The sequence below is a fragment of the Callospermophilus lateralis genome, chromosome 8, assembly GCF_048772815.1.
Source record: "Callospermophilus lateralis isolate mCalLat2 chromosome 8, mCalLat2.hap1, whole genome shotgun sequence".
In the NCBI taxonomy this organism is placed as follows: Eukaryota; Metazoa; Chordata; class Mammalia; order Rodentia; family Sciuridae; genus Callospermophilus; species Callospermophilus lateralis.
Window position 1 is genome coordinate 131,927,938 of NC_135312.1, and position 72,089 is coordinate 132,000,026.

The window sequence follows — 72,089 nt, forward strand, 5'->3', positions numbered from 1 at the left end:
TCTCGTGTCATACTTGTTGTGACTTCTGTTGCCCAGTCTTCCTACCTCCCTCCCATAATTTCTTTCTACATCCCAGTCTATACACAGTGCAGCACCAGATTCTATGAGCTTCAATAGCCTTGAAATAAACTTAGTTTCAGTTTTAAGTTAATATTGCCAGAGTTAGTTCTAATTGCTTGCAACTACGATGCATGCTTGTTCTGTGCATTGGAAATGTCTGTATCTACAGTGGAGATCCAGATGCCTTCAAGTCAGAACTTCTGGAATAGTTAAGTTGAGCTCGGGGCTCAGTACTGGACCTAGATAATGATGGCAAGGCATGCATCTGGGCATAATGTGGACACCTCCCTTCTTTCTAAGGATTAACTTGGTTATGGATGTTAGAAAGCATTTTTACTATAGATACTGCTTCTATTGGAAAGTAGCTGTTCCTAGCAGAATCATTAAAAATTTATTCTGTAAATATTTATTAAGCTTCTATATGACTCAGTTATCATGTTCAGAACTGAGAACAGAGTGATCAACTCCAGTGTCATGATCACAAGGCTCTTGAAAGCTTTCTTAGTTTCTGGCTATGTTGCAAGGGGAACTTATTGAATACGAGCTAGTCCTCAGGGATTGGATATACACCGTAAATAAACACATGGTCACTGTCCTTGTTAGGGAGTTTCAAATATATAGTGGAAGAGACGTGAAGTTAATAATTGATTACAAGATAATATCACGAATATTCTGGTTGCCATAGAAACAAATAGTTATGGTAGCAGAAGGGAATCAAAAATCAAAGCATCGGAGAAGGTACAAAAGAGGGGCTGCTAATTAAAAGGAATTGTGAAGCTGGACAGGGCAAGAATGTGAGAGGCCAAAGCGAATGTGAGAGGCATAGAGATGTCAGAGGACCTCACGAACAGAAGAAAGTCTACCTTCTAAGGCCAGAGTCCGTGGGGGTGGTAGCAATGGTGACAAGACCCAAGAGGTCTTCTACCTTGTGTTTTTTTTTTTCCTTTAAACCGACAGGCTGTCGCACTACTGAGGTCAATCTCTATCCATAGACTCTACAAAACCTTATAGGATTTCTTTACATACTTAAAGCTTCATGCATATAAGGATTATTCCCATGTCTTTAAAAATTTGCCACCAACAGCATCTAAAAGGTCTATAATATTTGAGAATTCCAACAGCAAAATATGGAAATTCTCTTTACCCCACACTCTTATTAGCAATAAGTGAACTACCCGTATTCTTGAGTTTTTCACAGTCTGATAGAATACTTATGACATCTTACTGGTGTTTTTATATTATCCTAATACTATTGAATTTGAGCATCCTTTAATAAGTTTTCTTACCATTTGTGAATTTTCTAATTATATCCTTTGCTATTTTTTCCCTTTTTGAGAAGAAAACCTTAATTGTACTTTTATATCAAATTATATGAGCTCTCTCAGCTTTTCACAAAACATTAACCCTTTGTCATCATGTGCAAATATTTTCTCACATCTATAATTTTAATGTTTTATCTTTTGAAGTCCAAAGTAATCTTTAAATGGTGTGCAGTTTTAGTATGATTTCTTTCCCTTGTAGTTTCTATGTTTTAGTCTTGGTTCAAGTGTTCTTTTTCTCAACCCAATGTGACTAAGAAGTTTCCATTTTAATTTCCTTTTTGATGATCAGTTGCATCAACACCATTCATTTAGCTAGTTAACTGTTTTCACTCGAAATTAAACTCTCTTTTTAAAATTTTATGCTTCATAATATAAATCTGGTTCTGAAACCATTACTTTGTTACACTGATCATACAAAATTGCTAGGATGAATTCAATAAAATGGTCTTAGAGTCTATTCCAGGATCTGGTGGGGCAAACTCTCCTACTCAGTTCTCCTTTGTCATAATTTCTATTTCAGGTTATTTATTTATCCATATCACTGCAAGAAATGACTACTTAATTCCAGAAGGAAAATTTATGATTGTAAGTGGATTTGATGCTGCAAACATTAAATGATATTTTTTACTCTTTTGGATTCTAAGTAAATTTTGTTTAATACTCCCACTATGATTATAAATTTGTCTATTTTTCATTAGTACAGTCACATTTCTTTATCCCTTTGTAGGTGACATACAGGTGCACTTGTGTGCTGAAGTGCTGTATCTTTCCAGTAAACAGAACCTTCCATCCTTACATTGGCTTATCTTTTATCTGTGGCACTACCTTTGCCTTACAGTTCATTTTGTTCTCTATTCATATAACTATCAGCTTTTTAAAATTTTTATTCACTTATTTATTGTATTAGGGTTCTCTAGAGGAACAGAATCAACAAGAAGCATATTTTGTAAAAAGGGGATTTATTAGGTCAGCTTATGTGACCAGAAGCTGGATAGTCCACAATGGCTGTCTGCAGGCTGGGGAGCTGGGGGAACCAGTAACTGCGCAGGCCAAGAGGCTGAAGCCCCAGTACAAGAGGGATCAAAGGTGCTACCCTAGTTCAAGACCAAAGGCTTCTGGGGAATCACTGGCAGAGTCTGCTTTGGAAGAGTGAAGAAGCATGAGTCTGATATCCTCAGATGATCGCAGCCGTAATCAAGAAACCATTCAAGAAGAATCCATCTTGCATCTGCTGCTGCTTCCTTGTTCTTCCAACTTTTATTCCATCTGGGCCATCATCCCATTGGACAGTGCTGCCAATGTTTAGGGAGGGTTTCCATTTCAGTTGGCTATCCCACATGCCAATCATTCCTAGACACACTCTCTTAGGGCCTCACTAAGTTGCTGAGACTGTCTTTGAACTTCAGATCCCCCTGTCTCCGCCTCTCAAGCTGCAGGGATTACAGGTTTGTACCACTGTACCCAGCCACATAGTCTGTGTTAACAAATGCAATTTATGGTTGTGTTTTTCTCTGGGAGGCTGCAATGTGAGTAGATGAGATCACTCCCATAGGCAAGCAGCGATCCCCGGAGATAACCCTGGCCAGCAACCTTCAACAGGTTTTCCCATGTGGGTATAACTATGTCTGAAGTACATACTTTCTCCCGCATACATGGTTTGTGAAAGAAATAAATATGTCCACACCATTTCACTGGGAAAAAGCACTTCAGATCTTGTTCATTGTATTTCCTGGGATTTTTTCTCATGTTCCTTTTCTTCTGTACTAATTTTAATCTTTATCTTCTCACAGTAATGAACTATAACCATGCACAATAGCTTCAGAAAGTGTTGTTGAGTCCTTATAAGGAACTATCAAAACTGAGGGTGGGGGTCTGCAACACTGGTATGAACTCCAGTGGGCAATGTGGATTGAGGCCATTAATCTGTAAGGCTACCTCAGAGAGTGAAAAAGATCTAGACCTCAAAGAAAGGAATCCCACTTTCTAGTAGATCCCAGACCTGGTAGAACAGTTAAGTCATTCTGAACAGATTATTTTCACCTTGGAAATCAGACTTATCTCGATTATTTTTCAAAGCAAGTTTCTGAGGAAAAAAAGTTAAGTTCACAAACAGTCTAGGAAACATTATATAACATAAGCTCCTTTTGGAGATCCTACTAGTAAATGTTCTGAAAAATCAAACAATAAAGAAACTTGGTGAATTTTATTTAGGCTTATGTTTCCAGTCTTATAGACACATGGATGTGCTTTTTCATGGAGATATTTTTCAAAATATTTGTTACTATCTTCTGTAACACATTTTAGAAAAGTTTGGTCTACAACCATGTTAATATATTTATTTGATTTTCTTTTCAAAACAGTCTTTATTTGGGGTCTGAATGTACTTAACAGATATACTAGCGTATTAGGATTCAAATCTCTTTGGCAATTTAGATATACCTCTATAAATCTGGCAAAATGACATTATTTGTTTAAGTCTCTGTTTTCTCATCTGTGAAATGGAACTTGATAGTAGTGCCCAACTCACTGGATTGTTATAAGGAAAACAATGAATGAACACATATACAGTAGGCAGCCCTACACCGAAGGTAATTCTCTCAGCAGCATAGCCATCTTCATGGGAGTGATTGGCCTTTCATGCTCTCTTTGTTCATTTACGTTCTTCTTCCACCAGTGCCAATGCTAGTTTAATAAAAGAGAAGTAACAGAAAGATTCCCAAAGTGAAAGCTAAATTCAAGGCCCCCATGTGTTCAGGGAAAGAAAAAAAAAAAAACAGATATTCTCTTTTATGGCCAATTTGCAGAGTTAGGTGATATGTTTAAGAAGAAAAATAGGATTAGTTCCTCATATTTTAGAATTTTATTCTAATTTTTATAGAAAACTGCACATACAAGAAAAGAATTACGGAATATAAGAACTACCTACGTTCCTGAAGCAAACTTTATGTCATATCTCATATTATATTTACTTACTCTAGATTATGTGCCCCCTAAGGCTGAGAACTCTGTGCAACTCAAAAACTTTGTGTTTATTCAACACCATTTCAGTTACTCTCTCAATATGTCAGTGTTTGAATTCTGAAAATAACAGATCTTTGAGATGCATGTTCAATTTTGGAGGAATCTTGGGCAACTTTCAGGGGAAAAAAAAAAAAAAAGCTGCTGTGAATTAAATGGTACCTTGAAGGGCTGCCTAAGGAGTCCTCAGCTGAAGTGTCTGCTGCAGCACACTCCAGCCAGTGAGGCCATTCCAATGCATGTCTGACCGTAAGCTTAAATTGGAAGATATGCCACTGTCAAACCATAGGAAAAACAATTGACAAATTTATTGGTAGTTCTCATTCAGTATAATAATGCAATGGCATGTCAGAAATTATTTCTCCCTGAAAATACCAAGAGTGCCAAAATCCATGCAGTGATTTGCTATGAAACATTGATTTAGCATGGTTCAAGGTGATTCTTAAACCCTCCCTTGGTTGGGTTCCATTTGCTTTCTTTAGTGGGTAAACAGGGGCTGACCACACAGGTACTGCCCTTGTGAAGGGCCCTCAACCCAGTTGACAGTTTCACCAGTCAGATGTATTCTGTCATGTTGGAGAGCAGGTAAAAACCCTCAGGTATGTAGAATGATTCGTGCAAACTATGATGCTCTCAGATTCCAATGCAGACAATCATTAACAGAGGTAACCAGAATATTGAAAAACTCAAAATCTATTTCTATTAATCTTCTTTCTTCTACTTTATAGTTTATAAAATAATTATATCCTGACACAGTTTCTCTATAGTAGTGTAAATAAACTGGGTAATGGGAAAAATAGTTCTAGGTATGATCCATTCAAGGTAAGGAAGAGTGAACTCCACTTTAAAGTCAGGTGCACAAATCTAGCTGTTGGGTGCATCATGATCAAAGCTTTGGCAAGTCAGATATGAACTGTGGGTGGCAATTGAATACCAGGGCAGAGTTTTAATTCAATTTTCTAATTTCTTTCAGTATGTCAGTTATAAAAGCAGAGTTAAAGCCAATAAAACTGTATATAATATTCGGATCATGCTTTAAGAGAAAAGAACTGGACAACATTTCCTGGTGTCTATGAGAATACTTATTAAATGGTCATGTAAATTCTAGACAAAATCTTGGGTCTCCAATATATTGAGTAATTTAAAAAGTAGAGCAGATACAATAGGGGTTGGGTTCCCTAATGGAAAATATTCTTTCTGATATTTTGTTAAGCTAGATTTTGCATTTTTGAAAGGGATGGATATTTTCTAAGAACTTTGATGTATTCGAAAAACTCAAGTACTACCCGGGCCTAATTTCCACCATCCTCCATGGGCCCAATATCACACAACTGAACTTAAGAACCCTCTGCTCCTTCCTTGTCTCCTCCTCACTGAGAGTTATTTGTCCTAGATGAAGACAACTTTCTGCTCAGAGCATCTACCAATTAAAAAATATTAATTTATGTAATGCTACAGTTTATTTGATAGTTACTAATAATATATTTCAAAATTGCAATCAATAGAAGTAACCTAAATGTCATATCATTTGTAGCTTTTTTTATTACTATTATCTGAAACTGTGAATATCTCATTGAAAAAAACAGTATGAAGCTATCCATTCTGTGCAAACATGTCTCCTTCATAGCACCTGACCTGATCTACACCTCCTTTTACTATTTCATGTTGCTGCTCCTGTCTCTGACCAGGGCAGCATGAAATATAAATCACCACTTCAATGTCCCAGCTACTCTTTTGTGTCTTGACAGTTCCAATCATTCTCAAGAAGAATGCCTGATAGCCTTGGAAAACTTAGCGACGCATTGCCACATCCCTGACTTTCCCCTTATAATATTATCGTATCCTATGGCATAACAGATGCTTCATTTGATTGATTAAATCAAAGAACAAGCTTTTCAGTCCTGCAAATTTTTCTTGCTTCAGTTGATTCTCCAACATCTTTCTAAAGTTTATAATTTTATTATTCTCCTGAGTACATGCATATATATACATTTATCTATAAGCTATTAGATAAAAGAATTTTTAGACATAAAAGCTATTGTAGTGTAGGGCTGAAAGATGGGACTGGCAATTGGACATAATACCCAAAGCCACTGTTTCAGGTTCATGGTTAATGAAAGCTTCTATTTAAAAAAAAATATTTTGAGGAATTGTCTTATTCTGTGTTCAGATATATTTGCTTTTTTTTCTTTTTATTTTATTTTTTTCTTTTTTTGGACATATTCTGAAAGTAGCATGTGAATGATGTAGAATACTCAGATTCTGGTGGATCATCTACATGTCATGCTCTATAGCCTGGGGCGGTACTATTTCATCTTGTTCTTTCAGCAGCCAACAGTGTTAGTGCCTGCAATACACAGAGACTTGCAATATGAACAATATTTTTCATCAGAAAAACAAATTAACAGGTGTATCTTATGCAGTAATTTAGACTGATTTGTACCACTATCTAAAACTATGAGTTAACTTACCATTAAAAATAATATTCTTCATATTAAAGTGATTTTTAAATTCTTGATGTGTCCTGCTTTGTCTATTCTAGTGTCTTTATTGCACTAAGAAAGAAAGTTACAGCCCATAGTTCCATGACTTACTGTACTCCAGGGTCTAAATTGAGAGCTAGAAAGGGCTCTCCAATGTAGCAAAGGATGTCATAGCAGATATTCATATTATTAGAGAATGGAGTAACATTTCTTGTGTTCCATGAAGCCTAAACTCTGGGAATGTGTGAGAAGGTGCAGACAGTACTGGATTACCCCTCAAACACCAATGCTCTTTCTTCTCTGTTCCTTTATGCACTCCCCAGAGCATCCCCATTTACATCATCTTACCTTGTAACTACATCCGTCACAGCAGCACAGCTCAGTAGGTTACACACACACAACAATGACCTTTCCAAAGAACATTTGAATTGACATAAAAATGTGGCGCAGCCTAATTGCCACACACATTCTATTCTTAGTAAAATATCAATGCTCAGCAAACCTTTACATTGAAAAGAACAGATTTGTGATGCTCAGAACAACAGATGTTAGTTTGCTATTACATTAAAAACGGAACATAAAAGAGAAAGATATCCGCTTGTATCATATGCTGGGAGTTGATCATCCGCATCTGCTTGGCATGTTTGGGTCTAAATGAAGCGAGTTGAGTTTCCAAAGGGAATATCCATTTACTGCAGCATAGTCAAAGCAATTACATTTCTGTTCTGTGGCACTCATCAATCAAAGAACAAGTCAAATATTCACATCACAGCTTCCGAGAAGACCAAAAGGAACCAGGTATCACATGCAGGTACTGAGTGTGCGTGAGATGCTGAAGAGGAGTGATGGAGCAATGCTGGCCTCGAAGGTCACGGGAAGACTTGGGAGCACAGGATTGCACTCTCATCTTGTCGCTTTCCACAGTTAATTTAATTAGCCTCTCCCAGCACTGGTATGGCTCGTCACCTTGGGTAGTCACTGATGGGCAGCCCCTTTCATGGACGCCCCTGCTAGTTGAGCTCTTGTCTGCTGTGGAATGGAGATTTGCCTCAAGCAAAAACAGGATCACACTCTCCTTACTGATTTCAGAAAAAAAGAATACATGTTGTCCAATCAGTTCTGCATTATTATGTTGGTATCACTTTTCATGGATCTATACTTTCTACACACACACACACACACACACACACACACCAAAAAAAAAAAAATACCAACCCTTGCCCATGCACAGAGGTAGAAACTAAAATTCAATTATCTGACTGATAGAAACACTTACATCTTTAAAAGAAAGAGTTTATTATTTTAAAAATAGAATGTCACTGCCATTATTTAGTATGCAATTTAAGCTTTACAAAAAAGTGCACCATTGCTGACCTATGAAATGTAGCAAAGTGTGATGCTGATATCTAGCTTAAATTTTGATTGCTAAAATGTATTTTTAAACTTTCTCCTTCATAAATTAACAGAGGGAATTTTTATTGATGAACCTCATAAAGGAATATTTAATTACACTAATCCAACTCCTGGAATCTAGATTGTTCTTCCTTTATTTCTGAAACAAAAGTTTAATCTATTCACAAGAGCTAAAAAAAAAAATTCAGAAATTTAGGTTAGAAGAACCATTAAAGGGTTATTTGTCTTCGACTATAATGTTCACCTAACAATAAATTACAGAGCTAACAAAATAATAAATTACAAAGTAAAATTCATGTTCAATTCCATTAAATCCTCTTCTGAGAAATATAGCTTCATAAATATTAAATGGATTTTGTGGGGGGGGGAAGCTGTATTAAGACAAATGAAGTTGGAATTTGAATTCAAGATGAACAACTAGTAATTATGATTACCTCTTTCCTTCTCAGACTATATTGAAGTGATTGAAAGTAATTAAAATAAGACAATTTCCAGAAAACGATTAAAAACAAACAGGGGAGGCCATGATCCAAGAAAAACCTAGGCCAATGTATGGAAGATGAGCAAGATCAATTGTAGAACTCAGAGAAGAGTGAAGAGAAGGCAGAACCCATTCCACTGTTGGCAGAATGAGGAAGGAGGGGGTACATGAGGGGTAAGAAACTAAGGTCAATCGTAATTTACTGGTGGAGAATGGAATTCTGAGGACTTCAACAGCAAATATCAGGAAGTGTTCAGCTACAAATAGAAATTAATTTATTGACCAGGAAGGCTATATAATACTGAGTAAGTGTCTGTAAGAACTTGACAAAACTTGGGGAGCAGCGTCTGATCCCAGGGACTTTCCGCTCAGTCTGTCTCCCCTGCTTACAGCCCCACCTTCAGGTGCCAGAGTGGCCTTTATGCCCAGGCTGAACTGAAGACTTTTTCCTGAAATAAATTTGTCAATCTGCCAGGAATAGACATGCTCCGCTCTGGTCGGTCTCATGCCTAAGTCTTTAATTTCACAGTTTAATTCTATGAATAAGTTTATTTTCAAATTGGAGTACACTACTCTCATTGTCTACCCTTATCTATAAGAACTATGCTTTTTATCCAGCTCGCTATGATAAACTATCACTTCCTTCATTGCCTTGGGGCAATAGGTAAAAAGCAGAGAGCACTATCCTCGGAATCTTTATTTTGAGACCATGAGAATTCTTGTGAATGACCATGCTAGAACATTTTGTTTTCCATCAACCCCCTTAAAGAGAATAGTTATTAAATCCACAGAAAGTGTTTTCTTTCAATTTTTGTAAAGATATTAAGAAATTATTATGTCAATAAAGATTTTCAGGGCTGAGACTAAGGGAGAAATAATAAATTTAGAATTTGATACTGCTGCTTGCCTCAAGGCTTCCAGCCCCTCCTCACCCCCCAAAAAAATGTGTACAAAGGACTGGGATGTAGCTTGGTGGTGGAGCACTTGCCTAGAGTGCATGGAACGCAGGGTTCAATCCCCTTTACTGCAAATTTAAAAAAAAAAAAATACATAGGTAGAGCTGAACAAACTTTCAAGAGACTTATAGAACTGGGGAAGAATTTAGAGTTCAGAAATTAAGATAGGACCTGAAAAAAAGAAAAAAAAAAAAAAGAGCACTTAGTCTTGACTCAAAACGGTCATTCCCAAAGAATAAGAGTAAATTTGAAATGGATCAACCCTTGTGAGACCCGGACACCAAATTCAAGTCTTTTGAATTCATGATTGCATTAAGTTATTGGGAATAGCTAATATCCTAGCCTACCTGTCTAAGACTAAGCCAGGTCCCTTAGGAGAGGGATAACATCATCCAAAGCATCAACTCACCTTTTCAATTTCAATATTGCATATCTGATGTTTAATAAAAATAACCCAAATAAGAATGAAACACTTAACTATAAACCAAGAATACAAATTATGATAGAAACAGACCCATGACAAACCCAGAAAATGGACTTATTAGATGAGATCTTTTAAATAAAATAAGAGCAATTAAAATATTCAAAGAATTAAAAGACAAAATAAAGAATGTGGACAAGAATCAATAACTCAAAAAATTAACTAAATAAAAATTTTAGGACTAAAATTTTAATAGCTGAAATTATAGTGCAAAGAATGGGTTAAATTTGATTTAAAAAAAAGAAGAGCCAATATTAAATTAAAAATCAAAACAAAATATCCAGATTAAGGCCAATAAAGGTAATTAAAAAAAAAAAAAACCTTCAAAACATTTGGGACACTCTGAAAACATTTAACGTTTTATAATTGTAGTTCCACAAAGAAACTATAAGGATTAAAAAGGACAGTAAAGCTACATATTGAAGTATGTTATGAATCTGAAGCCCAGGGGTTATGAACTGGGAAATCACACCTAATAAAATCTTCACAAAGCTGTTGAAAACTGAGAACAAGCAGGAGAAATGGAGAAAAAAAAAATAGTCACAGAAAAAAATGGGCACATTATCTACAAGGGAGCAGTCATAAGAGTGACAGCTAACTAAAGAGAAAAAAAAAGAGAAAATAGACTCTGTAAGAAAGGGACTTGATGATAAGGAATGATATCGTCAAAGTACTGAAAGAAAATAGCAGAAAATTTTCCAAGAATTTGTCACCTCAAATCCATACTTAGAAAATACTAAAGAGTGCTTTATTGATGGGTGGGAAAATGATCCCACTGGGAATTCAAAAATGCAGGATTGGAGGCAGAGTAACAGAAAAGATCATGACATGGAAAATCAAAATAAATATTGATTGAACACCACCAACAGCAATGTCCTGAGAGGGTTAAATTATCTACAGAGTGATAATATTTGTTGGCACCGCTGGAAGAGCCCAGGTCAGAAGGTGCATAACTATATGCTTAAAAGTACTAATATACTAGATTTAATAAAGTGAAGGGTTATGAGATTTACTATCTAGGACATACTAAACATATAAAATAAGTAAATTATGAAGCTATTAGAAACAATGAATTAATAATAAAAATGATAATTTTACGTATACTCAATCCCCCTCCAAAAGAAAAGAAACAAAAAAAAAAATTGAAGGAAGAATGGACAGGTTTAAATACTTGAATTAAAGGACAAAAAATGCCAAACTATATTTGAAATTTCTAACTATATGTTGCTTACAAAATAAAAAAACCCTCACATATAAGTTTTACAGAGAGGTTGAGCATAGGAATATAAAATATAAATGATAATTCTAAACTTACATATGCAAGATTACACTGGGCCAAATACTACAATAGAATCGAAATGAAAATAGCAGGAGGCTGAATATATCACTTTGATTTTAACAATCGATGTCCACTGAAGGAAGAAAATAACTTATTTTAGCAGACATAGTTCATTATAAATACCTGTATGCACACTTGCTGTGGACTAAAAGGGAAAAGGAAACACTAGGTAAGAGCTGGGTAATGTGTGTAGGAAGCCCAGCCCTGCTTAGGGCTAACGGCAGAAGGGAGAAGCTGGGTCATCAGAACTGAGAAGCTTGGCGAAGAGTATCAGAGGGGCCTGGTGGAGCTAGCCTCCGTGGGGAGAGGCTCTTGCAAGTGTCTGCAGGTCCTGGGGAAGTTTGGGAGATGGACCCACAGAACTGGGACTTAGAGCCCTGAGGAAAGAGTGCTGTCCAGTGAAGTCGTTATTTAGGAAGCCTGGAGAAAAGACTGAGGAAGTAGGGACCCGGACTTCTGAGAAGGGTCTGACTGTGGCAGGGTCCTCTGAGAAGGAGGGATGTGAAAGCTCTGGGAGTCGACCAGTCACTCCTGGAATCAGTCTCTGCAGTCCCGCATGAAAACTGCCTGATGGAGTAACTGACGGGAAATAGGAAATAGGAAAGACTGTCTTGGTTCATTCTGTGCTACTATAACAGAATACCTGAGCCTGGGTCACCTATAACTAATGGAAATTCCTTTCTCACATTTCCAGAAATTGAAGTAGAGTACCACCATTTGGCTAAGGACTTCTTTCTATGTCATTCCTACTGCATACAAGAAACCTAAGGGGACCACTTGAGAGAGAATGAGCTTACAAGAGGGGGCTGAACCCCCCCCCCCTTTATAACACTCCCACTCGTGTGGGAACTAAGCCACTCTCACAAGAAAGGCATTAATAGAGACCTAAATAGAGTGCTCAAGACCTAAAAGTCTCACGTAAGGCCCCACCACGCAGCACTGTTTTATGGAGATCAAGTGTCCAACACGTGAACCTTGGGGAACGTTTTAAATTATAGTAAGGAGTGATATCTTCCTCCCTCTTCCTACTTTCTAACCTTCCTTTATTAAATCCTAGTAGAAGATTCTACTAATAAATAGCTGACAGAGATCAAATGTAACTTGCAGATTCTCAGACCAGCATCCTACAGCTCACTTTCAGAAGAAAAGAGTTAAATCTGAGAAAAATACTCGGTAACTGAATCAATTACTTTAGATCCTCAGCATCCATAAACATTCTGCCTAGTGGATCTGACTTCATTACAACCTTGGTGAAGAAGCCCTTTCGCTCTACAATGTGAGACCACCCCATGACTCATAGTGGGGTAGGGAGGGGGAACATGGGAGGATTAGATGAATTCCAGGTAGGGAAGAGGGGTGGGAGGGGAAGGAAGGGGGCAGGGGATTAGCAAGGGAGTGGAATGTGATGGATATCATTATCCAAGGTACATATATGAAGAATCGAATTGAGTGTCAACATACTTTATATATAAACATAGATATGAAAAATTGTGGTATATTTGTGTAATAAGAATTGTAATGCAAAAAACAAAGTACATGTATAAAGGCGTGAATTGGTGTGAACATACTCTATATACAAAGATATGAAAAATTGTACTCTATATGTATAATAAGAATTGTAATGTATTCCGCTGTCATGTATTTGAAAAAATAAAATCAATAGAACTAAAAAAAAAATGTGAGACTCTCTTTCATACCATCAAGGTCAATCATCTCAAAAAAAAAAAAATGGGGGACAATACTCCCGAACAATCTTTGTACGCTTTTCTGGGTGAGAGCCACCATTCTCATCTTTTTCTAATGTTAATTGCTCCTTGAATTAAGACACATGCACATCTAAGTATTCTGCAAACTGTATGCTATGCTGAAGATAATAATGAACAATATCCTTGAATAAACTTAAATGGAAAGGAAGAAATAGGCTAAAAAGAAGCACACATACCTTGAAGTGGAATAGGCTAAACTGCCTCAGGTAACAACTCAGGAATGAATCATATTGGTGACATTTATAATTTTTCTTTTCCTGCACATTTTATGTTCCCTTGGCCTTGAACCAACTCCTTGACTTATTCAGACTCTTTTTTTTTTAACTTGGATTTTAAAATTTTTTATTTTACTTTTTTCTCCACATTTTTATTGGTGCACCATCGATATGCATAATGGTGAGATTTGTTGACACATGAACATGATATAATAATATAATTGGGCCAACATCCCTCTGGGCACCCCTCCCCACCCCAAGTCACACTCCCTGGTCCCTTTCCTTTATTCTACTGATTTCCCTTCACTTTTTATAAAATTGCCTCCACCTTTCCTCTCCTTTGTCCTTTCTAGTTCTTATTGGGATTCTTGACCTTATAAGGAGAACAAAAACCTGTATTTAGGAAGGATGTGAATCTTCAAGGTTTGATTACTTTGGGGGCAGGGTAATTCCCTTTCTCACATGGGACATAAAACTACCAAAAGATAGTCCAGAGAATCACCTGCATTCCAGGGCATCTTTCCTGATCAGTATTTGCAAAATATCCAACATTCCTTTGATATGTAGAATGAATCATCCAAACCAGAACAGTAACCCTGTTCTGTTTCTTTGTGGCTTTATTTATGGTCTATTTGTTCAAGGCACAAGAATATTTCATTCTGGATCCAGTGTACAGTGATAATGTAATAAGCCAGAGAAAAAGCATCTGTATCTACAAATAACATTTCAAGTACATTCCTAAAATTAAAGCCCACTAAGGCATTTAAGACCATCCCAAAGAAATATGTGTGTGAGTCATGTACATTAGAAGGAAGATTTGATGTAGATGAAGTAGATCACTTATAGTGCATAATAATTTATGTTGAATAGTACATGCTTATTTCTACTTACTGATTTGAGATCAGTGTATGGAAGGAACAAGAGTAGCATAGTTCAACATACTTGTTAGGTTGATTCACAACACACATGCTCTAGTGCTGATCTAGACTGATTCCTCTCTAGCAGGAAAGTAAGAATTTCTAATTATTTGATCTCAAAGGATTTTAGAGGATTTGAAGTCATGGGGAGTTCAATCAATTTAAAAATCAAAAAATGATGCTTATTCTTCATTGAGAATCAAGACTCAGACAATGGATTTTATAAAAGCTATGATTGCTACCTCTTATTGCTTCTGAAAACACACTTCACTGAGAAACACACAAAAACAAAACCTTCTTGAAAAATGAACAACAGACATGCAGAAGACACTTACACCTATTATGTGCTCAGCAGGTCAACTTTCCTAGCTCAGTCTTTTTTGTTTCTGTTTGTTTGTTTGTTTGTTTTTGGAGATAACTTGTATGCATTTAATAACACTTAATGGTTTGTACTTAACACAATAAATCTTTGTCCATAAAAAACTTCTTCACTAATTTTACTTTTTCCTGAGTTAAGCTACTTCCATTGTGTGATCCATTAATCTACTGAAACAGCAAATATAAAATAGAACATTTATCATAAATAAAATCAAAATTTTTAAGCAAAGATGCAAAATTTTCAACTTCCATCTTTGCTTCTGCTAGTGCTTTCCTGGGGCACCCCACTTCTCATTAGGGTGACCCATCCTTTACTTCCCCTGCTCTGCCTCACCAGGACATTAAGACAAAACAACTTGATGTGACAAGAGCAAATCACAGATTTATTTTTTACAATTTAAGGAATATTGAAATAACTAATATGTTACTAATGATTTTGAGTCTTCAAAAATATTTTTATGTGCCAAAGTAATTTTGTTTTGCAATAAACTATTTAAAAATCTAATAAAATATAGTTAGCCAATAAATACATAAAGAGAGTTAGAAATATAAAGAAAGAGGGGTACTTTATTGTTTAAACATGAGGTAGACATTCTGAAGTCCAAAAGGAGAGAGTTTAAACATCTGCATAAATGAAGACAATTATTGTGTTTGGATCCATGATTTAGTCCACAATAATTTTATAAAAATAGTGTGTTTTCATTTTTTAAAAAAATAACATTAAGCACAATGAAACAAAAAGAAACTGGCAAGGAACAATGTTTGACAAATTGACAATAAGAGGAAATTTATTACACAAAAATCTAATGATGGGATATAACATCATCAAGTTAATGGAATGGGAAGCCCCCACGCTCATTCCCCATGGAGACAACTAAAAGACGAATATGTGGACTAATTCCCTTTGTGAGAAATCCAGAAACCAATTAAAGAGCTCCTGTGCCCCCAGGCAAATGTGAAACTAGTCTCATTGAAGTAGGTAGGAAAATTCATGACACTTACTCATCATTTCCCTTCCTTACTGCTCAGCTGTTCTTGCCTTATCCCTGGGGAGGAAAATAAAAGGAGTGAAATATATATGCAATATTCAGAATTTAGGTGGACTCCCTGAAGTAGTGGTTTCTGTCTTGCTAAATCTAAGCACTGACCGGAGGGGTACCAGGTGACAGCTTGACATAGTACTGACTTTCCACAGCCTTTCCCACCAGCTAATCAGGGACTGAGTGGAGGAAAGCCCTCTCAGCCCCTCCCAGAGCAGAAGAACTGGAGTAGGCATCCAACATTCCAGGCTTACAGAGGCTGTCCAAGAAACTACTTTCCATCTCATCTGTCTCAGATCATGAATGGAGAACCCAACCTACTGCAGAATCCTAGAGGCTGGTGACAATAAAAGTTGAGTGACTAGTTGCGACTCCTGAGGTTCCACAGTATGGAAGAGAGAATCCGTTTCACCTTCTGAAGGATCTCTTCCCTTAAGGGGAAAGAAGAATCCACCATGCATCCAGCGTTTCAGCTTTTGGAGATGTTGCTCCAATAACCAATTTCTCTAATGCAGCTTAAAGTACTGCCAGGATTTAACAAAAACTATACGGTTACTGAGAATAAAAATTGAACGTGGTGGCTTCTGGCAACTCTGAAGAAGATATAGCACTACAGGTAGACATGAAGGAAAGCAAGGGATTAGGAACAATTATGAAAGGACATTAGCATAGCTCTCTATGTGCACATACAAACCCCGAGAAGACACAACAACACAGCAGATTTAGGAGGACCCTGGGATCTTTAGCCGGATTGATTAGCAGAGGTCTTTCCATTTGTAGACCTAGTCATCAAATACCAGAAGAACAGTTTGCTATTTTCAAAAGTGTGGATCCCAAAGCAAATTTATAAAGCACACAAAATTACAAGGTAACTTGAACTAATCAAAAGAAAGAAAAGGAAAATAAGACTCAATCAAAGAAACAAAATAAATCTCTAGAAACTGATCCAAAAGAAGAAACAGAGGTATTTGAACTATCTGACAAACAATTTAAAGCAATCATCATAAGTATGTTCAATAAGATTGGAAAATGATGAATGAAGTAAAAATATCAGCAAAGAAATAAAAATTGAAAGGCAGTAATTTGAGTTGAAAAACACAAATGAATTGAAAATTTCACTACACAGTTTCAACAGCTAACTTGAACAAGTAAGAAAAAAGCTCAATGACCCGAAATCAAGTCATTTGAAATCATCAAATCAGAGAAGGAAGAAAAATGAGGGAAAAGAGTAAAAAATCCCAAAGTACTTACAGGGCACTATCAAATGGATCAATATATGCATTATATGAATCATAAGAGAAAAACAAGAAAGAGTAAGAAAATAGAATTCAAGATACAATGGCAGAAAATTCCCCAAATCTGAGGGAGGAAATGACCATCAAGATTCAAGAAAACCACCAGAACCCAATAGAATGAACTGCAAATTGTCTGTGCCAAGATACTTTATAATCACGTAAATAGTTCAAGATTTTTTTTAAGTGTGCAAACAAAAGCAACTCATTATGTACAAGGGAAGTCTCTTAAGAATACTTCTCAGAAGAAATGCTGCAGACAGAATGGAGTGATAAACTCAAAGTGCTCTGTTAAAAAAAAAAAAAAACAAGAATAATATATCAAACAGAATTGTCCTTCAAAAATGAGGGGAAATACCTTACCAAAGAGAGTCATAGGGCATCATATAATGGTGAAAGGATCAATTCACCAGGAAGATGTAATACTTATTAACACAAATAAACGAAATATCAGAGCATCAAAATACATGAAGTACCTCTTGACAGACTCACAAGAGACACAGACAGCAAAGAAATAATAAGATTAGATTTCTGAAGGATATGAAAAATAGCATCTCCCAAGACAGCCCTAGGGAGAAAGAAGGGCAGTGGGGCCCAGGAGGAGGGAGGGGGTGAGAGGCGAATATTCATCCCTTCCCAGTGACCATGGTCCTGAAGGGAGGAGGCGCACACTGAACACTGAGCCCTGAACTTTCACCATTTCCCATTGCCAAGGAGTCCTGGAGGGAGAAAAGCAAATAGTGAACCTTTGGGTAACAATGGGGCCTGGAGGAAGAAGATAAGCAGTGAGCGCCAAGCTCTGGGCTTTTACCCTTTCCCAGTAACACTGAGTCCTGAAGGGAAGGGCAAACAAATGAACTCTGGACTCTAAATTTTCATCCCAGTAACAATAAATCTCAAGTTTTTATGACTGTTTCCCTGAATTAGAATGAATTCAAGATTTTATAGCTGTTTTCCTGAGTTAGATTTTAACCTGCACAACTAGTTTCCTGACTGCCCAAGTCTCTAATGATTAAGTCACACTGAAATTTCTGCTATGATTAACTCTCAGACCTATAAAAACCCAGACCCCTCCTGTAACCAATGGCCATTTTCTACCCAGAAAATGAGCCCCTCAGATGCTTGACTCTGCTGCTGAATTAAAGGGATTGCAGATCCATGAAGTCTGCCCCCATCTTGGTTATTCATGCTTTCATTATGGTGCTGAAATTGTTTTGGATATTTATGATATTTATACAATTTCAATACCCCATATTGCATAATAGATAGAATATCCAGAGGGAAGATTAATAAGGAAAGAGAGAACTTGAAAAATACTATAGACCAAATGGACTATATAATAAGCATATACAAAACTCTAGCAGTAAGCACCAGCAGAATCCACATTATTTCAGGTACATACAGGTTATTATTATCCAAGATAAGTCACATGTTAGGTCACAAAAGGAGCTTAAGAAATGTAGGAAGATTGGAAACTACCAGTATGTACTTTGACCACAATGGAATGAAATAAGAAGTCACTAGAAGAAAGAAGACTCAGAAATATGTTCAAATGAATTCTTGAACAACTAAACAGTCAAAAAGAAATCAAAAAGGAAATTTAAAACTATCTTCTTATAAAAAAAAACACAACATGATAAAATATATGGGATGCAATGAAAGCTGAAGCAAGATAGAAGTTTATAGTGAAACATGCCGACATTAAAAAAGAAGTATCATTTTACATAAGCAACACAACTTTAAGCCTCAAAGAGACAGAAAAAGAACAACAAGCTAAGTCCAAAAGTTTTCAGAAAGAAGGAAATGGTAACAACTAGAACAGAGATAAATGAAATATGGAGCAGATAAATGATAACAAAGATCATAAAACCAAGAGTTCATTTTTAAAGCTATCAATGAAGCTGATGAACCTTTGGCTAAAACTAAAAATAGAGAAAGAAAAAATCAGAAATTAAAGAGGAAACATCATAAGTGATTTTATAATGTATTTTTAAAAGCTTATAAGAGACCACTATGAATATTAGGTAAACAGTATAAAGGTACTTCAAAAATTTGAAAGAAAAAAATTAGATTAAAGATAGAACTACCATCTAACCAGTCATCCAACTTCTGGATATTTATCTAAAAGAACTGAAAGCAGGATCTCAAAGACACTCCCAAGTCCACTGCAGTGCTGTCCACTAGTGGCCACACAAGCACCACGTCCATTAATGGAAGTATGGATACAGAGAATGTAGCATTACATTCAGCAGAATATTATCCATGCTGTCAAAGGAAGGCTGTTAGGAAAGAAGAATGTGGTCCTGCTCTCTGATGTGAATGGCCTTGAGGACACGTGCTAAAGCCACCAGTCACAGAAGGCCAAGTACCACCGGATTCTAGTTATATAAGTTATCTAAAAGTACGCAAACTCACAGAAGCAGAAAGGAGAACAGTAGTGGCCCAGGACCACTGGGAAAGGGAGAAATGAGTTTCTTCTAATGGGCATAGAGTTTGGTCAAGCAAGATGAGAAAGTTCTAGAGATCGGCTGTACAACAACATGCATGTTGTCATTAATATTGCTCTGCACAATGAAAATCTTATTTAAAATGTAGTTTTCATGACCTGTTCTTTTTACCAAGTAAAAAAAAAATTAGCTGAGCATGGAAGACATTACATTAAGTACAATATCAGGCACAGAAAGAGAAATCTTCCATGTTCTCCTCTCTATAAAGAAGCTGAAACAGTTGGTCGAATAGAAGAAGAGAATAGAAAAGTGATTACAGAGGTTGCAAAGGATAGAGGCAGGGGGAGACTGAGAGGGGACTGCGGACTGATAAAAGGGTGCAACAATTCCCAGAGTAACTCTGTGTCCTGCTGTATAGTAGGATAACCTTGGGTTGACAACCATTAATGCCTATTTCCAAAGAACTCATGGAGCACATTTTGAATGTTACCAACACAAAGAAATGATAAATGATTGAGGTGATGGCTCTGCCAATGATCTGATCTGATCTTGGCATATTGTGTACACACAGTATATGTCACACTGTATGACATAAATAAGTACAGTTTCTATGCATCAATTGAAAATATCCTAAAATTGAATGACTCACAGAATATTTAAATCACAGCTACCTAATTGCTTTTCCATCCTGAAAAAGACTGTATAATTATTTAGTGGAACTTCATGGCTTATTTGGAGGAAAATGCAGTTACAATGTGACACTCTAGTCCATGTTAGTTGTTTGGCTTCCTTGCCCCAGCTAAGAGGAAGGTTATCTTTCTATGGATATTCTAGCACATCTGCAATGGGTTTTCTGTGTATTCTTTGAGACTGTAAGTGATCCATATTATTAAATGAAAAAAAATCTGCCAAAATGTAAGTAAGAGTAATTAATAAAACCCAAAGATTAACTTCACCCTTGGCACTAAAGTAGTTTTATACTATGTATGTACACTTTTATCCAGATTTTTAAATTTATATGGTTTAAAATTCAAGAAAAGTAACTATTTCACAGATTGTACATATAAAGTTCCAAATTTTGTATTTCTTGTCTAGCCTATATCTAAATTTTCACTTACAAATCTTCAGCCAATTCTCCACATAAACGTAATTTTGAACCACAAATCAGATGGGGGGATGTTAATCACTGAGTTCTTAATTAATATTTAATTATCAATTTTAAAAACTGAGAGTAATGCACTGACTTCCCAATTTAAAGAAGAATTAGTTTGGCACTTTCTCTTGTTCTTTTAGCAATCTTCTTAAACCTGCAAGAAGAATTAAAAATCAGAAATATTCACTTAACTTTAGTGAAACAAGGAGCAATAAAAAATTTCCAACAAGAAAATGGAAGAAAAATCTCCCAAAAGTGTGAACTTCGCCAGGCACAGTGGTGAGCACCTGTAATCCCAGAGCTCCGGAGGCTGAAGCAGTAGGATCACGAGTTCCAAGCCAGCCTCCATCAAAAGCCAGGTGCGAAGCAACTCAGTCTCTAAATAAAATACAAAATAGGGCTGGGGTTGTGGCTCAGGGGCTGAGTGCACCCAAGTTCAATCCCCAGTACAAAACAAATAAGAGTGAATTTCAAACAAAATAATGCCTCTTTGGTTCCCATTTAAATTTCCTTGATTATTGCATACATTTTACTTAATTTCATATATTGTCCTTTGTGATTATTGCTGTAGTTTTATTTTTGTCCAGTTTTATTTGGTTGTTTATAATCTCCTTACTGATAATTTCCTACATAAATATTTCATACTATTTATAAACCAAATTTGTCATTTTTATTCTTCATATAATTGAAAGTCTTTCTTCCATGTGGTCAGTTTCCATATATTTGGTGGATTATTTCCAGACATCTATTTGTATATTGCTGCATCAACAACAGTACTTTATGCAATATTATGGAATATTTGGATTTAACAGGGAACACTTAAGAACCACCTTTTTCTTTTAGTTACTTTTGGTTACTTTGAACTTTAGAATCAGTTTTCAAGTCCCATGAGGAATCCAGTTCTGACTTATATTAGAATTGAATTGACCTTTCAGATAACGTGAGGACTATATAAAATAGTGAGTCTTACTAAATTGTCACTCCATTTGTTTAGGATGTTTTATAGCTATTAGTAAAGATTTGCAGCTTTTATCATAATAGTCCTATGTACTTCCTGTTAGGTTTACTCCGAGGTACTTTAGAATATTTGTTGCTCTTGAGAATATAATGCTTTCCATTACATTTCCTAATTTATTATTGTTATACAGGAAAAAATTTAGTTGTGTGTGTGTGTGTGTGTGTGTGCATTTTATGATTTTCTATGTTGATGAATTCTCTTATTGTGCTACACAGCTGTGAATTAATTCTGTTTTTTTCTAGATGGCAATAACAACATATGCAATTAATGGTTTTTTTGGTCACTTATTTCCTAGTATTTACATCCATTGTCGCTGTTTCTTGTGCTATTGCATTGGCTAGAATCCCTACTATAATGTTGAATTGTGGTAATTTTGCCAAAGACCCTTAACTTCATTTCTTATTTATAGAAATTCATTCAATAAATAACTATTTATTAGATGCTCATAATGTGCCAGAATGGAATCTAAGGACGAAGGATGAAGATTCTACTGAAAAGTGGTTAAAAAAAAAAAAAAAAAAGGCTGATAGAGTCTTTGCTCTTTGGGCGCTATTAGTTGTAGAAAAGAGTCATAAAATTTTTGTATGTTATTTATGTTTTGCTAAACTCCAAGAAGTCATGACTGCTACAGGAAATGCTTAGTTCTGTGTCTTAGCACATATAAATTAATAACCCAAATTAACATGTTACTTAAAAACCCAAATACTGTAAGAACTCAGAGGAAGTTCCTTCTGGCAGAGTCAGAGGACACTTTCTCATTTTAGTTGGTCTTTGAAGAATGAGTTAATCTTAAGCAGGAAGACAAAGAGCAAGCACACCAGCCAACAGGAACAGTACAAATGAAAGCTTGGAGGTCCATGGGTCTAGGAGGGTTGCTCAGCAGTGAAGGGCTGGCCTAGAATGTGAGAATCCCTGGGTTCAACCCCCAGATTCTCCCTCCAACAAAGCATGGAGGTCTAATTGAGAATTTGACCTTGGAGAATTGGACGTTGGGAGATGGGGCTAATAAGGTAAATTGAATTTGTGCCATTGAGGTTCATGGGTATCATGCTCTAAAGGTTAAATATTTTACTCGGTGTAAAAGACCACTTCTAGATATAGAAGCTACTCTTTATTTATAGCTAGTTTCAAGTACCTAAATTAACCTACTTGACTTCAGGGCATTCCAGAAATAAGAGAGTATATCCAACCAAACATGAAGAGACTACCACTGAATAGATGAAGACTAAAATTGAAAATATTAACATTCGCCCTTTGAAATCACCAACTAAGAAAAATGTGAAGACAAAAGACAAAGCCTTAAGTATGTAAATTTCTAATGATTCTCGTAAAATAAAAAGAATGTTGAGTATGTGTAGGACTGATTCTTCCACATGGATTAAGGACTGGTTTCAGACAGGCTGCATTAAATTTACCTGGAAGAATTTTAACATCCAGATTCTGAGGTTCAATTCTGAGTTGCTACCACCAAGGAATCTGAATTTATTTTGTCTTCTAACATTTTTTGTTTGTTTGTTTGTTTATCGATACCAGGGATTGAACTCGGGCACTTGACCACTGAGCCATATTACCAGCCCCATTTTGTATTTTATTTAGAGACAGGGTCTTACTGAGTTGCTTAGCTCCTTGCTCTTGCTGAGGCTGGCTTTGCACTCGTGATGTTCCTGTCTCAGCCTCCTGAGCTTCTGGGATTACAAGCATGCACCATCACGCCTGGCCAGTTTTGTTTATTTTTTAATACCAAATTTATATTTCAACAAAGATAATTCAAATATTCAATTCATAATTGCCCACCCTTCAATCTAAGCACACAGGATCAAGAGGGTGCATCTTTGCCAATCACTTTTGAGAGACACCAACCTTAGATGCAAGACTTTTAAAGAAAAGACTGGAAGTAAATATAAAATCTAGTAAATCACCTTCTATTGAACTGTTTCTTCCAAAAGAGTGTTTGACCCCATTTTTAAAGATTTTTCCAAGAGAAGGATATGTTACGGAATAAATTAGAATCTATTTCACTACTTAAGAACCATAAAAGGAGGTACCGTTTTAAGAGATCAAGTTTCACAGAGTCATATATACAATAATGATATTTATTTAGTAAGAGATAGGATATTAATGACAGTGTATGACCCTCACCGGGACATCGATCTTAGATGTCTGAAGAGCTCAAAAGTTTTTAAAAGCTTTTTCTTTTTCCTGTTTGATGACCCCTCAACAGATATTATGAGGCCATACAATTCACTTATTTTCTCTGTATTTCAGTCTCTGGTTCTATACCACAAAACTGCTTATCCAAATTTAGACAAATGTTCAATTTTTGCTTAACCTATGAAATTTGGATTATGATAATTTAAAGAATTAATCCAAACAATCTAATTTTTGTTTTAAAGAATGTTTATATATATGAATGTGTGTGTGGATAAATCTGTGCTACATATATTTTCATGAGTTTACATGCTAAATAAAATCTATGTACTTATTTTCTCAATTATATATATTTTAAAGTAATTTCAGGTTTCTTAGAAACCCTTTAAATAGAAGTGACAGTGTTGAGCAATGTATTGTGGTCAGAATTTAGCTGTTCAAAATAGCAACTGAAAAGAAGAAAGAGCTGTCTCAATCATCTGTTTTATTCTTTCGAAGAATCTTCCATTACAATATAAATTCCTTCAGGCCAAAAAAAAAAAAAAAAAAAAGAAAGCAAGAAAGAAAAGAGCAACAAAAATGGACCTTCATGCTTCCAGTGGGAAATCTAACGAAAATTCTAAAATATTATGGCTTTCCACTAGTGTCAAATAGATTGCATATGCTAGATCAATAATAAGAAAATGTCAAAATTTTACATTTTGAATATGGAATGTCACCTTTCTGTTCCATTTTTAGCTTCTCATTTATTACTGCTACTTATTTCTTTTTTATTATTTCATGGTTACGCATCCTTCTCAGAAACCCTGGTGTATTTTTTTTCTAAGAACCACAGTTTTAACACTCATCTTTTACCACTTTCTCTGCATATATCACAAGGGCTTTAAGTATGATAATGTAAAACTGTGATCATGATGGTATTGAAACAAAAATGGGTCTGATGAGGAATCCAAGTGCAATCAGAATACCAATTACAGCCCCCTCGCATATAGACTCAATTAGATGGGGAAGGAGAGTATTTTTAGACATTTCTTTCACCAAGAAGATGTGACATCCAGGCAGAAGGAAAGGACAACTTCATCTTAAGGATGTGTTTAAATATTTCATAATGACTATCATGAGGGAATAGAGGTTACCTTGATAGACTTGCTGCTGCTGTGGCAATTCTGCATGACTTTCTAAAGAGATAAATTCACTATAATTATATAGTTAATGATTATTGATGTTTACAAATTTTTAGAATGTTATTCAACTTTCAAAAATGTGAATTCTGTTTAGTATCATAACCTATCACCCCATTGACACGCATACATTTTAACCATGTTTCCCAGTGCAATAAGTAAAGTTTGACTAGAAATCAAACTTAATTGCAGGATAGGATGTATTTTGAGATTAGTTTAGAGAAATAATTGCAATAGGTTGATAATACTAATAATCACGATGAGAAACAACTCATACCATTACAATAAACTTTACCACAAAACTTTCTAATACTGTTTTGATTTCTAGCATTAACATTGGCTGACTTCAATTAAAGTATATATTTTTATATCCATTTTAATTTTTATTAGGATTGCAAATTCAAAAACATCTCCTTAACCTTCAGCGAGACAAAGATTCTCCTAAGAACACGACATTAATTTGGGAACAGCAGAGAACTTCAATGGGGCAGACACGTCATAGAAAACTGTGAGTGTATTTGAGGAGGTTGAGGCAAGATGAGATATTCAGGGGCAAAAGGAGGTGTTTTGAAGCAATGATCCTTGGCTATAAGGATTTTAAAAAGAATTTTAACAGAGGCAATTGTTGGGGAGATATCCTTGCAGAAGTACTTTGGGGTGTCAGACTGCAAAGACTTTGTGCAAGGTTGTGGTTCTGGTAGTGTCTTTATGGAGGCTTCTTCCTATCACATATACCCACATGAGATCCCCTCCTCTATGACCTCCCAGCTGTATTTATTCGTTGGCTTGGTCAGTGGTCAAGACTTGACAAGAATGACTCCATTTTGATTCTCAGAGTTTTCATGCAGCTTATACTATAAACTTAGGTAGTATGACAAGAGCAGCTCAATTCCTGACCCATGCTTGCAGACCAAAGAGTATAACTGAAAGGAAATGTTTCAATAAGATCTTTATGTTACTGTTCATGATCTCTGATTTGTTACTGAAGTCCAAAATCTGAAAACAAAAGATACCAAGTTCCCATGTTTTAAGTTATCAGAACTCATTGGACAAAAATGATTAGAATTAAATTAGCTCCCTATCTAATTTAATTGACATTTCCTCCTTTGTAAATCATCCAGTAAGAATATAATGCAAGTTTAGGAGAGGAAAATATCTTTTCCACTAGACATGCTGTCTATAGCTGAGGCTCCTACAACAAAAGAAAGATTATCAAGAGAAACACATACAAATTCACAGTAATAATTGTACTTGACATGGGAGCCTTCATCAGAAAATAAAGACACAAAGAAATGGTTAAAGTTGAATATTTCTACTCTAGGTTTGATGAAATGCAGACAGACATGGGAAAATAAAAGCTTCTGGATGAAGACTGCAATCTCGTGGTGACAAATGAGGGGACATTTAGCAGATCTGTTCTATGACTGTTCATCTTCAGAGCTGAACATGTTACTTTGCTCTGGGCACAGGGAGGGCACCTCTCCCATGAGGATCTTAAGATTCTCTTCAGGAAAAGGTAGAAAATTCTTCCTGTGCTTTTATAACCCACTTCCCAGGAAAAGATGAGAGCAGTTTCCTGCCTCTGCTATTTTCTCAAATGCCAAGACACCATATTTGGGAGTAGCACCTACTGAACCCCAGCATAAGCCATAAATATAATTTAAAATTTACTTACAGCCACATGGATAAAAAGAAATAAAAGTAGAATTAATTTCGATGACATAGTATTTAAACTACATATTCTAAATATTTTTAACATCTATTAAATATAAGATAGTAATTTAAATCCTCTTTTTATCCTAAGCTGTGCACACTGCATGTGTGTTACATGAACCATGAATGTCAATTATGAACAGCTCTCAGGTACTCAGTACTCACATATGGTCAACAGATACCAGAATGGACAGTGCAGGATTGGGGAAGAAGAAGCCCCACTAAAGGGGTGGCATCCCCAGAAGGCCATCAGAAGGCTATGGAGAGCAGCTAACTCTTGTGGTCTTGTCAGGTAGGGGCGCGATACCCTTGCCAATCTTCCCCTGGCCATACAAAAAAAGGGATATAGGCATTCTGTTTCCTAAATGACCATCTGGGGTATACATGCCATTTCATAGGAAGGACTGAATAGAGGGATGTACATCAGGGAAGACTTCCGGGCAGTGAAGGGGCCTGACCACTCTCATTGAAAGCCTTGTCCCCACAGGTACCAGCAAGACTGAGAATTGGCCCTTAAGGTCAGGTTGTATGTGGTCTCTAGACTGGTGGAAGAGAGAGGCTCACGTGTCAAAAGAATGTGTTGTGGTTATTCCAGCTGCAGGGGGTGGGGGAGCTAGGAAGTTTGGCCAGCCATCCGGAGGAAATGCACAGACAGACGAGCTCTTCTGCAGACACTCCACCTGCCCCCAGGAAGCCCAGAGACAGAGCCATACAAGGAGAAACCAAAAACTTCCCCCAAGTATGTAAAAAAATATCTTTCTTTTCCCTCTTGCTCTTCCATCCCACATTGGAGTAGCCAGAAATGGGGGCCACAGAGTGGGGAGACAGGGTGTTTGTGAAAAGCAGACCCCAAAACCAACCCTCATCCCCGCTTCAAGTCAGCAGAGCTGAGGCTCAGTCCCATGCTGGAAGTTATGAAAGAACTTGAATCAGGATTGAATCTTAAAGTGAAATTGGACTTTTAAAACACTGAAATTATCTCCCCATTCAGAAATTGCCCCATGTCATTAAAAGAGGTGAGACCCCTAAAACAAGGATGGTCTAGTAGAGAAAAATTGAGAGCAGGACTAAGGGGAAAATAAAGCCATTCTATATACATATCCCAATGGTTTGTGATTCTCAATCAACTAGTCAAATATTTTATCCATAAAATATTATGAATAAAATGTGTAAAATATAACATGTGCATAAAAATTGGAGATAAAAATTGGGGTCCAGAAAATGGATTAGAAGAAAGTCCTAACCAGACATGTGAAGATTCCAAGTATCAACTCGGCTATCAGAAAGAAGGAGGAACTTTTACCCAATAAGAGGGCCACAGTTTTGATCAAAAAGGTGACAGGATTGGTTCCTTTAGGAAGACTGAAATTTTGGAGTTACTATACAGTTTAAATGGAGGCAGAAGAAATATTGGAGGTAGAAAGATCGATTATCTAGTAGTTATAACAAGCAAGAGGGGATGGGTGATTGCCAAAATGAATGGCAAGGAGAAGGCAGATTGGAGAAACATTTGTGACAGGGAATTTCCAAGACACGATGACTGTGAGTTGTACTCTCTTGGGAGACAGAGGACATAAAAAGAGCTTCCCAACATCAGGTTAAATGGGGCTGGACAGGCTGATAGTGCATAAAGCAAAAGGGAAAACAGTGTGGCCTGGCCGCAGGACAGCAGCTGAGTCTGAGAGGCCTAAAGGACTCCAAGGAGCCCATGTGCAGGACTGAGCACTGGAACCAAAGACCTGGACCACGAGAAGGTGCGCACAGAGACTAAAGCTCTCAGCCAGCCACACATGGGGAGGGCCACAGGATGCAATGAATGAGGCCTGGCTAGGGGAGACTGAAGAAGAGCAGACCTCCAGGGAAAGCCAGTGACCTTGAGGCCCAAGGAGGGGAGAACAGGAGGAAGAGGGCAGTCCAGAGTCTCAAAGGGCAGAGACAAAGGAGGGTAAAAGTCAGGAATAAGCCATTGGTCTGGGCAAATGGGAAGGGATTTGTGGCATAAAGAAACAGTTTCAAAAATAATGGAAGAGATTAGGGTGTGAATGGGATAAGAAGGGAAGGTATTGGTGACATAGCAGTTCAGGCAGCTGTAACTGTCCCAAGCAGGTATCAGGGGCCACTCCTGAAGCTCCCCGGGGGATGGATCAGGGCCCTAGCAGAAGCTGTGGGCTCTAGAGTAAAGACCATCTGCAATCCAGGCTAGCTAAATATATACACACCTTGAACTAGCTTTTACTCCTCTTCCAAAAGTAGAGGTGATTCCGTTTCATAGTCAGGCAAACTTTGTTACTACAGAAGCTGCCTTAAAAAAGAAGGAGAATATCAGATTGTATCAAGATCTGCAAATATTGAAATCGTGAGAACAATTTAAATGTCTTTCAGAATCACTAAACAGAGGAGGAAAGTGTTTTATTCTAAGTATATTTCAAACATTAAAACTTCCCTTTTGTTCTGCTCACATATTTTCTAGATACTTGGTGCATATCAGGCTCTATAACCAAAGTTTAAAAATATGATGCTGGAAATTTAAAGAAATCAAAACAGCTTTCTCTTGGGTTAGAACAATGTGAGAGAAAGATATTGGGCTTGGTATCTTTTCATCACTGTGACCAATAAACATGACAAGAAAAAAACAGAGAGCAAAAATTTGTTTGGGCTCGTGGTTTCAGGGGTCTCAATACATGGTGGGCTGATGGCATTGCTCTGGACTCAAGGTAAGGAAGCAAATCATGGCAGAAGGTATCAACTCCTGGCAGCCAGGGAGAAACAGACAGAAGGGGAGTGGGCATGCCCCAAGTGACCTACCTCCTCCAGCAATGTCACCTGCCTGCAGTTACCACTCAGTCAGTTCATACAATGCACTGATTAGGTTGCAGCTCACTTCTGAATATTTCTGCATTAACAATAGCTCTGGGGGACAGGTAATATCCAAATTGTAACATAGGTGTGTCATGGATTATTTTATCCTTCACATCTTGATAGATATTAAAATATGCCAATTTTAATATTTACTTCAAAGGATCATAGATTTTAAATTTCATTTTTAGAAAGAAGTGTTGGGACCAAAATTTAAGGACTTAAATATTAGAAATTATAGTAGGTTTATATTCTTTATAATTTCTGTATGAGAGTTTACTTTTCAGAAGAAGAATGTGACTGCAAATTAAAGCCTAAGTAATATTTTTAATGTATTTTTGCCTTCTAAAAGTTGAAAGAATAACAGATGGTTTCCTCTTGTTAGGAGATACCTGCATGTGTATAAACTACGGTCAGCCTTCTAAAACAATCCCACAGCAAAAGAGAATCAGTTCAAAGAAAGAAACTCCATCATACATGCAAACCCATTTTTAAAATCTCTTGCTTCTTATAACATTTAATGCTATTATTTCACCAGAATTCATCTTAATATTCTTTGCAAAGAGATTTTATAAGGTGGAACTGCTCAAATTAGAAAAAAAAAATAGAGCAAAGTCCAGTTCATCAGTAAATGTGATACTTGCAGCTAAAAGATAACAGTGCACAAAAATGGGTAATTGCCATCTGTCTCATAAAAACACAGAAGCCTACGCAATGCCAACCAATATGTTCTGTCAAAGAAGTGACTTAAAATATGTTCTGCTAACACTAAAATGGCAATAAGCAATTTGAAGGGAAACTTACACTTGACCAAATTGTCCCTTATAGCCCATAAACACCTCCATTTGTGCCCTTGGAGTTTATCAGGGCTGTGGTAGACATTTATTGACTTTTACTTGATCTCCTATTGCCAAAACACACCAAGGTTAACACGGTTACTCAACACCTTTGATGCAGCCAGGAAAATGCTTGACTGAAAAATGTGTGCAATTTAACAAAGCAAGCAGCAACTGCCTACAGGAACTTCCACAACCACATCATTTCAAAATGTCACCGTTGGCCTGGTGCAGTGACAGCTTGCCCTGTGAGCACACCTTGAGATGTCTGTTAAAGGAGAGTCAGGTCAGCTTTTAAGCAGAAGTTTATTTTTACTCTCAGTTATCCCCAGAATTGGGATCAAATATTTTGTCCAGAGAGTCCTGGAATTAAAAGTTTTGGAAAGATAACACATGCATCTAATTCTTTCTGTTAGATACCTAAATAATTTGGTAAGTTTTCAAGTGCTGTAGAATAATTCATATAGCACTTTCCTTCTGACCTAAAAGGAATATACATTAACCCAACTCAAAGCGTGAGTCAGATACACAACAGAAGTCTGCTAAAATAGAACGTTCACTTAGCATGTTCGGTGTCTGCCAATCTTCAGCAAGTGACTTGCAATCATAACAAACACACTGCCACCTTTTCATTGATAATTAAGAAATCACAAAATTATTGTTGTAAATTAATAACTTGAGAGAAAGCAGAGTTCAGGGGCAGAAGAAACAACAACAAAAATCTCAGAAGCTAAGAATTTGAAACCTTTGTTGCATTAATTCAATAAATTCTCTTGGGTAAATCAACCTAAATTCTACTTCCAGGCAATACCCATTACTCAAGATGATGTTGTGGTATAATATTTTCACGCTGTTAAATGTGCTATTTTGTTGCTCAGCAAACCATTAGTGAACACTTCAGCTTGCCAATAATTATGGTTGGTTTAAATATTAAATGATGCTATGCCAGTCAACAAGAGATAGTTTTCTTCTATCTGTGGTCATTTATTGCTATATCGCATTATAAACAGTTATTCCAATCACTGTCATTTGGTTGGATGCATTTGAAGAAATTTCAGTCTTTTTTTTAAGTTATAGATTATTTGAGGTTATGCAAGATAACTGTAAAAAATTGATATGCATACTAATGATTCTTCCTTCCTCCCTCACTCCCCATTAAAGCTTGACTTTGCAAAGAAGACCAATTTCTAAAGTAAATATTATCTTTGTATAATGAATAACCTAATCCACTGCACACTAATTCCAACAAATATTGATAAAAATCCCTTTACCATTTTCAGATGAAAGATGCTTCTACTAAGCCATTTCCTCTATTTGCTGATGCACTAGAAGTAAAAACACTTAAGTTCATTCCAAATGGGGTGTCTGAAAACTCCGAGGTCAGGCAGCACTAACATACCTCTTGAACATGTTGGGTTAGGTTGAAGTCAGGAAAAAATAATATATTCTGTTATAATATCAAAAGGTAACTGGCATAAGGGAGGTATTCATTAGTCATCTCACGTATAATACACTGATGACAAATGTTAAAGGTATCATTTTATCTGATTTTTCTCTTAATTCCTATGAATTAACCATATAGTATGAGATTAAAAAAAAACAAATAAACAGAAAACTAAAACCATGGGGTTTTTTTGTGTCTTCTTTGTCCAAGTGCTATTCTTTGATCCTGTTATATTAATATAGAGCTGTAATTTCTGTTGTGGTTCTAAACAGAGTATTAGAGAAATAAAATATAAAAGGAGGATGGTTTCAAAGTCAACTGAAATACATTGATATATGATGTTGTTCAATTTATTTTTATTTAAAAAGTGCGTTCTCAGCTAGATCTTTGTCTAAAATGGCAATATATGCCCTACACAAAAATACCCATCCTGAACCCACCCTCAGGAACTGTGTAACCTCCACAAATGCACTTCTACCTAAAACTTGCAGAGCTAGGACTCGAGAATCAAGTAGGATTGATGAGGACGTTCCCATTGCCTAATACGAATATAACACATCAGATAAACAAATGAATATTTTTAAAAAGTTGACAAAAATCTTCTGTAGCAAGTCAAGGAGCTCATCTCACAAGTAGGAAGAAAATGAAGCTGAACAGGCATGTGTGACTTGATGCAGGTCACACAGGATGGCTTTAATTCCTTCCCTGGAGTCCATGGCTAGGAGAGAAGTGTGTCCCAGAAATGACCTAAGAATTTGTATTGATATCTTCCAATTTGACAATAAGCAGATTAATCAATGGTCAAGCACCCCTGGGAAAGGAGAGGAAAATTCTCAAAAGTAAAAGCCCCTAAATGCCAAGGCAAGACCCCTTCATGAACACAGGCCACGATGGGGGCCACCAAGAACGGCCGTCACCCAGGGCACTGTGCTACAAAGGGAAGGCTGTCAAGGCTGGAGGAATGAAGTGTTTTCCTGGTCTAGTGGGATCTCAGAGTCTAGTGGGATCTCAGAGCAGAGTATGTCTTCCATGGAGATCCGTCCCTGGGAAGATCTGTCCCTCTGTTCTCTTCCCCACTTTTACAGTCAGAGGCCTCATAAGAGAACACTGAAAGCATGCAGTTGAAGAACAAAAACACACTGGTTCTAAATAAATTAGAAAGATGACTTAGCTTTTGCAATGGTAATGCTAAATAATCGTGGGTGATTGCAAACGACCTTTATCTTTGCCACTCATGGGTCAATAAAATGGCTGTGACTCCCCTGGGGCCGGCCAGGAGTCTCAGGTTGGTTCAAGGATGAGGACTGAGGTTGGCTCTGCTCCATAGATACCCCATTCTGGGACCATTTGCTACTCAGAGCACATCCCTGTTATGGTAGGAAGGTGAAGTCCAACTACATGTTCCAATGGCCATTGAATGTGAAATCCAAAATCAGAGTCACAACATGAATCTCAAAATCACTTAAGGTGGGAAATTGGACTCTTCTTGTGGCGCTGGGAAGAAAGGGAACATTTGATAAAATGTCAGAAGGACATCAGGTATCAAAGGGTTGGCTCACACTGCCTTACAACAGAATCTGAATGCAGCTACTTAAATTCATCATGAGCCAGATGAAAAGATGAGGCATAAAAATACACAAGTACACAAGAGAAAAAAAAATTTCAATAAAACACATAATCCAACACTGACTGAATTTATGCCAACGTTTTGCTCTGTTAAAATTCTCAATAAAGAAATTCAATTAAGTTTCCAAAGAAGAAGGAGAATGTGAGAGCTCAAATTTGAGATGATAGAAAAACAAAATAAAAAGACAGGGGTTATGAACTAAGAAAATAAATTGGGAACCAAACACAATTTATGATACAATAGGCAAACTAAATAAATAGCAGAATCAGGACAGACATGGCTAAAATGAAATAAAATTAATATTGTATTAAAAAAAAAAACTCAAGGCAATCAACATGATCACAGAGAGAGAGACAAAGACAGAGAGAGAGAGCAGGGAGAGAACAAGATCAAAACAACTGAGCTAGGACCATGGATATGAAGGATAACTAAGGAATAAACAGCATAAAGGTAATTGGTGTTCATTAAGCAAAGACTCCAGAAAGACAGACAAACAAAAAGAATAGGAAAGCACCCATACGTATAACAGGGAAATGACACTGATGTGCCAACTGGAAGATGTGTATCCGGGAAATCTGATGTACAGTGACTGAGATGAAAACAAATCACATCCAATATTCAAGAATAAAGAAAGAAATCTTCCACCATTCAACTAAAAACAGAAGTCCTCTATAAGAGGGGGAAATTAAATCAGCCTCAAACCTCCTTAATGGTATTCAATGCAGGTAAAAGTTAAAGCACTGTTTATGGAGTTTCAAGAAAAAGAGGCGTGGGAAGGGAGTGGGAATAGGAATGGGAAAGGCAGTGGAAGGAATCTGACATAACTTCCCTATGCACACATATGAATACCCCACAGTGAATCTCAACATCGTGTACAGGACTGGGATCCTAATTAGAATAAGAGATAGTCCATGCTGTATAAATACATCAAAATAGATTAACTCTTATGTATAACTAAAAAGAACAATTTTAAAAAGTAGTGAAAAAATGTCCAAATCAAAGTATTTTGTTAAATAAAATTTACAAGAGGTCATCATTTCAAACTAAGTTTCTACTCTAGGCCCCATAGGCCAGACCAGACCATATTGGAATAACTCATGCGATGTGACCAAACCGAACAGGTCAGTTTTCCAACACCAGAAAATTGACAGCAATCAATCCAAAAGGCCTGGTCAGCCTGGACCAGCAAGATATGGAAGCCTCTGTTTTGACCTTATAGAAAAGTAACCTCAAGTAACTGGATGCTAAGCAATTGCTTTTGCACTTTGCTGATCCTTGGTCCTGCTTATGCTTTTTAACAAAGACTGACAGTCCTGTCCCTCCTCGGAGAGTGGCTTTTGATGTCATAGAAGGGATGTTGCCTGATTTATGAGTCACTAAGAAAAATCAGCTAGATCTCATGCTCAATTTGTTGAAAATTTGTTCTTTGATAATATCTGGTTGTCATTTAATTATACAACTGGGGACATATAATCCCTACAATGACTCACATAAGAGTATAACACCATACGCCCACTTGGATAGAAATAGTACTCAACAAGGACATGCAGCTGATCAAAAAATGTACTAGATAAATAAGTCAGAACTAGGGGAGCCATGGGAAGGAGAAGGTGGTGAGCAATGAGACATCCACATGTAGAACCAAGACCAAAACCACGGGCCTGTGGTGTACAAAAGAATAGAAATAGTGTGGAACTTTTCAAAATAAGAAAATATATGGAGACAAGAAGAAAGTGAACAATGCTAATTGGCTCCAAGTTATGGCATTAATCTCTAAAATTGGAACATTAATTAGAAGAAAACACATGACTCTAAACTCTTAACTGTTTTTCATGATTTTTCCAGATTAAAGATATGATTTAATAACTAATAGTTTTTAGTGGCGAATGTTTTACAGAAGTTTAGATCCCTTTTATGTTTTCTAATTTTTCAGGGACAAATTCAAAAGAACATAAAGTTTACTATATTATCTTTAATAGCATAAATATACTAATCCCACTATTTAAAAAGTAATTGTTTGCAGGTACAACTCCCTTGTTTTAGAATTACCTGAGCTGCATTCTGATATAATTTTCCTGAGATTGGCAGCCTCACAGTCACAAGATGGCAGCTGGCAGCAACTTTGCTATCATCTGGATTACTGGGTGTGAGCAGGCTCACTGTATACTTCAAAATTGGTGGGTTGTCACCATTCATGATGTAGCTAATCTGTGACGGTTACATGACACTGGAGCTATGCATTCCTTCATTTACATCCAAAGATGGAGAAATTATATTTGCCTTCCATACCTAAAGAACACAAGTGCATGTTAAGGGGTCCGTCCTTGGGTAGAGCGTTTAGCCAGGAGATCACCTAGCATTCTTTGGCTTAGTACCGGGCATACCCATGATTGAACTAACTGCTAGGCCCACCCACAGTGTGGGATTATCAATCAGGACTGAGTTAATTTTGCTCAAATTGTTTATCAGTTACACACTGGCGTAGAAGTAACAATTTTCTTTGCCATAACTTAAAAGTGGAAAGGGGATAAAACAGATGTTTAGAAGCTAATCAGTTTTCCACTATAGAGAAATGTCTAGGCAGGTTTACCATCCAGCAAACATCCAGTTATCTGTTTCTTTTCTATATTGAACTTATACTTTGTGACAAAAATACCTTTAAATCAAATTACTAAATATTTGTAATACACACTTTCTGAGATTTTTCAGTGCCTATTAAGATGCATAAATGTTTATAAATAATCTAAGAATTAACCAATACAATAATTTATCACCCAAGACATTGTGAATGTAGTTCTAAAAGTATTGGCCCGTTGTAAATAATGTTCTTAAGAGGGCTGATGTTTTCAAAGCTGAGTTTGAAAGCATAGTTCAAAGTTTCAGTCCCCCCTCAATGCAGCTGCTTTCATAAATAGGAGATATTTTTCCAACACAAATGTAGGAAGGTCAACCCCACGAATAAAGAAAGTCCCGCTGAAAAACAACAGCCGGTCTACAGCCAGCTCGGCTGAGAAGCAAACAGAAACAAACACACTTTTGATCTAAAATAAGAGACATTTTCAAGAACTGACGCACATGCCCCGGCAGGGATAGAAGGCGAGCTTCTAAATGACAGTGATAAATGCTGGAAATGTGGTGGACCAAGTGGCCATATACCACATCCCCTTTGGGAAGATGAAGTTTTCAGAAGTAGAAAAAAGACTTATTAGACGGCTCTGCTGTTCTTCCACAGAAACCAAGTAATTCAAACTTCATCATCTGTCTTCCGAGGCCTTTGAAGAGGAAAATAGACTGGGTACAAAGAAAACCTTGAATTACCCCAGGAGCTACAACTCCTTGTTTAAAATAAGATAATAGAGATGAAAGGAAAAAAAAAAAAAACAATTTTAAAGAACTAAATAAAAATCCATTGCTGTATATTAAGAATGACATTCAAGATTTTTTGCCAAAAGTTGTATTAGGAGTTGATAAATGACTCATTTTGCAGGAACAGAGAATCTCTACTTAGCTAAAGTTAACAAGGGACACTGCCCCCAAACTAGGGAGCCTGGAAGGAGTTTTGTATTAGGAGGGACCTGTCGACATATTTCAAGACAGACGGTCAGCTCTTCTGAGAACTTTCGCTCTCCTCCTATGGAACAGTGAGTGGCATCACCAAGGACAGTAGAGCTGCCGTCGGACTCCTCAGCTCCCAAGGAGGAAAGTTCCAGAAGCATCCATCGGCAAGGCAGATTTCACCTTCTTACTCCGTAGACACCAAGTTTCTTTCTGATTTGAAATTTAGGAAAATGATGAAGACTTGTTTGGTGTGAGAGTCTATAGTTAATTTTAATTTCTGGGCCTCCATTTGTTTTTCCTTTATCATTTGAAAGGAAAGAGAAATGTCAAAAGTGATTTAAAGCAAGGATTAAATTACCTTTTTTAAATAGTTCTGATTGTTAACCTTGATTTATAAGCTTTCAGAGCATCTTCTTCTAGATGTTAAAAGGGGTCATAGAGAAACAGTTTTCAATTTAAACAGATTGAAAGCCAAGCATACACTTGGAATTTGGTTAATTCTTGGAGTGCATTTTCCCATAGAAACAGCATCGTGAGAATATGTTTTGATATGCACTAAAATGACAAGGTATGGAGACTCTTCCCTCAGGCGTTTGATCTTTCAATTTTGGTTTTTGCCAATGAAAGCTCAGTGGCTTCACCATGCAGTGAAAACTACATTGACCATGAATTTTTTGCTACATGAAAACCTTGTACCTAAAACAATGTCCTGTGTGGGACAGATACTCAGAACTTATTTCTGAATAGAGGTGCACTACCAAAAGGAAGACCAGGTCACAGCTTCAATGACATCAGTTTGCCTTTTATTCAGATTGTCAAACAGAGTGTCCGCTGAACATAGGCAGAGGACAGAAAGCTACCACAGCATCCCCGGGAGGAAATGACATGACTGTCTATCGAGGGAAGACACAAAAGCAGTGTGGCCCACCACTCTGTAGGAAATACAATGATTAAAAAGAAATGGAATGAAAACACGATGCCGAACAGAGGGAGCATGATCTTTAAGAGTATTCAGAGTTCAAAATTAATACTATTTTGAAGTATAAGTAATTAGTTTTAATGTCCATTTTACCAGTATTAATATATATTCTAAAATACCATTTCCTCTTTCACCAAAAGCTAAAGAAAGATCAAGTGCCCAGTATTCATGAAACTGTAGTGATTAGACAAGATTGATTTTATGACCTGCATTGAATTATTTAGTCATCGCCTATAGTTTAGCAGGCAGAGATCTTAAACTTCAAAGTCAAGGGTTGGGGCTTCTGCTCCCTTTGTTGCCATACCTCAGATTACTTGTGCAGGAGCCTGACCCACTGCCCTAATACCCTGCAATCAGTGCTGGCAGGACACCGGACACACACATACACACACAGACACACACAGACACACACACACACACACACACACACACACACACACACGGCCAAAGAGACTTTAGTGAGTGATCAACCAACAAAGCTTAGGAAAAACTCACAGGGATGTAGAATCCCTGTTCAGGAAACAGCTATTTTCTCTGAGCTTGAAGAAATAAAGGGCAGGGGCAGTTCCCAGGAACCGGGGAAACTTACAGCTCCAGGAGAGACCTTGTAGAAAAGCTTTTGCTCTGTGGGGAGAGACAAGCAGAGGAATAAATACCTTGCACTTTCAGACCATCCCAATAAGAAGGAAGTCCATAAAATTCAGCCTCCCAAGACACAAAGCAAGATGGAAATGGATAAAGGCAAAACTGGGGGGCAAATGAAAAGGGTCCAGGACTTGGCTGGTGGAGAAGAAAAAGAAGCTGGGATCACACCAAAACGGGGCCAAAGGAGCCACCTGGGCTGTGGGTTTGGCAGCCACTGCTGCAGCCAGGCCATGGGCATGATGTGCTGCACCTCAACCTCAGCAGACCTGACTTTCCTCTGGGGTGGCTCAGAGGTAATGGGCAAGTGTAGCAAGACAGAGGACATCCAGCTGCATCCAAGGCTGGCAGTTTAACTTAGTCACGGGATGAGTGCAACTGGGGTGAAGCCAGTGATCCCTGCTCCTTGCCTGGGTGCACAGGTAAGATGCCCCGGCACACTGGACTCCGGGGTAGAGGTCTAGGCTGATAGGGCCCTGGCCTGCTAAAGGAAGTTCATCAAAGTAAGATCCTATGAAAAAGCATTTCCCCGAAGGTAGAAAATCAATAAGCACATGGACTCGGGGGGTGGCTCAGTGCGTTCAGGATGTACTGTTGGTGAAAGGAAATGCCTAAACACGACCTGCCTTAACCAAGATGGTTCAGATCCTATTCCAAATGCAAGCTGCAGCGGGAAGACCTCAGCATCTTAGCAAGAATGAGAGGCTGGCAGCAAAGCAATCCAGACAGCAATGATTTTATAACATGGGATTTAGTTTTTTAATTAATAAAGTAATACATGGAGTACTTCTTACAAAAAATATATATGTGTAGAACTATGTAGAGTAAAAAATAAAATTCTCCTTCATCACCACATCCAGTAGAAATGTGAATGTATAAGCTTAATGTTTTTATTTATGAAATATTTAACATCTATGCAATTGACACTGTCACAACTTGTTCTTTTCACTTACCAAACAATATGTCAGAGAACTTTTTACCAAAATATAAAAGTAAAAAAAAAAAGAAAATCAAAACCCAAAACAACAGCAAACAGAAACCTTTGCCTGGAATATATTTAGCAAATGGTAATTCTTCCAGAAACACTCATCTTTTATATTTTATGTCATTTTTTATTTAAAGCAATTCTAAACTTTTATGTAGACAGCTATATTAGTAATTTCCTTGATAGTTTAATTAGGAAATACTTCCTCTCCACTACCCAAGTTTATAAAAAATATTATCCTTTATTCTTTTAAATTTTTTGCACACATAAACATGCAGTCTGTGTCGAATTCTTTACATATGGTGTGAAGTTGGGGATACAGCTTTAAACAGATGTATTTCACAGCACTGTTCCTCTAGCTTAAATCACCACAATGATGGACAAAGTTTCCACATATGCATGGATCTGCTTCTCAACTCAATTCTGCTTCATTAACCAATGTGCCTCCTTTAGTGTCAGTATTTCTATCATTTAGTTATACCTTTCCCCCAATCCACTATGTGTGTCAGAGTTATATAACTGCTCGAAGTGAGCTGCTTATGATTTCCATATATCTCTGTGTACTGAAGCAGTTGTCAAAACATAGAAATTATCCCCTCTTGATATAATGTATAGGACAATATTGACAAAATATGAAAAATCTGTAGGGCAACTTTTCCTGTAATGTTCTTTTTCAAATCTCTCTGGCTAAATTTTTTCTTCCAAATGAATTTTAAGATCAGGTCGCCGAAGAGCGAGCATTGGGATTTTCAACAGAACATCCACTGAATACATAGCCTGATTTTTGGAAACTTTGATCTTCCTATTCAATAACTTAGTGTTCTTGCCATCAATTTAGTTCCATTCTACCCAAGAACACAGAATGCATTTTCATTAACATGTGTCCTTTTTAATTCTTCAACAAACTTGATTCTTCCAGGTTTATACATGTTTCTCTTACCTTCTACCCAGTGGTAGGCAACAACTGGTTTACACTGGCTAGTGGAAACTACTTGTTAAATTTTCAGAAACTTTGCAAACTAATCATTAAACACAAGCACGAATAGAAATTACATAAAATTATAATTGAATAAAGTGCATTGATAATGAAAGTTAGGGGAAAAATACTCAGGACTCATTACTTCCCAGTAATTTCACCTCTTTGCCATTATCTACATATTGGAGATTACTTGCATCTACGGTCTTGGTTAACTGGAAATTAACAATGGTGCTCCACAGCACATCTCATCCCAATTCTGCATCCAAAAGTAACATCAATGTGGCAGCCCAGCATCAACAAGGAAGTCAACAGACACCACAAAGGAGGACTTGGCTTATTGTCTGTTAATTAGCTATATTTAAATAGTGAAAGAGAAAATATTAATAATCAAATTAAATTTAAGTATTCATTACATAGTGCATCGTACAAAAAAAAAAAAAAAGGAAATATTCCTCCAGGATTTGAAAACTGTATTCTGTTTCAGCAAAGAAATCACTCATATCATTGACAAAAGAGTCATTTTCGACATATGTCTTTGTTGTTTCACATTCATCTTTCTTGTTACTGTAAACAAATTATCCATCAACATGCATGTCAGAACTATACTCATTCATCAGTTGCCACCGAGGACTGGCCATGGATGCAAGAGTTTGGCAAAAATCAACAAAAACATCCTATGAGAATCGATTCCCTCTGTGAAAAGTTATAATAAAGAGTATTACATGTTTTATTATTTGCAAATTTGACACCATGTATCCTTTGTATCAGCTATTTTATTTTATTTTTAAATGTTGTGCTACGTATCCTTTATATCAGTAAATTTTATAATGAACTTATGTAAGTATATACACACATACGTTCATCAGACAGCCAATTAAACATTTACCATCACACCACTGACCAATCCACCCTTCCCGTCTTTCACTTTACATTTGTTTTAAAATGCTTTGCTCAAGTCTGTCTCTTGATATAGAAAAAAAGAATGAATGAAAGAAACAAAGAAAGAAAGAGAGAGAGAAAGAAAGGAAGAAAGAAAGAAAGAAAATGGAAGTATCAGTATCAATCTTTAAGTTTTTTAATGAAGACACCTGTGTGAGTCAACTTTGTGGGGCTGTAACCAAAATACCTGACAAGGACAACTTGGAGGAGGAAATGTCTACTTTGGCTCCTGGGTTCAGAGGTTCAGCCCTTCATTGCTTTGGGACTAAGGTGAGGCACGCATCATGGTGAAAGGGTTTGGCAGAGGAGCACTGCTCCATTTATGGCAGCCAGGAAGCAGGAGAGAAGGAGAGGGTCACAGGGAAGAGGAACCCTCCCCGAACATGTCCCCAGTGAGCCACCTCCACCAGCCTTGCCTCACCAGCCTACCGTCACCACGTCACCATTCATACTAGGATGGGCTGACTGGGTGACAGCTCTCACAGTCTAGTCCTCTCACCTCTGAATAGTCTTGCATTAATGGAGCTGTGGGGGACACCTCATATCCAAACCATAACACCAAAACCTCCTGGGGGCCTTTATCTTTAGAAAAGCATGGTTATTCTCTTTGTAGCCGAGCTGCATAGGAGTAGAATTAATTAAATATTTTCATTTACTGCTTCACCTCTCCTTCCTCTTTACTGTTGTCAAAAATGCAATCTTCTTGATGCCCAGCTTTGTGCCAGCAAATAAATTATTATCGGTAACAAATATTGAAGGTGACATGCCTTATTTCACTTAGCAACCAAACTCTTCAAGGATCCATTCTGTAACTGTCTTTAAATTCCGAAGTGAGATGGTTGTCACAGTGAAATATATTAACACATTCACTGAATTGAAAAATAAAACCAAAATTTTTCTGACAGGGACTAAGTCTGATTTGGCTGACTGGCCAAATCAAAAGGAACTGGTTTTGCCACATAAGTTTCTTGACAGACACTTTCTAAAATTGAATGAGTTAAATCTGAAATCCCAAGGTTTTTCCAAAGGTATATTTAATGTGTTTGCTAATATAAGACCAGTTTATCCAAAATAGTATATTGGTAAGCTACAGTTAAATGAAGAATATTTCTGTTTTCTGACTATATCGGATTGAAAATTAACTTTAAGTATAAAATGCATAATTAAAGAATTATGTGTATCTCATGATGTAACTCTAATAATTGTAACAAATTCTTCTGCAAATCCAATTCTTTTCTGTTAACAACGAAGTAAAAGAAGGAGGCAAGAGGAGAAACACATCACTCAGCTGTTTTGCTAACTGACCATGAAACATTTTTGATGATGGGTCCTGGCGATTTTGATATGAGAAAGGGTTCACAGAGTTAAGTGAGACTCTTCCTGAAAATCTCTCTCCATTCCCCTTTATTTATAGGTCACCAAGATTTCTCAGTGCTCACATGTAAAAATGGGTAAACACATAGGAATGGATTCTAAAAGGCAGAGCCAAGAGAGGATTACAATCTAATGAATAATAAAACTAATGTGTGGGTGTGTTTCAAGACAACATCTGAGTAGCTGAGGTTCTCTGCTAATTTAACAGTGCAATTCTGAGAAACTAAGTGAGAGAAAAACCTGGTAATTGAGTTGCCACCAGAGAAGTTCCCTAAAATATGTTCAAGAAAATTTAAATATTCACAAATATTACTAATATGTTTCAATATTGGAGAAAAGTATCTTTCTGATACAATTAGGCTGTTTCACTTCATTAAATCGTGAACATTGTGAGAGGTCTGCACTTCAGCTGAGTGTCGGGGACTGGGCAGCAGGAATAGCAGTTGAGAGAGTCAGTTGGGTAAGTGGAAGGTCTGGTTCCAACTGGAAGGAGATTCCCTTTGAAAATATGCAGCAACCCGTGCTCTGACTTAAATGGTTTCTTACAAATGTTAGAATTCTTTGTAAAAAGCATTTTTCTTTTGGCTCAGTACAGTCAATATACTCTGTGTAATTCTTCTACTTTAAATATTTTTTTCCTTCCTTTCTAGGGATCATTCTGGAATATAAAAACTAGGTTGAATTTAAATGCAATTTCATGCCCTTGGGAAATTTTGTACTTGAACAAGAGAGCCAGGACATGTTATTTAACCAAAAAAAAAAAAAAAAAGAAAAAAAAAGAAAAAGAAAAACCTGAAGAATGAAAAAAGAAGAATCATTGTAACATTAGAGTCCATGCTTGAATAAGAGCATAACAAAAATAATACTTAATCAAAGACTTTCTTAAACATTTCTCACCCTCGCCAATCAACATTTATTGATTCTTAAGGATCTGAAACTATGTATTGTAAAATGGAAATCCAAGCATGCTTTTGGTAATCATTGCTATTAGACATCTCAAAGACCACTCAATTCTCCTTAGGGAAACTTTGAATCTGGGCATACTAGGTTTTCAGACGCTTTTGTTTTAAATCTTGAAGAAATTTACCGATTATCAGTTCCAAGATTCCATTTTCCCACAGATTCATTCATTCATTCCCCAGAATGTCTTTTGAGTCCTTCTCTGTGTTCAGTGTAGAGCTCTAATTTTTTAAGAATAGGAATAAACATGTTCCTGCCCTCAAGAAAATCACCAAGAGAAAATGTCAGGGGTCGAGGGGTTTCCACCTCAACCAACCTAAGAGGATTTTTGACAAAGACAGGGTGACCCGTCGTCACCTGGGAGATGGTGAAGGAGGAAGAAGTGGGTCAGAGGTCAAGGGTGACTAGATCAGGCTGATCAGATGTCAGGGGTGGGAGGTTCTTGCTCAACTGTCTTAGCAGAGTTCTCTTTCCTAAACCTGGAGTTTACAAGCAAATGCACAATGAGGCCAAGGAGAAATTTCAGGAGCTTGACTAAAACTTGGTCAAGCAAAGACTTTGTTGGAGAAAGACCACTGAAGTCAAAGTAGTTCCCAGCCAAGATGCTCTTGAGTCTGTAATGTGTAGTTAGAGAGTTAATGGAATTCCACAGTCACAAAATGAAATAAAAGCCAATCCTGAAGTCTTCAGACGATTATCCGAGCCAGGATATTATACTCTGATCTTAGGTTTAATATTGCCAAAAAAAAAAAAAAAGATCAGAAACTCACTGTTATAGGGGCAGGAAACAGAGAGAGTGGGCTCAGAAACAAAAGAAAAAAAAGAATATCTTGGTTTCCACCTCACCAGGACACTATGGTTCAAAATCCATGACCCGGAAAAATCACCACAAAAGACTAATTTGGGCACCATGTCTCTACCAAATTTTGGAGACAAATATCTGTTCAAACTCCCTCCTCCAAAACAAGTGTGTTATGGCAGGGAGTAGGGAAGTTAGATTAAGCAATAATTTCTGCATTCCTTTGAGGCTTGGAAATTTGCAGTGACAGCCCCAGGACTCACACTTCTTACCTGACCGCCCTTCTTCCACATCTAAGATGTGCCTGAGGTGCATCTTGGGCACCTTGGTTTTAGGACTTTTTATAGTTCCTTCTGACCTGACTAGAGTTCCATCTTGTGACATAAGCTGCAATTCCCCAGGATCAAGCATCCTTGGTCCAAGGCCTTGGGGCAGTTCCAACTGCCATTCACAGTGGAATTGCTTAGACCTGTGGAATCCGGCACCTATAAGAGGTTTCTCTTTCAATATATCTGTCAATTCTAGTGTTCACATGGGAATGCATATCTCTTGAAATTTGGAAAAAACAAATTTCAAAGTCTGGCTCTTCACAGTCTGTCCTCATCCTGAAAACAGATCAGACACAAAGAAACACAAAATTTGAAGCAACTGGTTTACAGCTTCTACCTAGACAGAAACTAACAGTTTAAATGCAGAGCCTCACACCCAGTAGGATTTAGCTGCCTGAAAGTTCTCCACTACAGACCTAATCAAGAAACACAGTAAGTGTGGCAAATATTGTTCAGGATCCTCATGTCATAGAAGCTGTCCTGGATTGAATCTGTGCCTCAAAGGTGCTATTTACCATGGCCTCCCCTACCCCTCTGAGGTCCAGGTGCAACACAAGTGTTCATGTAGGTGAGACTGCAGCAGGTGACCCTGCCTTAGCCCTGTTTTGATAAGGGCAGGCCCCTTTGCTGAGATTATTGTGTACTCTAGGAGTTGCACAGCCAGGGTGCGCCACACCTCATGTTACCCCTGCCTGTGGCCCACACTTTCCCTGGATGCACATCTTGCTAGACTTATGCTGTGTGTGCCGTGTAGACTTTTACACCCACCGTTGTGTTTGAGCCCCGCTCCTTTGCTGAGAACCAAGCATGCTGCTGACCTCCAGACCTTGGAAGAGGACCAGGTCTCTCCCTCTATTTAAACAACCAGTGACCAGTAAAAACAGAAAATAATCTACTGTAAAGTATTGTGACCTTTAAGACATACCGAATTTCATATGATCTAAGGTTCACTGAAACTCCCTTCAGGAGTCAAAAGCTAACTGCATATTTATAAAAATCGGCCACATTAGCAGATAATGTTTCTAAAAACTGCAAAGTCAAAAATGACCAAGGTCTATATTCCATAAACACCAGCAATATTCAAAATTTCCACCTTGGTTGGCCAGAAGCCAAATTTATACATATGTATTTTATTCTTCTAAAATTTTATTACCAGTTTATTTTTCAAGATTCCTGGCTCCATTTTTAGAGTCAAAAAACATTTGGGGTGGGGGGTGGGGGCGGTTAAAGGTCCAGGCAGTAAATATTTTAGGCTTTGCAAGGCATGTGGAATCTCAGTGTCATATTCATCTGTTTTTTATGCAACCTTTCAAATACAAAACAGGCCATAGACCAAATTTAAACTATGAGCTGTTTTTGCCAATTTCTGCTCTAGATGTTGAAGTCTTTGAGATCACAGCCACAAATCTGAAAGCTTTTCCAAACTCACCAGGAGCAGCTGTTATCTAGGGAAAGCAGGAGGGTTGCCATTAAAATGGGAGGTAGTGAGCTGTGGAGAGCCCCGCTCCCTACAGACAGGAGATATCTCAAGGCAGGAGGAGGGGAAGGGGTTAAGCAGAAGCAAGTTTTCCCCAGGACAAAAACCTGCTTCCAAACTTGCACATCATGAGGTTTCCTTCAGTACAGTCAAGTGTGCTTCCCAGAGGAAGGCCCGAGAGAGGCAAATGGCCATGCATTGGGCTAAACTCAACAACAGCTCCTAAGACAGAACCAGGGAAGGTGGAAAGAGGCCAGAGGCTGAAAAAAATTTTTTAAAAGAAAGAAAGAAATTAGGAGTAAAGAAAACTTTTCTATTTTTAAATAATATTCAATGTCAGCTCTTACCTCCATTTCCCAATTCTTCATGAAATAATTGTGAACTATAATAACTATTTTATTTGCCTCTGTTTTGTTTCGTTTGTCTCTCCTTTAAAATATGAATAGCTTGAGAGCTAGAATCATCTCCATCTCATTTACTATTATTTCCTAAGACTTTGATGAGGCTCTGAGTACTTTGTCTGGCACGTAGTAACTAACCCTCAAGATACGGAGCAGCGGAGGTGGGGTAGGGGAGATAGGTGCTAGGATGGAGGTGTGGGGAAGAAAAGTTATGAATATTGCCTTACTACTTTTGTAAGGAGACAGATAGATGAAGATGATGGGAACATGAGGTTAAGAGAATAATTCTATAAAGTAAGCCCACCATGCTGACTCTCCAAAAAAGCAATCTGCTTACAGCCCTTCCCTGGCTAGGATACTCACATTCCTTGGCAAACTGAGGCAGGGGATGAAAGTGAGGCAGTGAGTGTCTAATGAATGATGGGGGTTAGGAGGATGAGGGCTGGTTAACAAAGGAAAGACAATGGGTTGCTAACAGTTAACCTCCAGGATCACACTTCCCAGATCCATGGGTTGCTAACAGTTACCCCCAGGCTCCTGTTCCTTCCTGCCCTTAGGTGCTTACATGGAGAAGAAAGAGAAGGCAGGAGTTCTGGGGTCTATTAAAGAGCAACCCACTCCCATGGACTCCCACCTCTGGAGCCCCTTCTCTTCAGAGAAGTCTGTCTCTATCACTTTCTTAAGTGAAACTTGCTTTCTCCGCTTGCCTAGGCATTTCTTCAACACCAGGAAACAAGGACCCACTCCTGATCTCCAAGCCTGGTATCACTTTCAGTCTGCTATAAAAAAAATGCCTTAGACTGGTTATAGAAAACAGACTCGTATTGTGAATAGCTGCTAGAAGTATGAGATCCAAGTCCCAGTGAGTTCAGCATATGGTAAGGTTTTGTTTTTATCAAATATGGCACCTCTGGCTGTGTCCTCACATGGTGGAAGATACACATTTCCTAAGGACTCTTACAAAGGCACTAACCCCATCTCTGAGGGCTCCATCCTCATGACATAATCATCTCCATAGGATCCACCTGGAGATACCAACATGTTGGGGATTAGGTTTGCACAAGTGGATTCTGGAGGGACATGAATGTGAAGAAGTCAAATAGACACACAGACTCCCTTTGGGAACCAATAAAAGATAGGAAAGGAGTTATCAATTCAAGAGTTATCTACACAGAGATGGGATTTTTACTGAACAATATCCATGGGCGTGGTAATGCCCCGAAGAACTGAACAACTCTGAAGTTAGATGCAGGATGTGCAGAGGAATGAGTGATAAAAATGTGGTAGCAAAATCAGGATGGTGCCTTGCAGAGGAAACCAGAGGAGGATGGGATCCAGCCTGCGTGGCGATGTGCTGAGCTCCGCTGCTGGCTCAGGTAGGCTGCAAAGGCAGCAGAAAGGGTGTGATTCAGCTTAGTGAAGTGGGGAGCACCCATATGTGGATGTAGTTTGATAATTTTGAAATATGAAAGTTGGGTAGACCAGCTTTTGTGAGTAGGTGGTAAGTAGGCAAGATCAAAGAGAAACAAATCTATTAAATTGGGCAAAAATATCTTTTCCTGTGCCATAGACTGAATGTGTCGTCTCCAGATTCATATCTCGAAACCTGGTCCTGAATGTGATGTATTTGGAGGTGGGGCTCTGACAGGTGGTTAAGCCATGAGGGAAAACCCTTATGAACAGGATCAGTGCATTTATAAAAGGGGCCCCAGAGGGATGTGTTGCCCTTTCTGCTATGTGAGGACACAGTGAAATGACAAACATCCATAAACCAGGAAATGGGTTCTTTCCAAACAGCAAATCTGCTAGCACCTGGAGCTTGGATATTCTGCCTTTCAAACCCGAGAAAAACAAATGTTTATTCTAAGTCATCCATTTATGACATTTTGTTAGGGCAGCCCCAGTTGACTAAGACACCTGGCATTAAGTTTGAGAGATGTGTGGAAATGTCAGCTGTAATTGTATCTAGAGATTATTTTATTATTGTTCTGTGCTTAATTTTTTAAAAATTTTTATTGTTGGTTGTTCAAAACATTACATAGTTCTTGACATATCATATTTCACACTTTGATTCAAGTGGGTTATGAACTTCCATTTTTACCCCGTATACAGATTGCAGAATCACATCGGTTACACATCCACTGATTTACATATTGCCATACTAGTGTCTGTTGTATTCTGCTGCCTTTCCTATCCTCTACTATCCCCGCTCCCCTCCCCTCCCCTCCCATCTTCTCTCTCTACCCCATCTACTGTAATTCATTTCTCCCCCCTTGTTTTTTTTCCCTTTCCCCTCACTTCCTCTTGTATGTAATTTTGTATAACCATGAGGGTCTTCTTCCATTTCCATGCAATTTCCCTTCTCTCTCCCTTTCCCTCCCACCTCTCGTCCCTGTTTTAATGTTAATCTTCTTCTCATGCTCTTCCTCCCTACTCTGTTCTTAGTTACTCTCCTTATATCAAAGAGGACATTTGGCATTTGTTTTTTAGGGATTGGCTAGCTTCACTTAGCATAATCTGCTCTAATGCCATCCATTTCCCTGCAAATTCTATGACTTTGTCATTTTTTTAATGCAGAGTAATACTCCATTGTGTATAAATGCCACATTTTTTTTTATCCATTCGTCTATTGAAGGGCATCTAGGTTGGTTCCACAGTCTAGCTATTGTGAATTGTGCTGCTATGAACATCAATGTAGCAGTGTCCCTGTAGCATGCACTTTTTAGGTCTTTAGGGAATAGACCAAGAAGGGGAATAGCTGGGTCAAATGGTGGCTCCATTCCCAGCTTTCCAAGAAATCTCCATACTGCTTTCCAAATTAGCCGCAACAATTTGCAGTCCCACCAGCAATGTACAAGTTTACCCTTTTCCCCACATCCTCACCAGCACTTGTTGTTGTTTGACTTCATAATGGCTGCCAATCTTACTGGAATGAGATGGTATCTTAAGGTGGTTTTGATTTGCATTTCTCTGACTGCTAGAGATGGTGAGCATTTTTTCATGTACTTATTGATTGATTGTATGTCCTCCTCTGAGAAGTGTCTGTTCAGGTCCTTGGCCCATTTGTTGATTGGGTTATTTGTTTTCTTATTGTTTAATTTTTTGAGTTCTTTGTATACTCTGGATATTGGGGCTCTATCTGAAGTGTGAGGAGTAAAGATTTGTTCCCAGGATGTAGGCTCCCTATTTACCTCTCTTATTGTTTCTTTTGCTGAGAAAAAAACTTTTTAGTTTGAGTAAGTCCCATTTGTTGATTCTAGTTATTAACTCTTGTGCTATGGGTGTCCTATTGAGGAATTTGGAGCCCGACCCCACAGTGTGTAGATCGTAGCCAACTTTTTCTTCTATCAGACACCGTGTCTCTGATTTGATATCAAGCTCCTTGATCCATTTTGAGTTAACTTTTGTGCATGGCAAGAGAAAGGGATTCAGTTTCATTTTGTTGCATATGGATTTCCAGTTTTCCCAGCACCATTTGTTGAAGATGCTATCCTTCCTCCATTGCATGCTTTTAACCCCTTTATCAAATATAAGATAGTTGTAATTTTGTGGATTGGTTTCTGTGTCCTCTATTTGGTACCATTGGTCCACCCGCCTGTTTTGGTACCAATACCATGCTGCTTTTGTTACTATTGCTCTGTAGTATAGTTTGAAGTCTGGTATAGCTATACCGCCTGATTCACACTTTCTGTTTAGAGTTGTTTTTGCTATTCTGGGTCTTTTATTTTTCCATATGAATTTCATGATTGCTTTATCTATTTTTACAAGAAATGCCATTGGGATTTTGATTGGCATTGCATTAAACCTATAGAGAACTTTTGGTAATATTGTCATTTTGATGATTTTAGTTCTGCCTATCCATGACCAGGGTATATTTTTCCATCTTCTAAGATCTTCTTCTATTTCTCTCTTTAGGCTTCTGTAGTTTTCATCTTATAAGTCTTTCACCTCTTTTGTTAGGTTGATTCCCAAGTATTTTATTTATTTATTTTTTTTTGAAGATATTGTGAATGGAGTGGTTGTCCTCATTTCCATTTCAGAGGATTTGTCGCTGATATACAGGAATGCCTTTGATTTATGCGTGTTGATTTTATATCCTGCCACTTTGCTGAATTCATTTATTAGCTCTAATAGTTTCTTTGTAGACTCTTTTGGGTCTTCTAGGTATAGAATCATGTCACTGATGCGCTGCCTACTGCGCTAAGGAGGCAGAGTGTGCTTAATTTTTGAGGAAGAATCATGGCCACCTCTAAGCACCAGACCTTGATTCACTGCAAAGGATAAAGACGGTATATGGAACTTGCTGCTCCTAGCTGTTATCAAGCCTGTTTCTAGAGCTACATGTTTACTAAGGCCTTGCTGATTTGGTAAAACTATCATCTGCATAAGATACGGAAGTTCAGATAATGATAGGGAGCTTGGGGGTATAAACTGCCTGCCTGCAGGACTGAAGGAAGAGGTTGGCCTCTGTCACTTGCACTGTGAACATCCCAGCACCCTTGGGTAGACACACATCTGAAGAGCTGAATGAGGAGGAAATGTTCACAGTCTCAGAAATGTGAGGATTGGTCATTGCAGGAGTCAAGATGCAGAACCATCTGTTATCAAGGAGTTGTGATTTCTATGAGAATTAATGTGTTGAAATATGCTGCACTAAATCCCCAAAGGAGAGAAATGCACACATGGCCTTGCACAATCACTTCAGGAATTTCCACATTAATAAATGAAGTTTTAAGGCAATATGAATATTGAGAATCAATAATCCCTTCCTACTGTGGTTGTTTCTTAGCTACAAATATGCAGCAAGATTATCATTGATTAGTTTCAGGTAAACATTAAGATCATATGTCAACATAAAAGTCAACTAAGTAAATCAAATTAAAAGAAATGAAAACAAAAATTGAATTTGTCACATGTCTACACAGATGCTTGAAATGCATAAAGCTTTTTATAGCTAAAATTCTCATTTCTTCCATGAGCAATTTCATTAAAGATGATAAAATGGATTATGAAGATATTAATCACTAAAATCCTATTAATAATGGCCATTGTTTGAAGGTTATTATGAAATATTTACTAGCAACTTTTTACTAGACTACCAGTATTCAACATTTCTAACCACTGCATCACTTTAACCCATCTATTTTCCCAACGTGAAAAACACATTTGCATGTGTGTACATATTCTTGACCTTTACTGAAATGAAAAGCGATTGACTGAATACCTTGAGGTATTAGAACTGCAGTTTCATCCAACCAATTAGTGAAGCTGTGCTTTCCATTTGCAAGGCCAAAAATGAGATCTTATTGACACTGTGTAGGTGAGAAAACAGATTAATATAGCTTTATGCTTATAAATTAGCAATGCACTTTGACATGCAAAAAGAAACATGAATAACAATTTTTACTTGACTGACAAATTAATGATCATCATAGTAATCTTGGAATGTAAAAGAATAATACTATAAATTATTTAGGAGGGACATGTCTCGTCTTCCTCCTAGCCTGATCAATTCTTCTCTTAAGCAAATGACAATTATTTGAAACCATAAGAAACCAATGGTTTGTGAGAGAGGTGATAAACAAATGAAATTTAAATTTACTTTTAGTACTGTTTTTTTGTCAACATCCCAGGTTTAAGAACTGAATCAGGCATCTAAAGAGCATGCTTGGGGGTGCTGGGGTTGTGGCTTAGCAGTAGAGCGCACGCCTAGCACATGCAAGGCCCTGGGTTCGATCCTCAGCACCACGTAATTATAAATAAAATAAAGGTATTGTGTTTAAAGAAAAAAAAAAGGACAAATTTATCTCAAATTTTCTGTCAACAGAAATGATGTAGAGGATGTGTGTGTGAAAGAGAGAAAGAGACAGAGACAGAGGGAGACAGAAATTGTATGGCTTTCCCCCAAGTTGAACTTTCTAATTCAAAGTTGAATGCACTTGAAAGTAATAATAGCAAGGGATATCAAAGAATATTACAAATTCTTTGACTTTATTAATAGCGATTAATTATAAAACTATTGTTCACATACCCTACATTGTTTTTCATGGAAAGTAAATAGTTTAAAGAATGATTAAATGGTCAGTGAAAATTAAACCATGAAAGCATAGATTAGCCACAGATATGTTTGTGTGAGAAAGAATGAGAGATAATGTAACCAAAGAACATAGGGATATAATATGGTGGGTGTGTGATGTAAAGATGACATGCTATGTAAATACTACTGGGATGGGAGTTGGGAAGGTGAGTTCAAAACCAAACCTTTAGCACAGATCTCTACAAGCTGTCATTTGGAAAAATCTTTATACTTCCTCAGTTATATTAATGGGAAAGTAAAACCGATCTCAGTGATGCTGTGGGTGTCCACAGGGTGACGTGTGGGACATGATGGCAGGTTTTCCACCGCGTGGGAGGTGTCAGGTGTGCCGTCAAACTGCTCCACCAGGAAGTTTCCTTTCTTCCACTCTTTCACTTAGTACTGCCAGTTCTTCCTCTGATGTACACCTACATGACCAAAGTGAACCAAGCCTGAGAATTTGTCCCTTTCCTGATGTCAAATACTTGGGCAAAAAAAACTGAATGCCTTCTGGATCATGGTGGCTTGTACCTGTGTTGTTGATTTCTTGCCTGCTTTGTCAACCTACTCTTATTGAAGTCCTATAGTCCCCTGGAGGTGCTTGTCTTGCTAGATCTCCATGTTGTTGCTCCCCATCACTGGTCCACAGATGCACTCAGCCCAAAGATTGTGAAAAATGGTCTTCTAGCATGCTGGAATAAAATATTAGAACTTTTAAATGTGTTCATATCCATTAACACACCTTTGGAAATTTCAATTATACAATATATTATGAGGGCAAATTCATAGCAGATGTATGCTCTGAGCGCATAAATAAATTAATATTGTTATAATACTAGAGCAGAACTTATCACACATTAAGCACTCATTAGCATACCAATATTGCCACTTCATTACAATGATAGCTGTATTACAAAATAGTCCCCATTTTACAGATGTGGAAGTTATCAAAAAAGACAAAGTTAGAGGGTAAGTAATGTGCCAAGTTCACACATCTAAAGCTGATGGAGCATGTATTCCAACCCAAGAAGTCAGATCCCAGGCTCCAAAGCCTGCATTTTCTACCACCACGCCAATTTTCTCTATGCACAAGGTATAGCTGTGGGTTTTTGTTGTTGTTGTTGTTTATTTGTTTGTTTCTGTTTAAGGGTATTAATGTGTAAAGAAACTAGATGCATGCTTTGAGAGGAAAAATTGGTCATTGCTCATCTATGGAATGGGGAAAATAACAACAGGAATTCCAGAAAAGTTTCACAAATGTGCTCCCTGTTCTAGGTAAAGCGCAGGCGGTAGTCCTATCTTCTCCCCTTCCTTCTTGCTCTGATTTTTCATAGTAACTTGTTCTGGTTTATATATGAAATATTATCTCATGTCCCACAATCACAAATTAGGTTAATTCCTTAACCTTCTCTTCTTTTTTCTTGCATTTCATTTTCTCTGGGGACGATTTTCTGTTTAACTTTGTAGATTTGTCAATGTAATGGTGTTTCTTCAAATATTTATTTTTTATTGAATTTCTTTCTTCTTAGACAATAATTACAAGGTGAATTTTAGAACACTGAGAGCAGATAGCTGGCGTGTTTCTTTCCCAACTTTATTGAGGTATGATTGACAAATAGAAGTTGTATACATTAAATTGTACAGCATGCTGTTTTGATATACATATGCATTGTGAAATGATTACCCTAATCAAGCTAATTAACATATCCTTCATCTCACATAATTGCTTTTGGTGTTTGTATGTTGAGAATACTTAAGATGTAGTCTCTTGAAGTTTTTAGGTATAAGTATAGTGTTATTAACTGTAGTCACCATGACGTACACCAGAGCTCCTGAGCTTACGCATTCTACATAAGCAAACTTTGTGTTCTTTGACTAATGTCTCCCCACTCTCACCCTGCAGCCCCTGGAAATCATCATTGTACTCTCTGCTTCTGAGTTGAACTTTTTTCACTTTTCTGGATTTCACATGTAAGTGGGATCAGGTAATATTTGTGTGTGTCTGGCTCCTTTCACTTAGTAAAGAGTCGTCCACGTTCTTCTGTGTTGCCACAGTGAAAAGATTTGTTTCTCTTATGGCAAATAATATTCCATCATGTAATCTTATTTAGGTGTGCATTGCCAAAACTTCTTCCTTAGTCCTACTTTTGCTGCATCCAATGCACACTGGTACGTTGCATTTCCGTTTTCATTTGTCCTCAATATTTTTATTTCCTTTCTTGAGTTCTTATTTTATTCACTGGATGTCCATAGTATGATTCAGGTTCCACATTTTTGCAAATTTTCTAATTTCTTGCTATTACTGATAAGTAGTTTCAAACCACAGTGGTCATGAAAGATGCTTGACGTGATTTCAGTCTTCCTAAATGTGTTGCAGTGTGTTTATTGCCCAACATTGGAGCTCTCCTGAAGACTACTCCCTGTGTATGGAGAGGAGTGAGTATTTCGCTCCTGCTGGGTCAAGTGTTGGGTGTGTATCTGGTAGGTCCTTTAAGTCTAGAGTTGCCCAAAGCCAACATTTCCCTATTGATTCTCTGTCTGCATGATTTATCCCTTGTTGAAAGTGGGGTATTGAAATCCTCTACTGTTATCTTAATGGTATCTATTTCTCCCTTTAGATCTGTTAGTATTGACTTTACTTCATTTAGAGAATTCAATATTGTATGTACATATATGTGTAATTATTGTATCTTCCTGGTATGAATTGACCTTTATCATTAAATAATGACCTTCTTTGTCTTTTGTGACACTTCTTGACTGAAAGACTGTCTTGTTTAAGAATAGCCACTCCCACTCTATGTTGGTTACTATGCATACATGAAATCTTCTTACCCTTCACTTTCACTATGTGTCCTTAAAGTGAGTCCCCCGTAGGCAGTATAAAACTGGACCTTGTTTTGGTTCATTTGGGGGGATTGTTTGTTTATCTATTCAGCTACTGTATGGTTTTACTGAAGAATTTACTCAATTGATATTTAATGTAATTATTAATAGGTGAGTTCTTATTATGAACATTTTATTCATAACTTTAACTGTTCTTTAGTAACTGTTTCTTTATGCCCCTCTTGCTCTTTTTCCCTTTGATATTTTCTCGTTTGGGGTCGTAGAATGCTTTGACTTCCCTTTGTGTTTTGTGTATCTGCTGTGCATATTTTGTGTTTACCAAGAGGTTTGCTTAAAACATCTTAATCTGATAACCGATTACACACAAATACTCTACTTTCACTTTTCCCAACTACACACACCTTTGTTAGTGAAAAATGCAATCTTCACCTTTTATTGTGCAACCATTAATCATTATAGTTCTACTTTCTAAATGCTTTTGACATCTAACTTTTATACTAGATAATAACATGTACGATTATAACACTATTAGAATATTCTATGACTGACAGAATACGTACTTTACCGGTAAGTTTTATTCTTTATATAGTTCCATGCTGGTAATTAGCATCCTTTCATTTCAGAGTGCAGGGCATCCTTTAGCATTTCTTGTAAGGAAGGTCTGCCAGCAATGAACCCTCTGTTTTTGTTTGTGGGTACAGTCTTTATCACCTCTCTAGTTCTGAAAGATACTCCTGCTGAGTCTAGTTTTCTTTGTGGGCAGATTTTCTCCCGTCTCACTAAATGTATCATCCACTGTCTTCTGGTCTACCCGATCTCTGCTGAGCATTTCTCCCTGTTTTAAGGAGGTTTCCTTTCATGTGACGGTTGCTTTTCTCTCGCTGTATTCAACACTCTCTTTGACTTTTAAAATTTTGATTATTATGCTCATTGATGTCTCTCTCTTTAAACATGACCTAGTCGAAGTCACTTTGACTTCAGGAACATGGATATCCACTTTCCCCTCCAGATTTAGAACGTTTTTATTCTTCTTCCTTTGTGTTCCTTTCCGAATAATTTCAGATAACTTCACTGATGGTTTTGTGTTTGATCAAGTCCGCCTTCAAGCTCCCTCATCACTTATTTGTTTCAATTATTGAACTTTTACCTCCAGTATCTTGGACACTTTTTCTTAAAAATCACCTCCATCTTTGTATCAATGTTCTCACTTCATTCTTGCACTATTTTAAACTTCGGTTGTTTAATCTTTGTTCTCCCATCCTCTCACTGAGCTTCTTTGAGATGATTATTTTGAATTTTTGTCGGGCATTCACAAATCTCCTTTTCTTTTGGATTTGATATTAAAGATTTGTTTCTTCCTCTAATTGTCTTTTTTTCACTCTACATCATTCTTGTCCATTTGCTTGGTTGTCTGCAAGCGTGACGAACCTCTTGCCTCTCCCAGGTTTTGATGAGGAAGGACTGTCACCCGTTTGCCGTACTTGCTATGAGACAAGAGAGACATGAGCCCCTGGGCGCACGCTGTAAAGCTGAAGGCTGATTCCTTCTCACGTTGCCTCCCTCCTGGAGGAAAGCCTTGCCACCATACCGTTTCCCCCTGACACAAAACAGTGCTAGCTGTAAGGGGGCACCTGCCCTTTTCTTTCTTGTTCACTCTTCGAAGAAATAAAGCTTCCCTGAGAAAACCTAGATCCGTGAAGGGGCTTTCAAACTGCTAAGAATAAGTCCTCTGCACTTCTTCCCTCCTAGACAGGCAAAATAAACTAGTTTTGATCCTTTTCCAAACTTGCAGAGCAGGGTTGAATACCACCCTCTCTTATTTGCTCCTAGCAGACCAGACTCCCAGGCAAGATATAAACTCACTGACATTGGTTTCTAAGAATCATTCTCACTAAAGGGAACAAAAAGCACTGGAGAAAAAGTGAATTCCAAGGTTTGAGCAAAGAGAGTCATTGATGAGCTTGAAAGACCTTCGAATGCCAGAAAAGAAAGAAATTGCTGAAATAATAAGAAAATCATCATCATCATTAGAAAAGGGCTCTCACTACCAAATCAAAGACAATCAAAACAAATGAAAAACTTAAAATCCAAATCCATCAAAATAGGGATGCATACATCCATATTCCATTTAATAAATAAATGATGAAATGAAAGTGTCCTGGGATATTCACAAGGTCTCAATGTACTCCTTTATTAAGTATTTATTTCATAAAGTAAGCTAACTTTCTAAGACCCGCAGAAATCACCTTATTCCACTGATCAAAATCATCCTCACCAGTAATGGAACATACTGAAATGGTATGCTGCCCACTAGGATATGCACAGCCTGAAACTAATCATAATCAAAAGGACAAAAAGACCAGACAAATCAACATTGAGGAACATTTCTATCAAATAACTCTTATTGAAAAGTTTCAAAGTCATGAAGGAAAAAAAAAAAAAAAAAAAAAAACACCAGAGGAATTGTCCCCAACAGAAGGTAATTAAAGAGAAATGGAGAACAGAGACAATATGTCCTGCCAGATAGTACCCTCTTTCCACAAAGCCCTGGGACGGTGATGGAACTTAAGTGGGGCCTACGCATCAGAGAGTAGTGGCATATCAATGTGAGCCGCATGGTTTTATTATTCTATTGCGGTCATTTATAAAAAGCATCTATTTCTTCAAAGTGTACAGAGAAAATACATTTGCACTGTCTTATAGGGTTTTGTTTTGTTTTGTTTACTGTCAGAGATGACTTTTTATAAAAAGGAAAGGAAGAACTTTTAAAAGAATGGAAGAAGAAACCGCCTTAACAACTAGGAGAAGCAATCCCCTGAAAGAGGCTGGAGACATCGGCACATGACGGCCACAAGGCCAGCCCTCGTCACCTCTGTGCACACTCCTGCGCTGCAGACACCAGGCACAGCTGCTGGCTGTGGTGTTCACAAACTCATCTTCATTTGTTTGCTTGGGATTTTGTTGTTGTTGTTGTTGTTGTTGTTGTTTTACTCTTTTCTTGCTATTTTTTGTTCCATTTCTCTTGCTCTTTGTGCAGCTGTACAGTAGCACTTGCTTCAAAATACAGATTGGCTGCTTCTGGTTTGCTGAGCCTGATTCCATGCCAGTGTCATTACAAAGGAGAGCAGGACAGTGAGTACTTTGGTTGTGGCCATTAGTGGTTTTGTTGTGTTGTTTTTAGTTTTATTCTAAGAGAATTTCACTGCCTCTAGTCAAACCCATGAGGTAGAAAATTGACTGGATATTGGTTGCAACTTTGATAAGCCAAAAAATAATCTGAATTCTCCAAAAGACTCCATTCCTTTTAGAAACTATCATCAGGATCTTTCTTGTCACATAAAAATATTTTTTAAATGATCCCACTTAATGCAATGGAATTAACCCTAGTAAAACAAATAACACATTCTCACAAAAGATCACATCATTTTTGGCCTCCAGGGTCAAGTTCAAAATCTCCAAATGGTCTTCATCCAACTTCATTTGTTACAAACTGTCTTGATATTCTTATAGCCCCCAAAAAATGAAATTTAAAAATTAATGTCTACAAATATGCCCTATCTAAAAAAGCAAGGAAGAGGAACTAGAAAAAAAAAAGGAAAATTCAGTTTAAACTATAAACATGTTCCTGCCATAGCAAATGATCAATTTAAATAGACGTACAGTCATCTGCTCTCAGATTGATAGTGTGTCCAGAGTCGTATTCATGGCTCTCCTTCTCACCACCCTTTCTTTACTCCCTTGGTCTTCCACCTGCCCTTCTGGGAGGCAGGCTTCTGCAGGAGGAACCCACTACCTGGGACTGTGGACGTCCCCAGGCCTCAGCACTGCGGTCTGCACAGAGCTGCTGCTCTTCCATCCGTTTTTACCGTGGGTATGAATCCTACCTAAGGAATCCAACTCCGTGGAAAATGAGACAACAGTGCTCAAGGTGGGGGGGGGGCTCTCCAGAATGGGTGCGTTTTAGGCAGCTTTTTTGATTCTGTGACCTAAAGATGTGACAAGAACAATTTTAGAGGGGAAGAGTTTATTTAGGGGCTCACAGTCTCAGAAATCTCAGTTCATAAACAGCTGACTCTGTTGCTTGGGGCTCAAGGTGAGGCACAACAGCAGGGGGGGAGAGTGTGGTGGAGGAAAGCAGGTCAGGACATGACCACCAAGAAGCAGAGAGAAACTGAATTCACCTCACAAAATGTATACCCCAAAGGCACACCCCCAATGACCCACCTCCTGCAGCCACACCCTTCCTGCCTACTGTCACCACTTAGCTAATTCTTATCAGGGATTAACACGCTGCTAAGGTTCAGGCTCTCATAACCCAATCATTTCACCTCTGAACTTTCTTGCAGTGTCTCACACCTGAGCTTTTGGGGGACACCTCACATTTTAACCCTAACAGGGTGCATGGTGAACCAGTTACCCTCTGGTCTTCATTTCCATCTTGTCCCAGGGCTGTGTGTCATGACAAGACAACAGCTCAAGTAATGGTTGGGCAAGATCACAGCAATCAAGGAGGGCAAAGCCACAGCCAGAACAATGGCTTCCCAGTGAGGAGAGCTGCCTTTCCTCGTTGGGAAAGGTCTAAGATACTCAAGCTACAATTGGCTTGCTACTTATTATATCTGCGCTTCACACAAAAGAGAATGCATTTGTGACTTTACAGTAATTTCATAGTTTTGTCATACGACACTTTCTTTTATGTATGAAATCTACCATAACAAACAATAAAACTGTATTTAGATGGTCAGTGAATATTTATCAAGTTTATTCTTTATGTATAGAGCTACATACATAAAGAATGCTCAGTAGACACATGGAGGATAAACAATCCCATCTTGGAAAAAAATAAAATCTTTTGGCAACTAAATGGAGTGATATTTTAAAAAGGCAATGACAATATATAATATTAAGCTTGTGGTTCATAATAGATTATAATTATACGTTACTATAAAATATAGAACACATGTAATAGAGAAATTTTTAAAATAATTTAAAGAATATGAATGAAACATTTAGCAACTACAGATGGAAGTATAAAAGCATCTGCAATGCCACAAGAGACATAAACTAACAAGATCATGATGTGTTGTCCTTTATATTCATGCAATGATGTTGTGCCATTCATTCTAGTTTATAATTTATTTTAATTTAATGTCTTCAACAGTGCTGAGTATTCCATTATATGGAGTAACATAATTCATTTAACTAAATGTCTATTAAGAGACATACATTTCTTCAACAAATCATTTTTAAGCATGCATTTTTATAAGAACCTTAAACTTAAAGGAGAAAAATTATAAACATAATTATATTCTTTCTCAAAATCATAGACATTGAAGTGGTAGTTATTTAAAACTTTAACTTTCTAAAGACTATATTTAAGCAAATAGCTCACTTATAAGAAAAAATGACCATGATAAGCAGTTTTTCTGAACTCAGAAAAGGCAGGCATTAAGATGACCCCAAAGTTGTTAGTTTGCTACAAAGAATAAGATTGACACGGTATCCTTAGGGAGTGGGACCTTGGAGGTCCTGACAGAATGGAACATATCAAAAACAGACTCAATTCAAGTCAAGAATAAAAATCTATGCAATGGTGGTCAATGCCTGGCATTTATGAGCATAAATACATACCAGAGAAGAAACCCCTTCGTATGTGCTCCTGGTATTATGCTTATTGCTTTTCCTGTTTCTCAGATCTCCAAGGTTAACAAATGGCGTTTCTCAGTCTCAAACAGTTCTTCTCTGCATCATCAAACCCTTGCCTCCTTGTGTTTTGCTCCTCTATCACTTATCTTGTCAAAGTTCACTTCATGGAAGTAAATTAATGAATTCACCATTGATTTTTTTGCATTTCGAAGTTCCAGTTCTACATGGTTAATGGCATGATAGTCGGTCCCCAGTGGGAAAATTTTGCAGTAGCATATTTAATTTTTCTTTTCTGAGAAATATCATCCATTATCAGTAGTCCTGACTTATTTATGACCAATCAAGTTTTTGATAACTATACTACCTCTAGAAAACAACAATTCTTCCTAGTCCAGAACATCTCAAATATTTTATTAGCTACCCAATTTTTAAAATTTGTTCTTTTCAGATATACATGATAGCAGAATGTATTTTGACATATAATTGGGATTCCATTCTTGTGGTTATATAAGATGTGGAGTTTCATTGGCAGTGTATCATATATGAATGTAGGAAAGTTATGTCCGATTCATTCTACTGTCTTTAATTAGTCCACAATCACTTGGGGAAATTGTTAAGCTGAAAACTGATTCAGTAGGTCTGATAGAAGCCTGAGAGTCTATATTTATATCAAAGTCTTCTTCTTCTCCTAAGAACACCACTTTTAAGATGGTGGTTGTAGTTGAAAACAGAAAGAGGAGTTACATTAGTAATATGTGGTGAATAACAAATTTCCTCCAAATTTAGCAACATAAAATAGCAAACATTTATAACCTCAGTCTCTTTACTCAGATATCTGAGTGCGATAGAGCTGGTGTGTCAGGCTCAAGGTTCCTACTAAGGTAAAATCAAGATATGTTTGGAGCTGGGTGTACTTGAGGCTCAACTGGGGGACAATTGGCTTCCATGCTTACATGCTTGGGAGTTCTCCAGCCTTGACTTCTCCCTGGCTACTGATTGGAGACCTCCATCCTTTGACAAAGACCCTGGATGAGGCTTCTCTGAATGCACATTTTCCCTTGAGCAATGGGTAGTGGGAGATTAAAGTCACTGCCTTTCTATAATCACTGCTGTATTCTATTCCTGGGAAGTGATTAAACACATCTCACAGTCACACATCTCATAGTCAATGGGAAAGTACTATAAGAATGTAAATAGGAGGGGATACATTTCTCCTTGAGAAAATTTCCAATAATTAAAAGAGAGAAAATGGTATAGCCAACACACATACACAAGGTTCTGGGAGAAATTGGTGTTCACCTGAGCTGGTTCCCTAAATCAGAGGCAGGCAAGGATGTGCATATTGGAGAAAAATTGCTCAGATAATGGTTTACCCAAATGCAAAGCTGTAGGTTCCTTACACAACCCACAAAGAATAAAACCTGGGCATATTAGCCACAGAAAAAATGGGCAGGCAAAACTGTTAGATATTTAGGAAAGGTTTTAGAAAAATCTTAATAAATTTTATTACTGTGGTCCATAAAAACAATCTATGAGGGAAAAAATATACTGATTTAAATTGACCCTATAATATGATAAAATTTGTTCATCAAAGAACATAAGTAATGTCAAGTGAAAAGCCACACTGAAGAAAAATAATTACAATAGGGATAGCTGACAAATGGTTAAGGCTCAGAATATACAAAGAATCCCTGTAACTCAGTAGTAGAGTGCTTGCCTAGCATGTGTGAGGCACTGGGTTTGATTCTCAGCACCACATAAAAATAAATAAAATAAAGGCCCATTAACAACTAAAATATATATTTAAAAAAAGAAATCATTAAGCAAAAAAAACTCAACAGAAAAAAAAGAACAAAAGATTGAGACAAAGTAATTCATAGAGCCTCCTTAATAAATACAGATATAAAAAGACACAATTCACTACACATAACTAAAATGTAAGTAATAAAGTATGAGATCTCATGTCATACTGATCTCATTGGCAAAATATGAAAACCTCAGTTAAGAAATTCAGCCTGAGCTTTAATTTGCAAAAGACTTATTTGGAAAGATTGAGATGGACATACATTTTAAGGTTTAGAAACCTTATCTGATAAAGGCATTTATTTCTAAATTTAGATTTTGCATATTATATCCTATTAGGGGATAATTATTATGTTATATAGTTTATAAAGTACTGAAGAATATTTATATTATTCTTTGGAAGCCCAAATAAGTTATTTAATCACTATTAGATGCTTAAACTTGGCCTTTACACTTAATTAAACTAATAATTTCTAAATTACATCTGATGTATACCATAAACTCTCTTGAGAGAATGTTCTAAATAAAATTTTTATGAATATCTACTATAATTAAAATTTATTTTATAACTATTATAGTCACTCCAGGATTATTATTTCTCATATTTATCAAATATTTCTTTCATCAGCAGACTAGAGAATAAGAAGATAGTCTAACTATAGGATCTGTAGGTTACTATGAAAACAACCTTTTTGCTGCCAGCCTACTGCCTTTGACTCTTTTTCCAAGTATTCGGATTTATCTCCTTAAAAATATATTAGTTTGGGCTGGGGTTCAGTGATAGAGTGCTTGCCTGGCATGTGTGAGGCCCTGGCTTTGATCCTCAGCTCTTTAAATAAATAAATAATCCATTGACAACTAATAAATATTTTTTAAAAATTATGATCTTCTTATACAAATGTGCACGGATATGTTCCACGCATACAAATTTGAAAACTGGCATAGGAGTGGGTCTCCTTGACCACTGCATCTCACACTTTCCTACCTTTGGGGATATACCCACCTTCCATACCTCTGGGAAGTGACAGTCTTCGAGGCTATTTTAAAGCATGCAGTCCTTCTCTTCCACTGGACACATCTGCAGAATCGCCATCCCGGACATCTTTTTGACATGGGCCTCCAGGAAATTCGATTTAGGAAGAGAAATGTGAGTTTAAGTCACTTTGTCAGTTTCAGGCAGAAGCTTTAATCTAAAGCAGATTTCTTATTCTGATACAGTGGAATATGCTTCTACAAGGCCTATTAGGGGATAATTATTATGTTATAGTTTATAAATTACTGAAGAATATTTATACTATTCTTTGGAAGCCCAAATAAGTTATTTAATCACTAGGTTTGATCCTCAGCACTAAAAAAATAAATACATAGATAACTACTGTAAGCCCTCAACAAAACTAAAAGAAAAAAATTATCTAAAAACCCCAGATTAACAGCAAACAAACAAAAAAGCTAATGAATTTTAAATGAGTCAAAGCTTCAAAGAAAAGACAATGTCCAGTGGGTTCACATCATTATAGCCCAACATTGAGGACCTATCACAGTCATAGCATGAAAGTAAACTCTGTCAGGAACCTACTGTCTTTCTGACCTGAAAATCCAGAGGACAGAGCCTGGAGCCACCATAACAACAGAAAGCAAAAGGGAAACCAAGGGACAGAGAGAAGGTAAGAGAAACTCTAGGTTCTGAGAATAAGCCCTTTCCAAGTCTTTGTCTGATATTTAAAGCATGACTGATCAGCATAGACTCAAACAAGCTTATAATTAACCTGAAACAAAAGACAGATTTGGCTACGACTCACTAAAAATGTTAGAATTTTCTAATTGAATATAGGAAAACTATCTTCTTCTGAAATAAAAATACCAGTATTTTTGGAGCAATGTAAGAGAATCCAGAGTTTCCACATCACAGCAGTTATAATATTTGAGAAAGCATCCAATTGAAAGAAAATTCCAGAAAAAAAATAAAAAATTTTAAACAGAACTTCAGGGGAAATATTTACAAAGTCTGACACACATGCAATTGGAGTCACAGAGAGGAATAAGAAATGGGAATGAAAGCATATTCTCATAATGGTGAAAATTTTTTAAGTTTGGTGAAATACATGAATTTACCTGCTCAAGAAGCCCTGTAACTATCAAACTACATGCATGCAAAGAAAACCATACCAAGCTTCATCCAGAGAAAATGGCAAAAACCAAAAATAAGGAGAAATTTTTGAAGGCAGTCAGAGAAAAATCAACATATCACATATGGAAAAACAACATTTTTTATGGACTTTTAATCAAAAATGACAGAAGTCAGAAAACAATGAAACAGCATCTTTAAAGTGATAAAAGATATCTGCACCCATCAAAAATCTATAATGAATAAAAGACAAATAAAGGAATTTTCCCATAAAAAAAAACAAACTGAGAATTTACTACTAACCAAATCACACTCCCCTCTTAAAATGCTGTAAGAAGCTCTTTAGGTTAAAGAGAAATAGTACCAGAGGGAATCTTGGGTCATCAAGAAGAAATGAAAAGCATCAAAATAATAAATATCTAGGTGAATATGAAACTATAAATTATATTTTGCTTTTAATTTCTTTTAAATGCACATGAATTTTAAAGCAAATGATCGTATTAGGGGATTAATAACATGAAAGTTTACTAACTTTGCCAACATATGAGACAATGGTCTCAGAGGTATAAACATTATCTCTGTGGTCAGGAGTTTTCTACATTTGGTAATAAGTGTTAAAATATTATACAAGTATACTATGAGAGGTTAAAAATATGTATTATAAGTCTTAAAGCTATCACTAAAAATTGCAGAGCAATATCTAAATCTAACAGGAAATTTAATAAAATTCTAATATATATTCAAACAATATATAGTTAGTGAATAATAGAAGAACAAACAAACAAAAAACTCAGAACAAAGAGAAGAAATAAGATAGACTTAAGTCAACCATATCAATAACTACTTAAATGTTAAGGAACTGTCATGTGCAATGGTTCACATCTATAATCCCAGCCACTCGCAGATGCCAAGGATCACAAGTGGAAGGCCTGTCTTTGTCAATATTTTTTTAAAAGGCCAGACATGTAGCTCAGTGGTAAGGCAACCCTGTTCAATCCTAGTGCTGGAGAAAAAAAAAGTCAGGGAATTAATTATTCCAATTAAAGGCAGTAGTTTTCAGAAGGGAAGGGGAAAAAAGAACCATTTGCATGCTTTTTTACAAGAGACACAGTTCAAAAATAGAGACACGGGCTGGGGATGTGGCTTAAGTGGTAACGTACTTGCCTGGCATGCACAGGGCACTGGGTCCGATCCTCAGCACCACATTAAAGAAAGTAAAGATGTTGTGTCCACCAAAAACTAAAAAAAAACTAAAAATTAAAAAATTCTCTCTCTAAAAAAAAAAAAAATAGAGACACACTTCAAAAATAGAGACATAGATATATTGAAATTAAACCATGGAAGAAGATATATTGTGCAAGTAGTAAGCCTCAGTAGGCAGGCATGGCGGTCTTCAGGTTAGAGGAAATGGACTTTAAGACAAGGTGTCTGTTAAGAGACACAGAGGGGCACTTCACAATGATCAAAGTACTAGTTAGAAGACAGCATAACCATCTAATGACAAATTTTCAAAATAAAGCATGACTTTACAAAATCAAAGGGAGAAATATGCAAATTTATAATCAGAGTGAAAAAATTTAATGCAACTTTCTCAGCAACTGAATAATCATCCACACAAAAATCAATGAAGACAGAATTCAAACACCACCACCAACATATGTGACCCTCCGTAGATGCCCATGTGTGTGTTAGCCTCATGTATATGGCATTCCATACTGTCACCGCCCTGAACCGCACAAGTGTACTTCCTACATTTGACAGGCTAAAGAGCCCATAACACCAGTCTCAAAACATTTAAAATAATGAAACCATGGAAGCCATGCAAATTCTGACCATAGCAAGTAGCACTTGAGACAAAATGGGGAAATGAGTAATAAGATTGAACAGAGGCTTCACATAAATAATTATGTGAATGGCAGTAAACACTCGAGATGCTCAAAATCATTAGTCATTAGAGAAATGCAAATTAAAACCATAGTAGACATACATTAGAATGGTTGGATTTTGAAAGGCTGACAATATGAAGTGCTGGTAAAATATATGAGAAAAAAGAATGAACTCACACTCATAGCTAGTGAGAATATAAAGATTGTAATTTTTCTTTCTTTCTTTCTTTTACTATTTTTGGCACCAGGGATTGAAGGGAGAGGTGCTTAACCACTGAGACACATCCCCAGCCCATTTTTTCTTTTATTTTGAGACAGGGTCTCACTTAATAGCTGAGGCTGGCTTTGAAGTTCAGAGCCTCCTACCTCAGGTTCAGGAGCCTCTGGGATTACAGACCTGTACCACCATGCCCAACAAGAATGTAGAGTTGTAAGACCACTTTGAAAAACCGGCAGTTCTTCCGAATTAAACAAAAAACCATCCTATGACCCAGTCATTCCACTGAACATACTCAAGAGAAAAGAAAGCATGCATCCCTGCAAAGATGTATATGAACATTCATAACAGCTTTACTCAAAATAGGAAAGACAGGAAATTACCTGAAGTTGAATGAAGGGATAAACAAAATGGGATGCATCGGTGCATGGTCACACAAATCAGCTCACATAGTTCAAAGCAGAAGCAACTACTGACACCTGCCACAGCAGGGCAAACTTCCAAATCTCTGTGCTGAATGAAAGAAGCCAGACAGAGAACATTCTGTGTTCCTCCATTTATATGAACTTCTAGAACATACAAATGCATCTATAACAAAAATCAAAGCAGTCTGTCATCTGAAACAGGGAGTGGAGGGAGGGATGGCCTGATAGGGTCAAGAGGGATGGAGGAGAGTCTCTATACCTTGATCGTGGAATCGTCTCCCAGATGTAGACGTTGATCAAAACTCATTGCTCTTAATACTTTGCATTGGTGCAGATGATTGCATGCAGTTTATGCCTAAATCACACGTGTTTCTGAAAAGCCAGTGTAGTTCCCGGAGGCCAGCACTGTTCCCCACAGGAGGTGCTCCTGCAGCCTGGCTCCCAGAGCGAGGACTCAGTGATGTGCAGCAGCCAGGGAGAAATCAGCCCTGCTGGCACTGGGCTCCTGAGAATTCAAAGCTGCTTGTTATCACAGCAGAATCTAACTCCTCCAAATGACTCCAAATTTGTTTATTTGTTGTCTCTCACACATGAGCCCAGGGAATTCAGGGCACCTTGTGGATTTCACATCAATCCCACTCTCATCCACTTGGGATGTTTTTTCGATGCACTTGTCTCTCAAATGACATGAAAGGGAGGTTCCAAACACGATTTAGACACCACACCTTGCTCTTCAGAAGGAACAGCTTCTTTTCCCCTCTAGGCTCTCCTACGTATGAAGCCAGTGTAATTCAATCCATCTTGCCGCTCTCTTAAAAAGTAAAGAGTATCTAGGAGGGGAAACTGAGTTGTCACTGATTGAGACCATTAGGGAGCCTTAACTCTGGACTACCAATTTTTCAAGGTAATAAATGTAATTTGAAAATCGGTTTAAAGCCAGGCATGATGGCACACACCTGTAATCACAGTGACTCAGGAGATTGAGGTTGGAGGATTGTAAGTTCAAGGCCAGCTTCAGGAAGCAACTTAGTGAGGCCCCTAGCAATTTAGCAAGACTCTGTCTCAAAATCAAAAATAAAAAGGATTGGGGATGTGGCTCAGTGGTAAAGTGCCTCTGGGTGCCAAAAAAATTAAAATGTCTAACTCTAGTCCAAGTAGTATTTACTTCTCATGCTTTCTAAAAGCTTTCGATAAGTATCTTTCACTTTTTGCAACAAACCCTTTTCAAATGTATATGCTTTAGCCCTGAACACTTATTCATTCACTGAAAACTTTGAAGCATAAGATACAAGCCATAGTTTCCCCTCTAACATTCACCAGGGCCAGTTTTAATTGTCTTGGTTCCTTCATTTATTGTTACATCCACTAGACTCTCTTTATTTAATTCAGAATATCTTTCCACTACTGCACATGTGGCCATCTTTCCTGGTTCATAGTAGGTCATGAGCTCAGTTGTAGCAGACATTGTCTGGTAACCGTCTCGCATGCTGTGATCTTGCTCATCTTTCACCTACTCTAAACGCTGCACTGATTAGGCAAGAGGAACTGTGAGCTTGGTATTTATATTACTTGCTTTAATTTGCAGTTCAGTTGGATATTATTTCAACTAGATTTTCCATTCCATATTGTGACTCCTCTGTCACCAACCCATATAGTGTAGCTGCTAGTCTAGGGTAACTGTAACAAAAGCAAAGGTTTCTCTGGACGGCAGCAACCTTGGAGCAGCCTATGAGCCACAGTAAAACAGACCATGCCACACTCCCACGTGTCTCAAAAGTCAACATGTTTTTATGAAGACATATGGGTTCCAAGAAAGCCTTTTCTCCTCAGCTCAGCCTTTCTGAGTATTATCCAATTTCAGCCCTTTCCCAAAACAACACATTAATCTATATGATAGGACAGGAAGGTGAAGAAAATGTTACCAACAGAGGAGGTATTCATCTTCTTCTTGTTTGCTCTTGGCATCCTATGACATTTTAATCATTAATAAATGGCCTTAACTGGACATTTAGGAATGTGCAAGGCTCTTCCATGTCCAAATAAATTTTAATTGCAATTCAGAGCAATTAGTGAAAATTGATAAAGCAGAACTTTATGGAGAGTATGATCCTGAGTCTGCCCCAAGACTAAAATAGTAAAAAAGCATCTGAACCAGTTATCAGAAGAAAGTTCACAGTCACAGACAGCCCAAGGTTATAGAACTTAATAATAACAGGTTATATAATAGTCCTATCAAAACCAATAGCAGAGGATAAAGTGCCATTCAAAAGGCAGCAGGAACCTACCAAAAATCAACTCTATTTCTTCTGAATTTAGCTTCAGGACATTTTAGAAATCCAGGCCTGAGTGTCAGCCAGGCACCTCATCAAACCCCAAATTGCTTCTCTTCTCCCCTCCCCCAGGTCTGTTAAGAAGAAAGTCAACCCGCACGTCATCAAGCCACAATGTTAGTGGAAATTATGGCCCAGCATGACTGTCTCTAATGGAGGCACAAGCACACAGGACTGCATGGGTCTGGAATTTTACCCTGTGTGACTCCAAAGAATAGCTCAACCATTCTAGAGAAAAACTCCACCTATGAAGTCAGGTACGTGAAGCATGGAAAAAAATCGACAAGATGTTAGCCAGGTATTGCAGTGAGATGCAATCCGTGAGGGCGCTCAGACCTGATGATCACCGAAGGCAAGCTGGCTCCTCTCCTAAGTGCAATCTATTTTTATACTCAGTCTGAGCAAAAGTAGGGATAAAGTTTAAAAAAAAAAAAATCCCAAAGTTTAATGTCTTTAGTGTCAAGAGCCTCACAACTTCATTCGCCAGTGCTCTGTAGTCAACACTGGAATACAGAAGATCATCATGCAGATATATTTGGAGTTGGATGAACGTCAGGACACCTGCCATTCAAGAAGAAGCGTTCCTCCACCCTGACTTTAAAGGGCTAGTGCAACACAGACCACATCCCAAACATGCTTAACATCTGAAAAGGACACTAGATACACACAGCCATTTAAAGAATTCTAAAAAGACCTCCTCTTGTGACTATTTATAAGATGCATAAGTTTTATATTTGTGTGTGCATATGTGCAAGAATATAGGAACTGAGAGATATTGAGGCAATTTCCCTACCATGTCAATAGCACATAAACATTTATTCCTTTTCTCTTTGAATTAGACCCTACTCATTATTCACCCAAAAGTTTGTTTTTGTTTTTGTTCTTTAATTTTCCTTTTTCCTACCTAAGAGAAAGAAATTCATTTTCTTCCCCATGATTGTGTATCAGGGAGAAAAACCCATCAACCCAAGCCTGAAATGAATTGTGGTCAAAAAAATATGGTGGATCCATTTATTCTTCTTCCCAGGGACTGTCAAGTTTTTTATTTCATCACAGTCAAGAAAAGGTTTATGAAATTCCCGGGTTTTACTTTGGATCAGAACTATGTACACCCTAATGTGAATGCCCAGTTTTCCACACTTTCAGTGTAAACCCCTGATTTAAATAAGATAGAATCAGTTGCATTTTATCTGAATATTATTAACTAAAGTATTACAAATCTATAGCTGTTATAGAATATTCTGGTCTTTTAATTATGCTTTTAAATTTATTAGTAGCTAATAATATATTTATTCACAATAATAGCATTTTGTTTTACCTTTCTTATAGATTTTTCTTAAACAAATCAGCACATGGACTAATAACATCATTTAATTACCTTGTTCTTTGTTTTTAAATTATAACAGCTTAGCTTTTTAAAAATGGCATAATAGTTCACAAAGATGCTCCCATATACGTTGATACCCATAAACACATAAGAAAATATTTCTGCTACATAGCAAAACAGACACAGTTCACAATTTACTCAAAATGCTGGCTTCAAAAATTACGGATTTTTAACATTTTCCAATAGAGAGATTTGTAAAATTTCAAGTGCTATATTACTATTTGATATTTCCCTTCATTTTCTCTATTAACTTTTTATAATTTAGGGGAAATTTTGCAAAAGGTAGAAATAGGATATTGCAGGGATACTAGAAGTTTTGTGTTTATGTTTAAGAAGACAAACTT